The sequence below is a fragment of the Miniopterus schreibersii genome, assembly GCF_964146895.1.
Source record: "Miniopterus schreibersii genome assembly, chromosome: 10".
NCBI lineage: Eukaryota > Metazoa > Chordata > Mammalia > Chiroptera > Miniopteridae > Miniopterus > Miniopterus schreibersii.
The window spans coordinates 11,296,649-11,368,737 of NC_138110.1; the positions used below are offsets into that span (position 1 = coordinate 11,296,649).

Below are 72,089 nucleotides of genomic sequence, written 5' to 3' on the forward strand. Positions count from 1 at the left end.
CCCAGGTGGGGGTCCATAGTTTAAACGCTGGCCAGAAATGACAGGGAGATTTTCAAGGGGAAGCAGTTCTTATGAAATGTAATCCAGTTACCCAGGAAAGAATAAAGAACTGTGTGCCAAGTCGGGGGATTTTGCCTCATTTTATTTGTCTCAAGTGAACGTCCTTGTTTCAGATAGTGTGAGATCCACAAGCAACATCCCATACATCTAAAGGCTCATGATTGTGCAGTAAAACCCAGGAGCGGGAAACTATATGTATCAGCTCAGAATAAGAATTGTGCTCAAACATAAGGGAAGAGTCAGGATTTTTGCCGAAATTTTCCAATAGATTCCTTCACTGTGCAACGTCGACCCAGCCAGTAAAACATATTGAGTCTCAGTTTCTTCACCAAAACTTACTGAGCCTTCTGGTTTCTTCAAAACCAAACAGTAATTTTAAAAAAATGCACACAGTTATATGTCAACTTCAAATTTTGGCACCATGAAAATGAGAGAACTAACAGAACTTAGGATGGCAAAGAAGAGAACCGACAAGTCAGAGTTGGTGCAAAGGGATCAGAGAAGGCCATTGCCCACGATCTGATGCGAGCCTTGACCAACTGCCTTTCTGAAGCCAAGGTGCGCTCGTCCTCTGCTCAGCAAATCAAAAACCTGGTCACGATAAGAAATCAGATTGTTTTTTCTTTTTAAATATATTTTTATTGATTTCAGAGAGAGAAAGAGAGGGAGAGAGAGAGAGAAACATCAATGATGAGAGAGTCATTGATCAGCTGCCTCCTGCATGCCCCCGACTGGGGATCAAGCCCACAACCCGGGCATGTGCCCTGACCGAGAATCAAACCTCGATCTGCTGGATCCTGGGTCAATGCTCAACCGCTGAGCCACACCGGCCGGACGATTGTTTCTGAACTGCCTTGTTCTTTTTGTCATCGTTGTTCCTTATTTATCTATTTATTTCTTTTCTAACCACTTTATTGAGGGATGGTTTTGGGGGTTTTTTAGAGAAAGTTTATTTAGAAAGTCACAGAAGCAGTAGAAGTGAGCCGGCTGGGTCGCATCGGCTCAGGAAAGAAGCTAGAGGCAGCGGAGGGGCCCTTGGAGCTTAGGAGAGAGGAGGGTGAAAGCCACGCGCATGGAAGGGAATGACAGGCATGCCGAGGTATGGCTCACAAACAGCAAGCCATGCACGTTTATGTGAGTAACTTGAAATAAATCTCACGGAGAGAAGTGTACACCCATCAGCCCATTACCGCATCTATGCCACCAATATCTCTGTTGCCTCCAAGTTTCCTCACACCCTCTTTGTATATTAGGCCTGACTTGTTCTGGGAAAACTCTTGGTGACTCAATGACCCCCTGCTTTCTTTCCTAAAGGCCAGCAAAGTACCCTATAATTTCCTGTACTTTTTGTGGGAATGCACGTCGGCCTCATTCCCCTCTCATGTCTTCGAACTACTTCATTCTGATGTTACGCTCCTTGGAGGTTTTCTTGTGAGCGTGTAGAACATTCGCTTTTGGTTATTTGAGCAGCCGTTTGTCTGTTGCACATGGTGTTTTAAAATCTGAGCTGCTGAGCAGGCCCTTTTGCAGCTGTTCACGTTTCTTTCAATATTGTGTTCCTTCCCCTCTCATCTAGATCTGGTTATTACGGAGTCTGAATTTTATTTTTGGTCCTCTTGAACCATAATCCCTCTTACTGTCTCAGAGCAAAGGATAATACTATTTTATGTATGCACTTAGAAAGTGTAAGGAACAGACTTCAACAGTCCTTGCAGTCTTCACCTTTGAACTCCAACTTTTGTCCTCAAACTTCCATGGCTTCCATCGTCCCAATTAGATATTTTCTTCTTAGTTAAAATTAAACCCACAATATCGATTCTCATCTTTTACCCATTTATTACATTAACATTAACTCATTTCTATATCCCAGCAATGATAACAGTAAGATTTGTCCCTTAAAGAGTTTATCTACCTAAAATATTAATGTATCCCCAAAGGCAATAAAAAATACATCAGTTGTCCTGACACTATTTGTTGATAAACTATTCTTTTCCCATTGAATTGTCTTGACACTTGTCAGAAACCAATTGACCATAAATATGAGTTTAGTTTTGGAGTCTTAATTCTACTTCATTGATCTATAGGTCTCTGATGTCAGCACCTCACTGTCCTGATTACACAAACAGAAGAATAAAGCTCGACATGCCTGACTCCATATACAAAGATAAATTCAAAATTGATCAAAGATCTAAATGTAAGAGCTAAAACTAAAAAATTCTTGCCCGGCCGGGCTTACCTCAGCGGTTGAGCATCAACCTAGGATCCAGGCGATCCGAACGGGATTCGATTCCCGGTCAGGGCACATGCCCAGGTTTCGAGCTCGATCCCCAGTCGGGGGCGTGCAGGAGGCAGTCGATCAGGGACTCTCTCATCATTGATGTTTCTATCTCTCTCTCCCTCTCTTTTCCTCTCTGAAATCAAGTGTTGGAAAAACTGAACTGTCATCCATAGTGGGTGGAAATGTAAAATGATGCAGCGGCTTTGGAAACAGCAGGGCAGGTCCCCAAATGCTAAACAGAGAATTACCATATGGCCCGGCAATTCCACTCCTAGGAATATACTCAAGAAAAATGAAAACATGCCCACACAAAACCTTGTACAAGAATGTTTATAGCGGTATTGTTCATAATAGCCAAAAAGCGTAATCAATCCAGATTGTCAGCTGATAAACACATAAACTAAATGCGGTCTCTCCATACAGTGGAGTATTACTTGACCTTAAAAAAAAATGAAGCATCCATACGTATTACACATGTATGAACCTTGAAAACATGATGCTAAGTGAAAGAAGCAAGTCACAAAGGGCTACATATTTTATCAGTCCATTTACATGAAATTTCCAGAACAGGCAAACCCATAGGGACAGAAGGCAGATTAGTGGATGCCAGGATAAGGGGGCAGAGAGAATGGGGACTGACTGCTAATATGTACAGTTTCTTTTAAGGGTGGTAAAAATGTTCTAAAATTAATCATGATGATGGATGGTAGTTGTACAACTCTGTGACTAGACTAAAAACCACTGAATCATACACTTTAGAAGGGTGAATTTTATCTCAATAAAGCTTTTTATTTTTAAGCATTAGACACATTGCTTTCAAGTCAAACTCAAGTACTAAGGTTGCTGAATTGACGTCCAATCTAACTCATTGCTAACGTCTGGTGCCATTTTTCCACTGCTAACAGTTGGGTGGTGTTCTCTGGGTTCATCCATTATAAAGATATTTTGAGACTGTACATATTCTTGTCTTCACCAAACATTTTCAAATTTAGCACTCATTCGTGATTCTTGCTTGGATCAACTATTACAGTAACTGTTTCAAAACAATGATTTCCTAGTCAGTATCCTACCTATATTTATTAGTTGATATTCTAATAAATATAGGTAGGATACTGACTAGAAAGCCATTCTTGAATGGTAAACCATTAGGGAAAAACCCTGGTGGAGCATAACTTATCTATATTTTCCTTTCCACCTTTTATCTGAAGTTTTTTAGGAGAAAGATTGTCATTTTTTGAGACATTGGTTCTGTTCAAATCTAAGAGTGTCCACATACCAGAAACCACTAAGACAAAAGTGCTGTTGCAAAGTCTTCCCACCACTAGAAAAGCAACCCACAAGGCTGGTACTGATGACTAATGGACAGAGACATTATATTAGAATACAAATGAGTACAAATTACTGGGGATTTTTCTTGGCTGAGTTTCTTATAAACATCTACTTTTTTCCACTGAGAAGAAGAGACAGAAAGAAAAAAAACTTGTGTTAATTCCAGGGTTTTTCCATGATCCATTAGATTTAACCCTCAGCACACAAGTGTGCAATTAAAATCAGCCAACTCTAGCTTTTGCATACTAGCTAACAACATGCTTGCTCATGAAAGTTCACAGAACAAAAGAATTTTCTGAGAGATAAGTAATTTGGAAAATCTGGTCCTTTTGTGTAATTGATACTACCATGTGGCACGAAGGATATAGTATGAAAAATGCACAGCCCTTTCCCTTTGGTAAGTCCCTATAGGTGTCCACAGATAGTTTTGGGTTTTTAGTGAGTTGTCTTCTTCAAAGGTAGAGTGTCAATTTCTATCAATGTTAAGTTGCTTTTATTGACACCAAAAACCATAAGCTCCTACAAATCAGTTCATCTTCCTACCAAAACTATGCTCAATCAAATGGGTCTTCAGTTTAGTGTCTCTTCCTTCTACAGTGAGTTTCTCAGGTATATCAAAACATTTTTTAAACAATTTTTTAAAAAATACATCTTTACTGATTTCAGAGAGAGGAAAGAAGAGGGGGAGAGAGGGAGATAGAAACATGAATGATGAGAGTCATTGATCGGCTGCTTCCTGCAAGCCCCCGACTAAGGATCGAGCCCGCAATCCGGGCCTGTGCCCTCACCCGGAATCGAACCCCGATCGCCTGGATCCTAGGTCGACACTCAACCGCTGAGCCATGTCTGACTGGGCTCAAAACATTTTTTAAAAACATAGTTTTTGCTACTTCAGCATCATTTTTCAAATAGTTTTTGGAAACAAAATGTTTGGTATTTAAAATTTTGAATCAGAATTTAGAAAAATGGTTAAAATGGAAATTTAAAGCAAAAGCTTGACTTAAAACCTGAGCTTTGAATGAGTAAAAATGCAGTAACTCAAAGAATCTACAAATTATCAGAGGCTGTGGTTGGCATGTTGCGCTCCCTGCTTGACAAGCAGATGAGAGGCCAGCAGAGTGGTAAACCTGAAACTGTAATTAGACACTTATCTTCAAAATTAAGTTTTTGTTATATTAATGCAAATAATCCTGAAACTTGATGTTCCTTTTGTGGAGAAAAATGTGTGTCGGAAGATGCATAAATGTACCTTATGTGCTTCAAACCACCAGTCTTACAAGGACATTTAAAATTTAGTCATGACAGCCCTGCCGGGCGTGGCTCAGCGGTTGGGCGTTGACCCAGGATCTAGGCGATCGGGGTTCGATTCCCGGTCAGGGCACATGTGTGGGTTGCGGGCTCGATCCCCAGTCGAGGGCGTGCAGGAGGCAGTCGATCAATGACTCTTTCATCATTGATGTTTCTATCTCTCTCCCTCTCCTTTCCTCTCTCTGAAATCAATAAAGGTATATTTTTAAAAAAAATTTAGCCATCACATTTTGAAGGAAAATCTTTAGAATTTTTCTAATTAACCTGAGTCTTAACTTTAAAAAAAAAATTAATAAAAGTACTATCAAATAAACAGTAAAAGACTGCTTGGAGATTCCTTCAAAATCAACTGGTAAGAGAAACTCACGTAATAAAAAAAAACTGTGGTACACCCTGAGCTGCAGATTTGGCCAAATCCACTTGAGGATCAAAAAGGGACTGGAAAAGTGTTTCCACCAAAGAACACATTTTAGCGTGCTCAGGACTTAAAGGACTGATTTAGCGGCTAAGGTGGGCCTGATTTTTGAGCTAAAGGCGAGGGTAAAGTACAAGCGGGCCATTTTATTGGCAATGGTGCATCACTTAGATGCTGAGCATGTGGGTGAAGACAGATTAATCTGAAAACACTGGTGAGGAATTTTTCAGGAAGGCACGTGAGTTTAGGGGGCAAGAATCAACTTAAAATATGCAGTAGAGAGAAAATGGAATCCAGTCCATGACAAGCAAAACTAGAAGCCATAGGCCGTGTCAATGTGATTCCAGACTCGAACGCAACAGCGTCTTTGCGCATCGCGCCACCACCTCAGCCACAACTTTTTCCCCGGGGCTGATATCCAGGGGAGAGCCTGTCGAGGAATTCAATCCATTCTCACCCGGGCAGTATTCTGCTTATATAAGCCTAGTCCATAACCCCAACATTTCAAAAGGTCATAGAAGTTTAGACCTAGAAAGATATTAGGAAGACAAGAAACCCCTCTTCCAAATATGTGTATTTTCCCACAGACCTGTATAGATTTCTAGAATTCTACCCTTGTAGGTATATTTGTTGGGCCCTGGAAATTCAAAAGTTGGGAGGGTTCATCAAAAGGGGTGGTGGGAGGCTGCCAAAGTCATACATACACACCATTATAGAAGGAGTTGTGCAAAACTCATCCCTAAAACCCCAGCTGTGGGTCAGCCATGAAGATCAGCACCCATTCATTACAGACTCGAGGGAATCTGGATTAACACGTTTTCAAAAGGATTAAAACTATACCTCTGTTTCATTATCTGTGAAAATTAAGGGGTTGGACAAAAGGAGCTCTCAGCTCTGACATTCTGTAATGTCAGATTTGGTGTGAGGTATAATAGGCTGCCATATTTTGTTCAGATGATAATTGAATGGGAGGACAGTTGGGTTCCCCAGAAACTTAACCAAGATGCCAAGGTTGAAAGAGCTCATTAAATGCCATATTCATGATGCAGCCTTACTCACCCCCAACCACGAGGATTTAGATTTTAATTCATTCAGTTAGTAAGCATGTACTGAGCGCTTACCAAGGATTTATGTTATAAGGAGGTCCTATTACTCCCAAGGTCAGCTCCAGACGGCTTACGGAAACACTGCGAATATAACCTGGTCCCTGACAAGCAAGAACGGCGGCGGTGGGTTTGCTGTCCCTGCCACTGTTGTTACCACTGTTGTTTTCCCGATTTTTCAATCCTCATTTTTCAAACATCACCCAGAAGTCAGCATTTGTACCTTCTGCTTTGCAGACACACCCTTAGAGGTACAGAGTGTTGTTCATAATAGCAACACTTTAGCAAATTCTTTCATACTGTGCTTAAGATCATTTGCATTTATTGTGGAGACAATCTTTGTAATCTCAAACAACCCTAATCTTCAGGATGAGTACAGGGAGGGGTGAAAGACAAAACTGTGGAGTAGGCAAACTTCATCCAAGATTTCATTTCCACCTCCCAAATCCTCACTGCTCCCAGGGACACTCAGCCCAGGACTCCACCTCGTAAGACTCCTTTCCTTAATCAGCATTCTCGGGCTGTATCTCAAACGCCCAGCGTTTAGGCCCCGAGCAGAAATGAGCCTTCTCATCAGTCCCTTTGAAGTGAAGGATACATCCGCTGGCTGGTCTGATAAAGTTGTGCTAAGTGGAATCTTTCCTACGGTGCAGGTGGCTTTTTCTAGATATCCCCACCTCCCCTCCCCCAAACATTATCCCCACCCCCAACCTCACCTTGATGATGATGACATTAACATACCAACGGGAAGTATTTTCAAACGTGTACTAGAGGTTGTCAGGGCTTTGGCAAACTTGGAAGTAAAGGCTGGAGGGAGCAACCCCTAAGTCTCTAACTAAAAGGTCTGGTTGAGACCTGTATCTGGGTAGGACGCCTACCACCAAAGGGTGCCTCCTGTCTTGCGCAGCGAAGTATGAGAAATAAAAGGACAAAGGTGTGAGCTAGAATCCCGTTGGCCTTGAGAATTATATGGTGGATTTGTACTAATTACAATGATGCCATTCCCAAGATCTCAACAATAGCCTTTAAAACAATAGGAATGAAGTGATTACACGGCTATTGTGTCATCTGGGACAGCACCCGTCACCTGGAACAGGACCATGTCACCTGGATCAGCACCATGTCATCTGGAACAGCACCATTCCTAAGTCACACCAGCTGCAGGCTCTCAGTGTCCTGGGTTCCACAGTTTGTATCAAAATGTTTCTCAGCTATAAGTAAATAACATTTCTTCAGGTCACAGAAATCAAATATTCATAATGATTATTTCAACTTAAAGAATTTCTTAAACCTTTGATATTTGTTCCAAATTACTTATATTAGAAATAAGTCCAAGATGGTATTTCATTTAGGAGAATAAAGAAAGCAGAAGTAATAAATACATGTTGAATTAGGCATTAAACTAGGTATTTCATTAGTTTATCTCACTTGACCCTCAGTAGGCGATAGAGAATATTATATCTATGTTACAGGTTAGGAAATGGGAACTTGGAGGGGTTAAGTGACTGGCCCAAGGTTACTGAACTCTAAATAGTGTGATTCAAACCCACTTCTTTCTAACTCTGAAATCTGTACTGCCTCCAAAACTATATGCCTATGTTTTGTGTCCAAAAAAACCAAAAATATTTGAATTTCATAGTGAAAACTGTATGATGGTCCATCCCTGAACAAGTTTGAAAACCACAGACTTGGCTTATATCTCTGGCAGTTTTTCCTCCCTCTTTGTGAAGTTGGCCCAAATTATTAACCCATATGTTGACTAGAATTTAAGAAAGTCTTCCGGAATTGGAGCTTAAAGATCCCAGGATTCAGAAGGAAGCCAGGAGAAAATTAAAGGTCTCAAGGAAATAATCTCTTTGTGTGCATGGATTTATGGTCAACAATCGCTGATTGAACTCTCCCAAGAATTGAGGTTTGGCAAACCCCAGCTGGCACCCTGGCAGATCTCTGCACATGAGGGCAAGCGAGTATGCTCTTCAAGTTACAATTTTATAATGGAAGACTTAGGTTTATAGTGCCTTGGGGAACCCTATTGATTTTAAAGAATTATTATTTCTGCCTCCCATGCAGGGTATACCTAAGTATGAATTATATTTCTTACAATGAAAATAATGTGTAGGGGAGTGAGAGGCTCTTAGCAATAAATGTTTATTAAATATCATCTGAGTCTCTGAACTGTCCAGTATCTACCTTCTGCATAAGGCTTTCCTATCTCACTCATCCTCTCTCTAACCCTAACCCTCCCATTTAAAAATGTCCTTCTAATTATTGCCCTTCTGAGGGCATTCTTCACTTAATTACACACCTGCCACCTGTGAATCCTTGCGGGTGGGCCTGAGTCCATGAGCACCGTGAGTTACGTAACCTGCAGCCTGAGAAGTACTTGCTGACTGATTGTCAACTGATATAACATAACACCAAGCGCTGAGGGCCACTCTTTGAAGGTAAAGCAAATTTTGAGGGTGGCAGTGTGCCAACAATTTCTGATTTTCACCAACGTTGTTTTGATTGATGTCTGACAAGTTGAGCGGAGAAGTATCATTCATCCTGGGACAAGAGACAAAGCCAAGCCCTAAATCCAAGGGAAGGACAGTCATCCTCTGCTTTAAAGACTGACACATGGAAGTCTGGGGAAAAGGGCAGGTCCAGACCTGGCTATCCTGTGTCATTCTTAGAAAAATGTCTGTGAGTATATATAAATTAACAAACAAGCAACAACAGCCACCAAATGGCAGTGTAACTGGAGGGAGTCAAGACCTGTGGCGGTCTACACAACTGGGAAGAATCATGGGGCAAAGACACCTGCCACCCTATCCCCACAACACTATCTGATAGCTGCAGGCCTAGTTCACCAAAGAACTCAGCTTTAGTGGACAGGGACAACCTGTCCTGCAGGGTAGCCTGGCCTGCGCTCTGCATGCCCAGGTTACCTAGAGCATTAGGCATCCAGGGTGCCTGTATTTCCACAGGGCCACTGGCCATGGTGATAGAGTGGGGCTCCTCTGCAAACTTAGATGCCTTTTTCACTTTGTTTCCCCCAATACTGTAGTAATCAGCAATGATTGAAAATGTACTCATCTAAGAAGGAAGATATTCGTGTAATAAGTAAGATGACTAACAACAGTCATTTAACTAAAATAGAGAAAGAAAAAGGTATCCTAATTTTGTGCCCCAGATTGATGAACAAGACCCACGTTTCTGAATGATAAATTATTCTACATTTCAATCGCCCAATTGTGCTTTCACTGACTGAGCCTTCACCTCCCACCCCAAGCCCCGGACCCTGAAATGCATAGCACTTGCTTGTTTACATAGTCGTATTTACCAGTTGTATACTCTTATGAAAAAAAAATGTTCCAATATGGCCCGGCCGGGTGTGGCTCAGTGGTTGAGTGTCGACCTAGGATCAAGGCGATCTGGGTTCGATTCCCGGTCGGGGCATATGCCCCGGTTGTGGGCTCAATCAATGACTCTCCCATCATTGATGTTTCTATCTCGCCCTGGTTTGAGCCTGGTTAACCTTTCTTCTGTACCATTGCAACCACCTCCAGTCAGGGCTTTTATCCCTTACTGAGTCCCCCCATTTCAGTCTGTCTCCCCCTTTTCCTCAGCATGCTGATCTGCACATGCACCTCCCTCGCCAGGAGCGGCGGTCCAGGGCCTTCCCCTCCAGAACCACCCCTGGTCCGTGGCCTCCTTCCACACCCTTCCACACAAGTGCCTCTCTGTGTCCCAGACACACCTGGTCCTTTCACTGGTCTTGCTTTAAGAGCCAGAAATAACTTCCACCCCACCCTGATGCTGCCTGAGAAACCCTAGGCACCCTTCAGGGCTGGGAGGGAGCACACTCTGTCCCTATTGTCCCATGCTGGTGACTCCGGTGCTGTGATTGCTCCACAGTGAAGGCTTCTGCCATTCCTGAGCTTGCACTGAGGGTGAGCCGAGCCCTTCCCACGTCCCTGGGTGGGTCTCCGCTGAGAGATGAGGGTATTGTGGCCTTGCTCTCTGAGGAGGAGCTAGAGCCTGGAGCTTGAAAGCAGATAAAGTGGGAAGACATTGATCGGTATGTCAGAAGGTCCCCAGGGACTAAGAGACAGCCCTTGGTGGTGGGTGTGGTGCAGAGTGCCTCTCATGGAGACAGGCAGGGAGCGGGGAAGCTGGGTGTCTACACAAGGCCTCTGTGAGGCTGAACCACCCCATGGGCTAGCACGGCTTCTCAATGTGGGAGCCTCAAAAACTGCTCCGGAATCACCTGGGGTGCTTGTTTCAAGATGCTTCTTCTCGAGCCCCACCTTAGATAATAAATCGGAACCTAGAGAGACAGGCATCAGAATCTGATTTCAGCAAGAGATTCTCATGCACAAGAAGGCTTTCCGAATTCCTAGAATGAGCAATAAGGCAGCTTGTGACAGCAAATTAAGACAAGCCCACCAACACACAGGCTTTCACGGGATTGCACCCGGGAAACGCAGTTCGCCTACATAGAAGACTGATTTTCATCAGTGAATTGAGATGGTGCAGCAAATGGTGCTGGAATCTGGAGAACAAAGTTAGGAAGTCACTTGTTATGACAACCTGAAAGGGATGGCAGGGATGGGATTAAAGAGGAAGCAAAGAACAATTAGCAAAAGTCCAAGAAGCGAAGTGAGGTGCAAGGTACCAGTCCCCACCCAACAGGGCTTTTGTGCTGCAGATAAACACAGAAGGAAGCACCTGACACACGCCTGGCATGAAGCAGATTCTCAAAAGGCATCAGCTGTCTCAGGATTGTTCCCACTGAGTTTTCCTTTCCTGTGCATTTTGCTGACCTGGAGAAGGTTCTAAGGAAGCTCCACCAAGATGGGCACCATCCCAGCCCACCGTCTGGCGCTCGCAGAGCTATGTCCGGTAAGTGGGCTGAGTTCATTGGTCTCACCTGTAGATGATGCTCATGCAGAGGGGGGTGCTCTTGGGCAGAGCGTTGCTCCTACTCACTAAAGCCCAGTACCCTGGCCATTGCAAACCACTCTACCAAATATTCTGGTCTCCCCACCTTGAATTGTGGGGGTAAATCAGAGTAACACAGGATGCAACGTGAGGTCCAGAAAGACTGAAAAAGATGAACCTGTGAAATCCAAGGTGAATGTGCACAGAAGGCAAGAGATAATGGTGTTCATCACAGGGTGGGTCCTGGAGCTCTCTCCCAGCTTTCCATGGTGCCAAGGGGCTCAAATATCACGGGGAGGGGGGGGTTAGAGTAGGTGTTCACTCCCCTCCTCGTGTGTACTACTTGTTGGCTGGGGTTCCCATTGGCTCAGCACAGGGCGACCCATAGGGCTTTCTAGGTGGTCCAAGAGTGCCTCAGACACCACCAGGTGAGGCTCAGCATCTTGAACACAAAATGTCCCAAACTGAGCTCATCTCTCCTAAATTTTTTGCTTCTCTAGCAGCGCCTACTCCGATTAATGGCATCACCGTCCGGCTACTGACTCAATCAGAAACCCAGCTTATAGTCCACTCTCCTCTTCCCCTTCTGTTCCAAGCACTCTGTCAATGGGAACCCTCATTTCAATCTCATGTTTCTCTTCTGCTCCCCACCTCCGCTCCCACCGACTTAGTTCAAACCTTCAACGCTTCTCACCTGGGACACTGCAATACCCTCTTGGCTGTATCCCCTGCTTCTAACCTTCCTTCCCTCCGATAGCTTTGCCTTAGTAACTCTTAATAAGCAGGGTGATCGTGCCCTGTCTCCTATGAAAAATCTCTACTGTTTTCACCATTGTTTATAGCATTGGTGTCAGAGGAAGATGCGTGAGATCTTTGTCTGACACCCCTGGCAGGAAGGCCCCTCCATCTACAAAACAGCTCCTGTCTATGAAGCATACTTTTTAATGCATGGTTGGATCCTGTGACATAAAGGTGATGCTCAAGAACAGCAGGACCCAACAGAAATGCCTGCAGTGATGATGACACTCTATATCTCTGCAGCTTAATGCAGCTGCCACTAGCTACGTGTGGCTATTGATATCTAGAAATGCTTAATTTCACCAAGTATGTACAGCTAGTGGCTATCATATTGGACAGCACAATTTCAGAACCTGTTTTTTTAAAAATGACTTGTGAGCTGAAATCTGAGCTTTAAAGACTAATCAAACTCAAAAAATGGAAAATCTGATCCCTAGAGGCCCACATAAAGCTCTGGGCTCTGAAAGGATTATGGATCAATACAGATCAGTAGCACCCCTAGCTCTCAGCAAAGGAAAATACAAATCATCTGAGAAAAAATGCCTCCAGTATTCCCCCAGATTACTATCAACCAACTACAAAATATCACCAGAAGTACAAGAAAATGAGCCATCATGAACGAAAACAACAGATTTAGAACCCAAGATTTCCAGCTATTGGAATCATCATAAACAGGATATAAAATAACCATGTGTGAAATGTTACTTTAAAAAAATTTAAGAGCCTCAGATATGAACAAGTAGTAAGACCATCATATATGACCACACCTATCTGAAAAGGAACCAAGCAGAAATTTTAGAGATTAAATATATAAGCATTGAAATTAAAAACTGAATAGAGAGTTAAACAAATCAGACACAGCTGAAGAAAGAATTAGTGAGATAAAAGACAGATATGAAAAAGTAACTGAGAATGAGGTGTAAAGATATAAGGATGTGGAAAGTATAAACAGAAGACTAACAGATATGGAAAATAAATAAGAAGTTATATGTCTATTTTAAGTCTGAAAAGCAGAAAGTACAGAAAATGAATGAGATAAAAGACAGTGGCTGAGAAATTCCCAGAACGGATAAAATACATGAATCCACAGGTTCCTGAAGCACTAAGGAGCAGAACCAGACCCAAGAAAAATTACAAAATAGAAGGTTTTTTTCTTGTCCCTACCTGTTCTTGAAAATGACTTTCTCACTTTCAAGGATCCTGACAAACTTCCAAATGCCCAGCTTTCCCACACTCCCCTCAGTTTATTCAAGTTCATTATACACACACCCTCGTCCAAACGAGCATCTTCAAGACATCAGAGAATGATAGTGAAATGATCAGATAAACCAGCCGATGCTTATGTATCTTCTAGCTAATGGGTTGCCTCTCCCATTAGATAATGCTTTAAAACAACTTTATATTACAGAAGACCCGGGAGGAGTGGTACGATTATTAGAATGCAAGGCCCAGTGCCAGAAAAAGATTCGGAAGATTAAAAAGACTCTGAGTGGCCTCAATTCACCTTTCCTGAGACAGATGAATGCTTAACTCACCCACACATAACCCTAACCCAGAAAACAGACTTCATATTTGTTATCAAAGTGAGGAGGGTACAAAGGAATATTTGATGGTGTCTCCCAGAGCAACCCCCAGCTTTCTAAGTAGCATATACAACCAATATCTAGGATAACCAATAGACAGCATTCCTCTGACCACAATGATGAGTTCAGCAGTGAACTCATCCATTCCACAAACACTGAGCACTGTATGTCAGGCACAGTTGAGGGCACTGGAGATTCAGCAACGGAAGGGACAGGATCTCTGCCCTCATGGGCCTTACAATGGAGTGAGGAGCAGATAATATATAAATAAACAAGTATATATATTTATATAATTTCCTTACAAATATCTCTTCATTCAAGAATATTTATGCATACATATATGCACATTTGTACGCATGTCGTGTGCGTGTGTCAACCATGTGAGGAAAACACAGGAGGCCGTTTGGGAGTCTGCCTTTATTATCCAGAGAAGACCCATGGAGGTGGATCAGGAAAGTAGCAGCAGAGAGGTGGGAGACTTTGAGGGATATGAGGATGCTGTGTGGGGTGAAGGAGGGAAACGATTGTGGAAAATGATCCGAGTCCAGTTTGGGCCTCTGGGCGGATGGTGTGGCCATCTACAAAGAAAGGGTACGGGAAATAGAGCAGGAGAGTTCCGCTTGGGGTGTCTGTGTCACATGGAGGTGTCCACTGGGTGGTTGGATACGTGGCTGGAACGCAGAAGGGAGACGTGGGAGATAAAAATTTGAGAGCTGTCGACGTGCAGCTAGTAACTGAAGCCCGGGAACTCCATCAAGCACAAAAAGAGGGGCCCCGGAACAGAATGCTAATATCTACAGGGCAGGCACAGGGAGAGTTGCAGCGTTGTGTGTTGGCAGCAGGGGACGAAAGCACTTTAAGAACATCCCCAGAAAAGCATGATCAAGAAGAGGTCCAAGGCGCTGCTGAATTTTGTGTCTCAAAGTTGACAACTGGAGCCCACTGTTATAGAGCAACGAGCAGCGCCACCTAGTGCACCGTAGGATGAACAGGTAAAAGGACACGGATTTTTCTTAATTGTTGGTAACCACCTTGAGCTGGAGGGGCAGTGCACCGCAGCGATAATATTTTACAGGAGCACAGGACACTGGGACTAAGTGTGACTTCCCTGCAAGCCGTGCGAGTTCTCCAGTGAGGGAGCTGGACTAGCACCTGGCTAGTCAGCAACGAATCTTCATTATGCAGCAGGGCCGCCAAGGGCACTGAGGTCATAGAAAGCACTCGGACCCGCAGGAACTTAGGCCGAGGTGTCCCTGGCTCTCCCTGCCCCTTAGGACCTGCACAGGATTTGGATCAAATCCCTGTTCGCTGCCCTGCAGAGTGTCCAGTGCCTTCCAGTGGCCTCTGTGAATTCCCAGATACCTCTGGTTCCCGAATTTTCCTCCAGTGAATCTCCATCCCTACCTCTACTTTTTAATGCTGTTTCTTTATCTGAGCCTGAGCATCAGCCCAAACATGGAACAAACCCCCTCTGTGGTGCCAGGGCTGAGATCACCAACAACATCTCCTCTGAGGCCAACATGGAGATGAGGGAGAACTGGACACTACCAGGCCCTTTTCTTGACAGTGTTTTAACTATTCCACCCTGTCACGTGGGTTTCTCTTCTCTTTCCAGTCTTCTCTAACACTTTCAGGGAGAAAATCATTTTTTCACATTGTCTTTTACAAAGAATGTGACCATATCATTAATTTCCAAACCAGGACACTTTTGGAAGTGAAATAGGCACCAAAAGTAACCAAACATCCAGCTATACAAGATATAGATACAGAAATAGATGAAATAGGTAGGTATAGATACAGATATAGATATAGATACAGATATAGATACAGATATGGGTGACATAGGTATAGAAAATCTTTACTTGACTGATAAACTGGTTTTATTTTATTGGTAGACCGTTAAAATTTCTATACAAAAACTTTTTTCAAAAATAAAATTCTCTTTTAAAAACAGCATGTATCTGTGCACACTAAGCAAAATGTGAAAAAGGAAAAAAGACTTCCTTGAATTGATTAAGCATTAAAGATATACCAGACATGAGCAGAACAATAATAGTTGGATAATTTAAATGGCTTTAGAACTGGTCTCTAAATCTGTGTCCCCAGCATTTTTCTGAAGAATGTAGTTTTACAATATGATGTATTATTTTTAATCCTTTCATAAAGCTGCCAGAAATTGTCTTTATTTTTTTTAATTTATCTTTTTTGTTGAAAGTATTACAGATGTCCCCTTCCCCCCACCCCCCCACCACTGATCCCCTACACTCTGTATCCATCCCATCCCCAGACCTTCTCCACACTATTGTCTGTGTCCCTGGGTTATGCATTTATGAATATAAGTTCTTTGGTTAATCTCTCCCCATCCCCCCACTCCCGCTTCCCTCTGAGATCCCTCAGTCTGTTTCATGCTTCTGTGTCAATGGATCTATTTTGTTCATCAGTTTATTTTGTTCATTAGATTCCACATATGAGTGAGATCATGTGATACTTGTCTTTCTCTGACTGGCCATTTCACTTAACATAATACTCTGCAGTTCCATCCACGCTGCCCCAAATTAAATATGGAACTGCCATTTGACTCAGCTATCCCACTTCTAGGAATATATCCTGAGAAACCCAAAACACCAATCAGAAAGAATATATGCACCCCGTGTTCATAGCAGCGCAGTTTACAATAGCTAAGATCTGGAAACAGCCCAAGTGCCCATCAGTAGGTGGGCGGGTAAAAAAGTGTGATACATTTATACCATGGAATACTACACAGCTGCAGAAATTGTCTTTAAAGTTGCATTTTATATTTAATAAAGTTGAAAATATTAAGAAAATAGTCTCTCTAGAGGTGTTGAAGTACCTGGCTAAGCTCAGGGTAAATTCTGCTGCATGAGGGTTATTCTCTATTCGAAGTTTCTGTATTTTGTGTCAACAAGCCAACAAGCCACATCTTGTCAAATAAGTTCTCTCTATCCATGAGTCTTTTGAACATTTCACCACATTTAGATTATGCAAAAATGAGGGCCTCAGTTTTATTCTACTCTGGTAATAAATATAAATGCATCTAATTTAAAAAAAGTTCTATCAAAAAATTCTTCCCACAAGTTGAGACATTCTAAAGCACAATTACAGAATTTCAAGTTTAAATCTTGTGCATCTTTGAGCAAATCTTGTTCTTAAATTTGTTCAGTTTTCCCCTTTCTTTTTCAGTAATCAATTCAAAATGTCTTCCTGTCTCTGAGTTTTGTTTTCAATAGTTGCAAATAGCTAAAAGCACCAAAAGAGGTTTTGCAGTGCTATGTTCCTTAAATGCTTTGATTGGAGACTTTCAATGGACAGTGAACAAAATGCAACTAAACGGTAAAGGATTCATTTACCCAAAACAAGAGCAAAACCTTAAGATTACTGTAGGACACGAGTTGGTTTACAACATAGCTCTTCGAAGATTCAAGCATTTCTAAAATTCAACTGATGATGGCCTCAATAATATTCTGTGGTTACTCTGTTTGTACATTTAAAAATTTATATATTTTTACAACTGCAACTCTATTTTGGTAGAGTAACAGCATATTTGGACACAATTATGAGTTTTTGAACACCATAATCTCTTCTAAGTCTATTGCAATTTCATGAGGGTTTTAATTTAGCAAAGAAAATTATTTTCATTATAACATGGAAGCTGCCAAAGTTTCTTTTTATGTTATTGCTATAAAAATAATTTTATCTTCAATGTTGAACCTTTCAACTAAATTTGCTATTGAATTCATAATAATGTCAGATGGTTTTCATTTGATGGACGAAATTCCAAAGGCTTTAAGAACCGGACAAAAGAAAAAGGGAACCATTATTGAAATTAACATAAATGTCTTTTCATTTGAAATAGCTCATGACAATGATATAAAGCTGACATTTAACTGTTTGGGACATTCTTCTTCAAATGAAACAACACATCTATAGCTATTGCTTCGCTTGGCCTCTGTGCACAAAAAATTTGGAATTGAAAACGAGTTAATGAATTTAGAAAAACAATCACATAATATCTGAATGAAAAATGACACTTCCCAGAGTGCTGCATAAAAGCCCCTTCTCAATATGGTATGTACATCAGCTATGTATACAGTGGAATATTATTCAGCCATAAAAAGGAGGAAATCCTGCCTTTTGTGCCGTGGATGGACCTTACAGGCATTGCACTAAGTGAAATTAGCAGCTTCCATTCCCATGAATCCCTCATACACATTCCACCCAACCGCCAGGCCCGACCCTGAGTTTTTCTGCTGTGCTCCCCTGTTCCCTCACTAATGAACGCCTGCTCTCCTTTAAGATTCAGTCCAGATCCCGGAGAATCCCTCAGACTGAGCTAAGGACCCCCACTCTGTGTACTCTAATTACCTCCTCTTAGCTCATTTCTGCTCATTTGCTGCATGACCATGGCCTCTATGTCTAATTCATGTTTTTCATCCCCCACATTTTGGACAGTGTTCAACACAATGTTTATCCAATGAATTAATGAATAAATGAAAGATTAGGTTGATGAAAATTTTCTTGATAACTTTGTGGACAAGATGAAAATAGGAAATGATAGTCTAGTTAGGTCGTTTCATAGGTAGATAGGCAAAGCTTTGCCTATTGGGTGTCCTATGTAATTTTATTTAATGAAGAAAGAATTCATTGTGGAGCCTGATGTGCTTAAGATTATTGAAAACAGAAACGTCAAGTTCATTTGCTGTCTATTGTGACTCCATTATTGGTGCTTGTGATTCCACTTGGAGGAATGTTGTAGCAAAGTGAACAATGCTCAGGATGGGCTCACATTTGCCAGCTCAGAATGGATGACTCCAGCCAGCAGGTTGGCAGTGGTGCCTCCCCAAGGATGGGAAAACCTGTTCTCCACCTGGAAAGCCATTGACCTAATTACCCTGCCCATTTAGCTCCTGCTTTCCCCTAAGTCAGCAGAGAAGAAGAATTAAGGGCAGGGAAAACAGCTCATCCCAGCACCCCACAACCTGCCTTCAGTGTTTGATCAAATTTTGCAATCAACAGCAGCCTCTTGAAAAAGTAAACAAAGCCTGTTTATTCAGGCGCAGGGTGCAAAGTGCCCAGCTCCCACCATATCCAAGCTTTGGTCCTTAGGCATAAAACTCCCTTCATCTACGAGTCCCCCTTAAGAAGTGATGGAACTAGAGATAGTGTGGGAATGACCCCTTTTGGACTATGGGTTGACTGAGGAGGAGGCAAGGGTGAAAAGAAGGAATCAAGTTAGGCCTCAGCTCACCATCACAGCAAGCAGGATGCTCATTGCAACAGTCCCAGCTGCTGTAGGTGTTCCGCACACGTAGAGGTTTCCCTGTGCACTAGCCCCCTCCCTGGGTGGTTATGTCTTCATACGAGTGGCCTATTTCTCATCTGCTTCTTTGCTCCTAAATTCCATCTACTTCTTTTTTAATTGTGGTAAGAGATCTTAACATAAGATCTACCTGCTTAATAAATTTTTACAATACCTCATGTTAACTATAGTCACAATGTTGTACAGCAGATTTCTAGAACGAATTCATTTTGCATAACTGAAATTTTATATCCATTGAACAACAATCCTCCATTTCCCCTCCTCCCAGGCCCTGGCAACCACCACTCCACTCTCTGCTCTATGGGCTTATGGGACAGACAAGGAAGTCTCCTTGGGGAGGCTACAGGGGTCTGGCTAGTGTCCTCGAAGGCAGTGAGACATTCTAGGGACACCCTGCATCTATTGTTTCCAGTGGAGAGTGAGGCCATCTACTTCTTCTGTTCTAGGACTTGGATCAAGAACAGTCGTTTACTGTCAGTAGGACGCTTTGATCCCCTCACTTGAAAGCCCTCAATAGCCGAGGCAGCTGTTATTGTCCAGAGGACAGTGACAGGGAGGAAGCCATTGGACAGGGCAACGCCCATCTCCTAAATCTTTCCCATCAGTGGGGTGGAGTGGAGGGCAAGAATGTTGTTGAGGCGATTTCAGGTCAAAGACCTAACACTAAAAAAGGGAAGCCTTTCAGATCTGCTGAGAATAGCACTTGGCATACAGGTGACTAAATAGGACCCCTGAGGGAAAAGTTCAGAGTTGCAAAGAACATATTAGACTTAACCAGAAATGTTTGAAAAGTAAACCCTCCTCGAAAGTTCACTTATTCTATAAATATTTAGCTGAGGTTTATCTTTATCTACATTCATTGTCTTGTATTTAACATACTATTTCATTTTTAACATAAACAGAAGGAAATTTGCCCTTGTAGGTAAATGGTTTAATTCACCAAGTAAAAAAATGCAATGTAATCAAATACATAGAGATTAAAAGTGTGAGTTCTGGAGTCAGAGTTGAGCTTAAATCCTAACTACACAACTCAGCCGTGTGTGCTTAGCAGGTTTCTTTATGTCTCTCGACTCAGTTCCCTTCACCACAAACAATCCTCGTAGGACTGCTGTGGAAGCTGAATTTATAATGTCTTATGCTGCCAGGGGCGTCAATAAGACTCAGAGTTGGAAAAATTCATTAATAATAATTGTTTTAAGATATATTAATTGTAAAATTAATAATTATTTAATAATAAGAGATAAAGTAGTAACCAACAATGAAAAATACAAGTAATAGTAATTATTAATAATAATAATTAAGGAAAACCACTTTGGAAAACTCTTTGGCAGTATTTACCAAAGCTGAGTATTTGCATCATGTGTGACTCAGTAATCCCATTCTGAAGTAGGCGTGTGTGTGCATGTGTATGTGTGTGTGTGCATAGATAGATGATGATAGATAGATAGATAGATAGATGATAGAGAGAGAGAGAGAGAGAGAGAGAGAGAGAGAGAGAGAGAGAGAGATAGATAGATGATAGATAGATGATAGATAGATAGATGATAGATAGATAGATGATAGATAGATAGATAGATAGATGATAGATAGATAGATAGATAGATGATAGATGATAGATAGATAGATAGATAGATAGATAGATAGATAGATAGATAGATAGATAATAGATTGATGTAATATTTTTATAGCTCCATTTTTGATAGACCATTGCAAGGCAGCTCTGACATTAACAGCACAGCTTTGCACACTGTCGTCATTAGGTCACCTGGACACCCAGTGCCCATCACGCAGCCACAGTTTCAGTCTGAGCTCCTGCTTTTCCTTCAGGCCCCAAACCACTCTGAGCCGTGTGTGCATCACCTTGTTTTCCTTCCATAACCAACAAGCACATGCCTCTGCCTTGTGGGCTCCCGGCCCCTCTCTGCCCATCCACATCGGACTGAGGCTGAGGCCCTTCTAAAATCCCGCTTCCTCCTCAGTGCTTTCTGGGCCCGGCCACCTGAGGCAGAAATTTGATATCTGCCAGTGACCACCAGGTATCCTGGGCACTCTGTCTGGGCAGGAAAGAGAACCTGCTGCTCCTGGTGTCCTGCTGGGGACGAGCCCAGGGCCAAGGCTTTTGTCTTCTGTTTTTTCCTGAAGGACAGGGACAGACTGATTGCTTTGGCAACATTGAGTGGCCAAGGGGGCATGTGATACAAGAGTTTAAGCAAAACCATCCAGAGGAGCCTGCCCCAGTGCGTGGTCCAAAGGCCATAAGTCAGAGTACAAGGAGCGTGGGCTTTGGGGTCAGAGAGAGCTGCAGCCAATTCCTGCTCTTTACCAATTTATATCCTTCATCAACTCCTTTGAGCCCACATTTCCTCCTGAAATAGATGAGTAGATGAAACAGCCTCTAACTCTAGGGCTATTGTGAGAATGAGGAAAGGGAGTAATATCCATAAAGCACCTTCACACACAACACCTGGCCCATAAAAGATGCTTATAAATGGACCTAATCGGGCCAGTTACAGCTAGGGATGTTTTGGCTGACAAAAAAGGACTGCCGGAATGAGGCAGATCTTTGGGAATCCTAAAATGGAGACGGCATGGAGGAGAGAGGGATTCTTCCAGGTGCATTCAGCAGCAGCCTGTCGAGGGTCAGTGCCAGTTGGAAGAGGGTGGCATCGAGTACAGAGGTCAGAGCTCTAGCTCTGGGCTCAGTCGGCCTGAGGTCAAACCCAGCCATCAGCTTCCGTTAGCTCTGTGACCTTGAGTGGACTCTATCACTGTCCTTTGTTTCAGAATCCTTGTTTATAAGACGAGGTCACCGTTTCTTCCTCATATATTTGATGTGATGAGATGATGAACTTGTAACCAGTTCGTTGGTGAACTGGACTGGCAGGGTACTGGGAAAAGGCAGCTGAATCTTTGTTTCCAGTGCCCCCCCCTCCCCTGAACCAAATCCCCTAACTAATACCCTCTAGGTACTTTCATGTTTAAACAAAGACATTTTCAGAAATGAAAAAGCCCAGAATTCTCTTAACCCAGAACATCATTCCTTTGACTGGGACACTGCATCCACCACAGTTGGGGTCTGATTCAGACTCGCTACCCAACAGGGGGACAGAGGCGGAGGTGGCTCCCCACCATTTACCCCCTTGCCCTTCCTCTCCTCCCACAGCACCCGACTTGTGGGGCCAGGGAAGGAAGGAGAGGTGAGCCCTAAGAACCTTACTTGACTGGTGCAGTTGGAATCCAGTATCCCGTGGGAGAGGTGCCAAACATCCTCTTCTTCCTGGGGTGCTCTTGTGGGACCCTTGGAGACCCCACCCCCTCACCAGGCAGACCTTTGGAGCAGAGTCCCAGAATCACCAAGCCTGGCTGCCTGCACACCTCACTGCCGTGAAAGCAAGCAGGGACCCTCCGCTCCCTCTCGAGGCTGTTCTCCGTGTTGAAAACCCCTGGGTTAGGCTATCCTAGGCAAGAGCTAATATAAAATCTCAGTGCTTTCTAAACGCCAGGAGAGAGGCTGTAGGCTCCATGAACACTTGGCTTGAAGAGGCACTAATCTCCCCTCCCCTAAAGACTCACGGAGCTTTTTCGGTCCTTCCTACTTCCTATTTCACAGCCTAGAGAAGGGCGGTAAGGAGCCAAGAGTGGGAAATCCTGGTTTGGGCCACTCCCAGCCATTGCTCACAAATGGTCTTTTCTTCCTCGAATGTGGGGCTCTTGTCACTTTGGGTCCTCAACATTTATTGCAAGGGGGGATGCATTCTATTTAGGCTCACTGTGGGGACAGGGAAAGGGCTATGTGCAATATTCAGTTCAGAGACACCATAAGTAATTTAAAACAAATGCACATGACATTGAGGAAAATGTACTTAACAAGAAAACATTTCAAGCATATACAGCTTACCTGATGAAATTACATTTTGAGGCTGGGCCCAAAGGCCTCCACTCCATGATACACTTGCATGTAGCTGAAAGTCCTTCTGGGCTCCCCTGCACCCCCCTCTTCCCCCCCCCCCCCCAGGAGGAGAGGGGATAGAGGAGGAAGCAAGAGCTGGGGGTGGGGAGAGAGGAAGACAAGGGGGCGGGGCAGTAATTATTCTCATTCCTTCTCATTCCACATCAACCCCCCGCCCCCCCCAAAAAAAGCATTTATGTACAGGAGTGCCTTTATAAATAAATGGCTTGGTTCTATTTCAAAATAGTAAATCTAACTTTATGGGGAAAAACACAAGACACGGAGTTTAATAATATTTTATTGTCGAGAGCATAAAAGAAATTTTATATTGATCTCTTGGAGCAAGAAGAAAGTGGAACCTATTTACAAAGAAGAAATGAAGATGGATTGTCACAAAATCTTCAGTTAACATGCTCTTTTGATAGTGAATTAACATGTGAACTTATAGGTAACTTATCAGATCAACTTTAAAAATTACTGTTAATTCAAGTGACTGACTAGCTATCTATAGTAACCAAACCCGCAGACTTGGGAGAAATATGTGTCAAAGCAGCATGAGCACTTCAATAGTTTGAGTTATATTTTCTAAAGGTGTAGAAATCACATTAGAAAGAGACAAGTTCCCTCAACACTCATAAAACTCTCTTACTGGCTACCATGAAGGTTTCTGTGTTTTTTAAGACCCTGGTTGCCAAACATCCAAAACCTTGTTGAGTCACTTACAAGCCCCAGCCAGTGGTCTGTCCCCAACCCAATGACCAGGTGGTCATCCTATCAAAGGTGAACATGAATTGTTCATGAGATCTGAGCTTCCCCTTGACGGGCTGCAAGTCAGCTACCGTAGGCCTGCAATTTCTTAGTCAACATTCCAAAAATCTCAAAAAGTTCTGAAAACGAGGCTTGTTCACGAGGTGGTGGCATATGCCACTTGTCAGCAAAGCCTGTCACTGACGGGCCGCGTAGAGTCTTTATCCACTTTGTGTCAATATTCTACATTTTTATGGCAGAAATATCAAGGTATCGATTTATATAGAGGGTGCTGTTTCAGACTCTTTCAACGGACTTCCATAACATACAGTTTGTGCAACATATTATCTTCCTAAAAGCCCAAAAAAATCAGAGTTTGAAGAAAACATTTGTCCCGTGGGGTTTAGCATAAGGAGCTGTGGATCTACAGTAACCTGAACATGTGCTCAAGTTCCCTGGAGCCAGGAAAGTTTGGCATATCCCATGAACCACAGTTCCTTTAGTCTTTCGGGGATGTGAGAAAGCCTGGAACATTCTGTATCCCAATGAAGAAAGGCAAAGCTCCAGGAATAAAATCCTACAGATCCTCCTCATAAGAATTTTCTTTGTGAAAAATTGCATTTCTGCCCATAACCCTACATAATATGACAAATAATGAATATATATTTCCTTTTCATTCAGAGCATTGTCTCTGATGGGTGGGAAGGGGGCATAAAAGAAAAGACTGGGAGAAAGGGTCTATTAGTGTGAGGGCTACATATGGCCAGCACCAGGGCATTCCTCATCCAGCAGCATTAATGCATCGTATTTAGAAAGGGACTCTCTGGATGCAGTGTACAGAAAAGTCAGGTGGGACTTAACCTGGGCTCTGCCACTTAAGGAGAACAGAACTTGCCAAAGAAAATGATGTTTCGAGTTTTGTTGTGCCTGACGATGTAAATAAACGGGTGGTCGGCCCTGAATTCATCTTTGTGTTGCAGGATTCGCGAGCCCGGCACCTCTATGGAATCCCCACCGTCTTCGCTGATTTCTAAGCACACTTTGTGAATGACGTTTGAGAGCGCCACTCCCTTGGCCTCTGACATTCCAGAGAAATCAGATGTATTCTCGTCAAAGGTACTTTTCAGCCCTAGGTTTTCCAGACTAGGCTTGGGATCAATCGTATTTTCCACCTTAAATTTTGGAATGGAGAGTTTGACTTTGGCATTGGCCATGGTGCTGGGATTGGTCCACTGCAGCAGCGTCTCTGAGCTGAGCTGTTTTTCAACCTGAAGGAACAAAAAGGAGAGGAAATGATATATATATATTTTTAATTTCTGATGGCAAAACGCCCTGCTGATGAGAAACACGTGTCACATGAGCCCAGTGTCGAAGCAGTACCCAAGGACCATCAAAAATAAAATCAGCCCTGCAGCTTTGGTATGTGACCAGTTTCTCTTTCAAAAGACCCCCCGCCTAGCATTGGTCTCCACCCTCCGCTACATCTGCGGCCCCTTCGCACTGAAATTTATGGGGGCAGCTCTTTTAAGCTTCAGAGGAGCTTTATAGAAACAAATGCGTGGATTATGGCGTTGCATAAATAATAGTGAAATAAATACAAAATTAGAAGGGTTTTCATACATAATATTTCTCCAATGCTTATTTTGATTTCTCTACTAGGAAATCCAGAATTTCCATGTACTGGGCATGACATCAGACTTAATAACTCAGCTCGGCCGGGCGTGGCTCAGCGGTTGAGCATCGACCTAGGATCCAGGCGATCGGGGTTCAATTCCCGGTCAGGGCACTTGCCCGGGTTGCGGGCTAGGCAGCCAATCAATGACTCTCTCATCATTGATGTTTCTATCTCTCTCTCTCCCCCTCCTTTCCTCTCTCTGAAATCAATAAAGATATATTAAAAAAAAATTGAATAACTCAAATTGAAGCTAAAGTGAGCTCTTTTAAGAATGAGGATCTGAACTGTCTGTGGTCATTCTTTACGGGTATAGGCAATGAATGCATCCATTTCAGTTGGTTGGTTTTTTTTTAAAAAAAAAAAGAGAGATAAAAAGATAAGTATATGAGGTGATAGGTGTGTTAATAAACTGGATGGGAGGAACCCTTTTATAATTTATACATTTATCAAATTATCCTATTGTACACTTTAAGTATCTTACAATTTTATTTAATTATACTTCAATAAATCTGGAAAAAATAGCAGGTTATATTCTTAAACCTGCATAGAACCTAAACACTCATCCATCCCAACAGGAAACCTCTATGCCTGTACCGTCCAATACAATGTCCACTACATGGCTATGGACACCTGAAACGTGAACGTGAGGACTGAGAAATGCTCTGCCTGTGAAATACACAGCAGATTCCCAGGACTTACTACAGACAAAGGATGTAAAATATCTCGTTTATAATTTTTACATCGATTGCATGTTGAAATGATAGTGTTTTGGAAATATTGGGTTCAACAACATATTTTGTTAGAACATTTTTAATGAGAGATATGAAATAAAGCATAAAATGGTTTCATCATAAAATTCTTCACAGAGCAAATCTTAACTTGCTCCTTTCGTTCTGTACTTTAATATGGAAAAAAAAAAAAATTAAGATGTTTTAAGTAAGTAAAGTGCTAAATAATCGCCAATGGAGAAAATGAGATGAAGGCATGAAGTAGGGTGAAAAAGAAAGACAGTGAGTGAAAGAGTGGAGGCGGACTGAGAATTCAGTGGACAAATGGCAGAGCAGGCACAGTGAGAGCCGAAGGAGCAGGTGAGCTGTGGCCAAGTTGCCTCAACCCTAGAGAGTGAGGAGTCACTGAGCGGTGACTGGCAATGCAGCGGGTGACCCCTGGGTTCCTCAAGGACGCCCTCCTTCTCCCTGGCCAGGCCGAGGCCCGGGGGAGGGAAGCAGGGAGGCTGGAGGGTGAGGGAGGGCAGTGGCCGCAGGACCAGGCTGGCCAGCGGAGAGGAAGCTATGTCCTTCACAAGTAAATAAAACCTCTGCCGTGTTTCAGTCTTGCGCCTCTGATAACCTGTATGAACTACAAAGCATAGTAAAATTCATCTATATGTGTGTGCATGGAAAGAACTTTTCAAAACTCGTAGAATTCACGACACAGAGTGAACCGCAGTGTAAACTGTGGACTTGAGTGATCATCGTGTATCAGTACTGGCTCAACAGTTGTTTAACCAATGCTCTGAGTTGATGCAAGATGCTAATGATAAGAAACTCTAGTCTAGAGTTAAGAACACGGATTCCAACTTCCCTGGCTCAAATTCAATTCTACAAACCACCGATGAGTTATGTGACCCTGGAGCAGTTACCTACCCCCCTTCTGTGCCTCAGTTCCCTGGCGGTGAACGACTGTGGTGATCATTTCTAACTCCTAGGCCTGTTGTGAGAGTTAATGAGATGGTGCACGTAGAGAATTTATAGTTCTGGGCACACTGTAAGTGCCAAGTAAATGTTGGCTGTTTTGAACATTAAGGAGGAACAAACCCTTGGAGGTGACAGAGCAAGTGAGGCGTGAGGCAGGGCTGCGGCCCCTTCCCCGGCCCGCCCAGGGCAGTCCATGCCACCGTAGGGGGCTCGTTGGTGCCGCCCACACTCCCCCCTCACCTTCTCCAGGCCCGTGGACTCATCCTCCACGTCCTTGGGCAGCAGGATGAGCATGCTGAGGTGCTTGTTTTGAAAGGGGAGCTCTATGACCTTGCAGTTCACACTGTCGATGTTGCCCATGCAGAACGTGGCCTCCAGATTCATCATCTGCACTGGCTTGGTGTCTGTCTGGAACAGGAAAACAACTCTGGCTGCTTGCTTTGCAATTCAAGCAAGTGCATATATACATATACATTTTCTTTTCCCCCATAAAACACGATGGCTTATACTTTTATATGTACACATACATATACACACATGCACACACACATATACACACATGCACACACACGTATACACACACGCACACACATATGCACACACATATGCACACACACATATATACGTTAACTGTTCTTGTTATAATTACATGAAACACCTCAAATATTTGTTTTCTTTCTTTGTAAGAAGGGGAAATTAAAAGTAGGCCTTTTTATTAGGTTAGAAATGCATAAATTTGTGTGTGTGTGTGTGTATCCACCTTTGTCAGAATAGGCACTATACTAAACTTTTAATAATATAACTTCATCAATTTAGTCTAGCCCTTAAAGGAGACACCACTGAACATGAGTGAAATCACTCAAAAAATTCAGGGGCTGACAAAAGCCAGTCAAGGGAAACAGAGGAAAAGTAATGACCCTGCATTATAGAGGAAGTGGAGGAAGGGCTGGGCTCCCCCCCTTGGGCGCTCGGATATTTTGAAGAGGTAAGCAGCCCTCTCTGCCATGATTGTCCTCTCCCAGTGAAAATGCCCAATGGATCTTGTATAAAGACCCGTGGTGGTCCCAAAGGCCAGTCAGGCTTGCTCTGCCTTTGGCTGTTTATTGAAACTGACCCTTAGGAATGAGTCATTCATTCAACAAACATTTGCTGAGCACCTGCTAATGTACCAGGGGCTGGGCCAGGAGTTATAGAAACCAAGATGAATCAGGCATTATTCCTGCCTTTACAAAACCCATGCACTCAGGACGGATCTAGCTAAGTATAAATAATTAGATTTCACTATGAAAAGTGCACTTGTTGGTAATGAGAACAAAATTCTGTGGGTACAAAGAAAAAGTACCAAACGCCAGTCCAGCTAACCCAGGTATAAATCGTTATCTGGAAGGCCTTCTCTTCCTGGGTGGTAGCGTTAAGAAGGTGCCATTATAATATTTGGCAAAAACAAAAGTGATGAATGCTAGGTACCCACAGTGCTGGGAGAAACTTGAAAGCTAGAACGAAGTCACGGGAGCTACCGGGTAAATGCGCTCCCTTCGGGGATTGTGCTACCTGGGGCATGGGACTCGGTCTGTGTCCTGAGCGCAAGTCAGATCCCGTCCAATGAGACAAATCGCATCATCGTCACAGACTAATGACATGGGCCGATTTTCCAGTCTCGGCTCTCTGGATTCCTTTTTAGAAGAGGCTCTTCACCTATCCATGAGAATTTTTTTCACATGCATACGGCCCCGGTAGTGACTCAGGGGCATTAAGGAGGCTTCCCTGCAAACAGGTTTCTCTTTCACCCGTGTGACGCTTCCCTGCAAACAGGTTTCTCTTTCATCTGTGTGACGCTTCCCTGCAAACAGGTCTCTCTTTCATCCGTGTGGCGATGCCCAGAGCGGCAGGGAGTAAGCGGGACTTTTCCTTCACAGCCAACATGGGCCCCAACTCACCCTACACGCTTACATATCCGAACCATTTACTTCACTATGAACAGATGGGGACCAGACCAGAGGAGGGTATTAACTTGGACCAAGACTCTCAAAGGGCCCAGGTTTCAGGATGATTCAAAGGCCTCTGAGGTTAGGATTTGGTTTGTTTCTTTGTCTTTCTTGCTAACGGTCCTGAAGATTTGTTGCCGTTTTCCAGTTTTACCCACTGGGCTGCAAGCTCTACGAGCCCTCGCTCAGCTCAGGCCCTGAGAACCTTCTGGGAAGAGTGAGAGGCTCTGGGTCGTGGTTCTTCCCTCCCAGGGAAGGCGCACCGCCCCAGCCTTCATTCCCCTCACTGGGTGAACTCCCACGCGCCCGTCTGTTGCTATAATTTTCAGATCTATAGCTGGGACCCTCCGACGCGCTGCCCCACATACCTTGTTGACCCGGAAAGGGCATTCTTTGGTTTCTGACTCAGGAAATTTCTTCATCCACTTTCCAATGAAGTAGGCAGCATTAACCACAAGGATTTTGGTCTGGTCATTTACATGGTTGTTGGATAAAATGTCCTCAAAGTGGCCTGCAAACGATTTTAAGAAAGCACAGATCACACGGGGTTATTCTCAACCACACCTGCCACGCACAGGATGGTCCACTCACTGCGGGTGTGACACTTGCTAGAGCCATGCCCTGCACCAGGGAGGGTCTGAGCGCCAGACCCCCTCATTTCAGCAGGCCTTCTTTCCGCCTTACATCTTGCCACAGCTGGACTTAAAAGACACCCAGGGAGAAGGAGGAGGGGGGACGGAGGGGAAGGAAAGGAGAGGAAAAGACACAAGCTACCAGAGGCTCACCCTGAGCCAGCCACCTGCCCAGGCATTAATGCACACGCATCGTGCATCTCTCCCCTTTTACAGATGAGGCCGAGGCAGGGTGTAATGCACGCACCCAAGATGACACTCGAGCAAAGGTGGGATCAGGACCCAAGGCCTGTGCTCGGGAGTGAAAATGCATGAACATGCTTGGCATTTTCACTTGGATCAGCTCGCGTCTCTCACTGTGATCCCATAAGGCAAAGATCCTTGTCCCCATTTTATAGTGGAGGAGACTGAGGCTCCCAGAGGCCGGGCAGCTTTCCAGTTCACTCAGTTGGAAAGCAGGTGTGACCGAGGACAGCGCTCTCCTCCTCACCTTTGGCTCTCCGCCCCCTCCCCAAGTGGCAGCTGGTTCGCACCAAGGTCAGCTGGTTCCATCACAATTGTACTTATCACAGAGCTTAAACCCCCAACAGCGCAACAGTTCAGCCATGATAGCCCCCTAATGAAATCAAGTCCTCGTATTTGAATAGTACTAATGTTTTTTGCAAAGGATTTTCATTTACCTAATCTCAGGGCCCACTTCAGGGGCCTGTGACCTATGTGTGAAGGACCCTTCACAGGTTTAATGCTCAGCTGTCACCATCTTAAAATTAATACACATTTAAATAAAGGGCCCTACAGTTGCATTTTGCTCTGGGACCTGCTAATCGTGTCACTGTGCTGCCAGTGCTGAGACATGTTGGACACGTGAACATGTAACAGTGTCAGTGAGGAAACCCGAAGGCAGAGAAGAGGGGAGCGGGGGAGTGGCAGTGTTTCAGCTGAAACCTCGAGCTCCTGATTCCAAACTCAGAGGTCTTTTCACTGAACTAGATCCCTCAGGAAAAACCTTAAATTCATGAAGATTTTAAAACAAAGGCCCCTAAAGGGAAAATACTATTATTTAAAAATTCTAAAAGCAAAACTGTTACACAGCAATTTAAACAGGAGCTGCATATTGCTGATAACTGTGTTTAACCTGATGTTATACCAGTTTTTTCTCTACATATGAAGGCACAGGGACTTCACTCCAATAACAAATATATTATGTGTGCATACATTTGCGTGTGAGCACGCATGTCTCTGGTTACCATCTTTATCTTGGCTATTACACATTATCAGTTAGCACACATTATTCAAGTTCATCCTCACAACAACATGTTAAGATTAGATTAGATAACATATTTCCCATTTTACAGTTCAGTAAACTGAGGTTCTATATCCAAACACTTCAGTTTATAGGTGGCAGTCTGGATTTGAATCTAAGGTCTTGAAGACTCCAAGGCATGTTTTTACCATGTTCTCACTCTGCAGCTATGGTGTGGACTCTATCATTCCTGAATCCTCCTAGTGCCAGGGCAGCTCTGGCCATTCATACAAGAAGTGTGTGTCCCTGCCGCAGAAGCGTGTCCCTCACCAGACTACACTGGTGCCTGAAAAATCTATCACTACCATTCATGCCTTCACAGTGAGGCGCTGTGTCTCAATAGGTTCCTCCCTATGTAAATATAAATATGTTCCTGGGAACGGAGACATGTACCCTGATCTGCACTCAAAAATCATCTTACTTCCAATTCTTTTCTACCAAGGAAGACTCACAGAATTTTAATGGAGGGAAGATTCAGGGAAAGGAGAGGCCTGAGGGAAGCACTGAGCCTGGAGCAGGACCAGGTAGATGCTGGAGAGGAGACCCGGGGACTATTAGAGGACTGATTGGTTCTAGGAGTTGTGAGACTGAGGACACGTTTCCATCCACTATGATTTGTTTTGTTTTATTTTTTTTCTATACAAATATTTGATTACCTAAGACTATCCCTTTCTCCTTAATAAACTTGTAGATGTTTGAGCTAAAAGTGTCCTCAGGAATCATCAAGTTACAATCCAAGCCCTTCGTGTCCAGATTGGAAAAACCGGACTCAGGACTTGCCCAAAGCGAGACTTGTTAGAGGCAGGGCTGAGGTTCCCGGAGGATGCGGGACAGCTAGGTGGAGAGCAAGGCAAGTAGACTAAGTAAAACTGGAACACCGGGAATTTCTGTCAAACGATATGATGGTGGAAAGGCCCAGAAATCTAAGTTGTTGAAATGGCTCGATGGGCAAGAATTTAGTTTCTGTACTGAAAACATCTCAGGACTCCTCCAGGTGTTCAATTTTTGGCTTGGCAGAAAGATTCATGAGAAGAAGGAAGGGCGCAGGATAGGGAGATATACTTGCCGTCTGTGAGATCCTTAATTGAGTTGTTGATCTGACCTTTCGTTTCTTCCAATTTATCTTTGAAGTCAACAGTTTCCATCTCCTTTGCATAGGGTCTCTTCGTAGAGCCGATGAACTCCTGAAAAGGAGCCCACTCATGAAATCACAAAGTACACCCAGTCTGTAGTCAAAATACCACGTTGCCACACAGTGCTAACAAAAGGACTTCTAAGTGTCTATTGCTATGTACACACTTTCAAAATCAGAACTATTCAGTGAACCTCATGGAGAAATTGAAACTTCATGGAGAAATCAATGAATTATCTTTGTACTGAATGTTTCATTCCTTTAATTCTAAAACAATATCAATTATTAAATGCATTCATCAAATGTGATTTCAGAAACATTAAAATGTATATACATATATGTGTCTTAGAATAGAAGAAATGTACAGAAAAGAGAACTTTATGAGCAGAAAACTCTTATTCTCACTGAAATAAATATTCTGTAGACTCTCGCTACTCAAAGTGTGGTCCAAGGACCAAAAGCCTCATCATCTGGAATCTTGTTGGCAGTGCAGAATCTCAGAGCCGCCACACCTACCGAACCAGAACATGCATCTTATCAAGATGCACATTAAGTCTGAAGCAGTGCTATAGAGAACATAGCAGTGATCCTAATACTTGTTGAAATGCAAAACCCTAAATCTCATCCTTATCGATTTTGGTTCAAGTGATCTGAAGCCAGGAACTTGCACTTTTAACACTCAGGTAGTTCTGCTCAGGCGGCCCTCCTCATACCACACCTGTCTGTATTAAGCCCAGTACATTTGCAGGTGCCATACAACCAACAGGAGCATGGAAAACAGTCTTAAAATAAAATTCCTTGCAATTCCTAGTTTGGTTGAAATAATTTCAAATGTTGAATAGAAGTTCAACCAAATTAAACATAGCTGATTAAATGTCCTAACACAGGGCTCCTTCAGCTTCTTCAGAGCAGCTATGGCCGTAGCCAATTTGATTCTGTTCATTGTAACCCAACTTTGGAACTAAGTGTCACCCTTGACTGAGAGAGCGGGGACCACCTAAGAACATTGGAGCCTCAGCAAGACTAATGGCCTCCACCATCTTCACTGCCAGCAACAAAATGGATTAAGCATCTCCTTAAGGACCACCTGAGGAGCTTTTAAATTTTTTCTCTACTTAGGTCACAACTCAATATTTTATTTCACTTCCTTGAGTGATTGTTGGAAGAAAAATGGCTGTGTATATGCGTCTTCAAACAACAAGAATAAACTCACAGCAATGTGAGTGACCAATGTTCTCAAGAAATCTCAACCAGAAAAACAAACAGCTACTGCAGCAAGTAATAAAGCTGGGGTAAAATATTTAATCGGTAGTCTACCTTTTAGATTTGGAAAGCTTAAAATTCTGACCATCCAAGCAAAAATTGAATCAACTCTGTATTACTAACATAGAGAACGAACTTCTTTGTAGTCTAGGATATTGGTTATGTGTTTCAAATACAGATTTTTAAAATATTATGTTAACCCAGTCAGTGTGGCTCAGTTGGTTGGAAATTTTCCCCAGAGGTCGTAGGTCCCATTCCTGCTCAGGGTACACGCCCGGGGCTGTTGGCTCGATCCCCAGTAGGGGGCGTGCAGGAGGCAGCCGACCAATGTTTCTCATCGATGTTTCTATCTCTCTCTCCCTCTTCCTTCCTCTCTTTCTAAAGTCAATAAAAAACATATTTTTAAAAAATATTATGTTATTCTAGGATCAAAGTTAAGGGTTCCATCGTGTTCTTTATGATTCCATCAAGAAATGGCTGAAATTAAACACCCAGAACTACCAGTTTAGGCACCCTCATGATCAGCCAGCCTAGTAAAACAAAAACAATTTGTGACTGATGAAAACTATTGATTCATACGGTTACTATTATTTTTTGTATTGCTTTTGAGAAAACCAGGAAAATGTATTCACAAACAATGAGGTGGAGAACCCAAAAAGTTGGCCCAGGTAGGGTGCCCTGCTGTTTAAGGAGAAAGGTGGGAATCCCAGGCAGCCTTGCATCTGTGGAGGTGCATTTCTGACGGCCCCTTTCTCCGTCTCTCTGAGAAAGGAAGCTAAGGGGGAGGCCCGCGAGCTGCTCCATATGTGAAGCCAGAAGATGTGACTGCAACTGAATCCTGCTACATTCACCCTTCCGCTAGGACTGATTTATCTGTAATTAGCCTCAAATCATAAATGAGCATCCTAGAGGTGAGTTTTACCAGGAAAAGAAAAAACAAGACAAAACTATGAGCCTGACCACGCGACGGTGCCGACCTGGGGGAAAGCTAAATCTTGCTAAGGGCACTGGCCCACTTACTGTAGATGGATTCAAAGATTTGTCCACATAGAGCCGTTTGATTAGTTTCAGCGAGTAGAAGGAGCTAAGTTTGTTTACGTCCGACGTCACTGTTTGAAACCCAAAGGGCACATCTTTGACATTTTCAAAATGAAGGACCTGTGAAGAGAGAAAGAAGTCGTGACCCATGAAGCATTGTGCCCTCCCGCTGCAGTGGGCACGGGAACTGCCCCCTCCGGGAGGATGCTGTAGCTCCCTGCTCCACCGGCCCGGGAAGCAAGGCTTCTCAGCCTCAGCGCTGCAGGCGCTGCGGGCAGATAGTCCCTGTTGCTGGGGGAGGGTGGGGGGTGGAGGCAGTGTCCTGGGTACTGTAGGATGCTTAGCAGCGTCTCTGACTTACTAGGTACCATTTGTGACAACCAAAAATGTCTCTGGACACTGCCAAATGTCCCCGGGGAGTGGCGAGTGGGTAAAATTGTCCCCATTGAGAAACGCTGCCATAAAGATACTCTTCTCTGGATTTAACTATAGGGACATTCTGCCCTTTCTTCAACAGGATGCCCCCAATGCTCACACAGAGGCTTTCCTAACTTGGAAAGGAGTGAAGCTGGGTTAGAGGCTCCATCCCATTCAGACATAAGAAGAGAGAGGTTAGTAGCAAAAGAGAGTCAGCAGGCACGTATCAGATTCCAGGGTAGAGGCGTCTCTAGCCAAGGTCCAGCTGGTCCCTTTAGTTCCTCTGACAAGTGCTAAATGGGCTGGTGTGTCATCTATGGTGAGCCGCTACCATCAATGGTCGGCTGCCCTGGGTGCGCGAGAATCAGACGGCCTGGCCTTTGCCCGTCTGTATCTAGTAAAATAGAATCTAGCCCAACTCTGCAGAGCTTCACTCTTCCTTCTGTAAACTGCACTGGATACCCACTGTTCTGAGTTGTTATGAGGATTACAGATTTTATTTGTAAAACACCTAAAATATCATATGGATTCAAAAATGCTAATAATTATTCTTGTAGTACCATTCTAAGCCATTTAAAGCTAGGATGTCGCTTCTGGAGGGCTTAATCCTTTGAGTTTGTTCCTAACTTTTCTTTTGTTCCCATCAATAGCCTAGCACCTCCCGTGCCTCATGGTGCCTCAAAACCTGGTGGCAGCCTAAGGTGATTCCCTCCTCACTCCTAACTCCTGATAACTGTGCCTGGAGGCCACACCTCAGGTAACATCACTAAATGGGCACGCGGCGCCAATGAGTCACAGAGCCTCAGTATTGCAGGGTCACACTGGCTAGTCCAAGGCCGTGCATAACTCTCATGCCTGGTGACAGGTAAGAAGACCAGAGATTTAAAAACTAGGTAACTACTGCTGGGGAAACAACTGCCTGTACATGACTATTATTATTATTATTATTATTATTATGGAACAAACCCTCTCCCAGGAAGTCATCTCTTCTGTCCCTCCTCTAGTGGGAGATGAGAAATGAGGAATCGGAGATGAGGTAGGGATTAAGGGGGCAGTTGAGTGAGCAAGGCAGGCGAGAAGATTCAGCTCCTCTTCCCACAACTAAAGGCTCTTTTTCAAGTGCACTCAATTTCAAGTGTAAATTCTTCACTTATCACGACCCAAAGAACACTTCCTGGGTCATACTACCTGGGGAGTTATAGATTCAAGATGTTCCCCTTTTAAATGCTATGAGCTCATGGAAAGAAGGATTCTGTTGAACCTAGGAAGATCAACATAAGAATAATGATGGATTGGAGTTTACATACTATCTAAAATAAATGGGGGGCAGAGGTGGGAGAAACGGGGTAAAGGGGGTAAAAGGTACAAACTCCCAGTTATAAAATAAGGCATGGGGATGTAATGTGTAAAATAAGGCATGGTGACTATAGTTGATACTGCACTGCATATTTGAAAGTTAAGAGAGTAGATCTTAAAATTTCTCATCACAAGAAAAAAACACCTATATAACTATGTATGATAGTGGATGTTAACTAGACTTATTGTGGTGGTCACTTTGCAATATATACAAACATCAAATCATAACGTGCATACCTGAAACTAATATACTGTTGAATATCCATTATACCTCAATAAAAATTAATAAAGCTGCCTGGCTGGGTGTGGCTCAGCAGTTGAGCATCGACCTAGGATCCAAGAGATCTCGGTTCGATTCCCAGTCAGGGCACATGCCTGGGTTGCGGGCTCGATCCCCAGTGGCGGGGGGGGGGGGGGGTGTGTGCAGGAGGCAGTCGATCAATGACGACTCTCACATCATTGATGTTTCTATCTTTCTCTCCCTCTCTCTTCCTCTCTCTGAAATCAATAAAGATATATTTTTTAAAAAAAATTAATAAAGCTGATGCTATAATAAATTCTGTGCATAAGACAGGAATATAGATTTATATTCTTTCTGGTCAGGGTATTTGCAGTGGAACATTTCATAGATACCACCTTGATTGATTCTTACAGTATAACACATAGAAAGATGTCAGGTGACTTGCCAAAGGTTATTCATTAGTGGTAAACCTGTGATCAATAGCAGATCCCCAGATTCTCCATCACACATGGTGTCTGGGTTGCAGGACAGGTAAATGACCTTTCTTTCATTTAAAAATAGATTGAGAAAGTGTTAGAAGTGTCACAACTCTCAATCCTGAGCAGCTCTGACCACAGAGCCCCATTCTTTCTTCTGTAGGCACTGCCCACGGGTTCCAATAACTCTATTGCAGCTCAAAGCAGAAACAAGGTGTAGGGCTTACCTGTCCAATTTCATTGGCTGTGTCACCTTTGGCTCCTACTTGAACAAGTGACAAGGAGGTGGAGAGACAGATTGGAGAGAAGAGCACATTGCCGGCAGGCTCCTTCTCACACAGTTTTTTGAACAGGTCAACTGCAAAAGCTGAGTTTGCCAGTTGCAGGGCGTCCATTGTGGGCCTAGAACAAAGAATAAGGGTCTTTAAAGTCTTCTTACCTGCATTCTGCCGACCCAGCAATAATTCCACCTAAACAAAATAATGGTCTTGGGTAGAAGAGAGGAAGGGACTTTGCACTAAATGAGATTTAAAAAGCCAGTGGGGAAGAAATTTCCAGGCAAATGCCCTAAGGTCTGAATGGTCCAGCATGGGAGGTCCTCTGTGCGAGCAACTCTGCCCAGAATCTTCAGATTCAGGCCTACTCGGCCACAGTGGCCATTGTCAGGAGCCTGGTGATCACACCTCTTCCTCAGCAAGTGGTCAGAACAGTTGACAATACTGATCAGAATCAGTTGGCTTCATTTATCCACACTCTTTCCATTAGGATTTAGGTTAAAGCATATAAAATTGAAGTTTTTGTGCATCAAAAAATAGTCAAATCACAGCAATCTTACGTGCTTCAGTTTAATAATTAGTAGTGTTATGGGTTGAACTTGTGTCCCCTAAAAAGATATATTGAAGTCCCACCCCTGGCTACTAGTGAATGTGCCCTTATTTGAAAATAGAGTCTTTGTAGATTTAATCAAGTTGAGGTCAGCAGGGTGGCCCTAACCCAATATGTCTGGTGTCCTCATCAGAAAGAACAGGAGGACAGACAGAGACAGACATGACCAGAGGGAAGATGACAGGAAGACACACAGCGAGAGGCCATGTGGCGACAGGCAGAGATTGGAGTGATGCTTCTACAAGCCAAGGAACACCAAGGATCACTGGTGATGTTGGAGCTAAGAGAGAAGCAAGGAACCAAGTCTCCTCTGGGGCTTGCAGGGGGAGCATGGCCCTGCGGGACCTCGATTTCAGACTTCTGGCCTCCAGGGCTGTGGGAGAGCCCATTTCTATTGCTTAAGTGGCCTGGTTTGTGTTACTTTGTTAGGGCAGCCCCAGGAGGCCAGGACAGTCAGTAATGCCTTCGTAAGGCACCCAGCACATAGCAATACTTAATACACAGAAGCTGTTATTGTTTTTTGATGTTAATGCACTTGGGAAGACCCTGTACATAGTATTATAAGAATGCACCGAGTCCCTACTTCTCCGAGTTTGCAATATCTTGGGCAGATACGTAGAATATTAGTAAAATGCACAGCTGTCCAATGCCATATGCTCAGTGTAACAAGTCTGTGGAGTTAAAAGAAAGAGAGAGTAGCTTCAGGTAAAAAGGAACCCGGTTAAGTGGAAAGAGCGGTGAGTGGCTTTGGTCTTGTCTGAACTCTCTTATTATAAGTCTGAGGGCCTCTAAATGGTGGCCCTTGACCCCCTTGCAACACTTTCAGTGGATCCATGAGGCCAAAACTATTTTCATAATAATACTTACACACTATTTGCCTTTTCACTCTCAATCTCTCACAGATATACCGAGGAGTTTCCCAGAGGCCATACAACGTGTCTTCTATTAAGCCAAACGTTAAAGAGATGTGCAGAAATGAAAAAGTGCTACTCTTGTCTCTACACCTTTTTACTTTAGAAAACAGTTATTTTTTCATAAAAATGTTATCGGTATTTATATGTAACGATGACATTATTATTGTAATGAACAAGTAAATAAATATTTACTAATATGTAATGGTAACATTATCATTTTAACAAATTAGTAAATAAATATTTCACATTTTTTTCCAGTTTTAATTTCTAATTTGGTAAATACTGATAGATATTACTGACATTTAAAAAAAAAAAAGAAAGAAAGAAAAAATAGATCCTCCATAATTTGAAGAGTGTAAAAGGGTCCTGAGGTTTACAAGTTTGAGAACTGCTTTTCTAGTGGAAGTTCTACTTATCTAGTGCTGTAGGTACTGATCAAGTCTGAAGGTGCTGGGATAAACCGAGCAGTCAGGGCACAGCTCTTTCTAGAAGCAGAGCTGAGCTACACGGACTCACCAGGCTCTGCCTGACCCCAAGACAGCACGTTTCTGAGGAACATAGATTGACATTAGCACCCCTGAGTGACTAGTGCATAGATGAAGGCTTGCGGCTTTCCCCCAAAGCAGCCAGACACTGCGCAGTCATGTGCACAGGCCAGAGAGTGAACATGACATTGGAGAGGGAGCATGACACTGAAGGTCGTCAGGTGGAACATGCTCCCTGGCATCAGACAAAGCCACACCACTCAGGACAGAGGGCTTCCTTCAGTAGGACCCAAGGATGCAATAGAATCGAATGCATGGATAGGATCTCAATTTTGCACCTTACACGTGAACAGAAATTCAAGATGTAAAGACATGAGATTAAGATCAAGGAATGGGCCCCTCATCTTCAAATATTTCTTCAGAATTCTTTCTCTTAAGGGACATATGACTTGTGTGTAGGATGGACTCATAAGATTATATCCTAGAGTCTGAAAAAGCAAGTTTATTAACAAAAATGTTTTCTCGACCTGTTCATGCTCACTGGTCACCTCCAATGACTTCTTCCTTCTTCACTTTATGTCCCTGACAAACTCAGCTCAGTGAACTCAGGTCAGTCTTCTCATCACAAACCTATTCCAAGGTAATCTGAAAGCAGGGAGGGCATCTCACACTCTTTTAAGGCCACAAGCTTATTCTCTCTTCTGGGGAGGGGTCAGGGGCCAAGGGATGACTGCACACCCCCAGTTGCAGGGACCAACACTAGGTGAGACCAAAATGGGAGCATGCAGAGTGTTTGGACCAGTGTGTCCACCACAAGGAAATAAAAAGAAAGTTCACAAAAGATTTGGGGAGCCCTTTCTCCAACAGCAGATTTAACACTGATAATGCTGAGTCTGTCTACAACAAAAATTCAATTTCTCCACCAAGTTGAGAAGCCTGAATGAGCTGTTTTTTCACCAAATAGAGAAGTCTCAGCCTAGATCCCTGCAAACTTCTCAAAGCTTCAAGAACTTGAGGCCTAATCACATTAATAATAATATGAAAACATGCCAACTGTGCTTGAACAAACACAAGGAGTTCTTCCCAGAATGCATTTACTACCCCCCAAGAAGGGCAATTCGAATAATTTTGCATAATCCATAAATCCATAACTTTACTTGTAAAGTTTGCCTTCCTTTGTGTAGAAAACCTGTGCTTAAGACCTCAGAGTAATCTGCTGAGGGACTTTGACAGCAAACCCCTCAAAGTGTGTCAAAGGTAAGGAAATGTTCCTGTTAGCATTTTTTTCCACCGAAGCATTATCCTATCATTCATTATAACATTCGGAGATACTCTGAGTCTAAGTAGCTCTGAGTACAAGCTCCTGGTGGCTTTTAGTACAGTTAATTACACAACATAGTTAACACTGTGTTGCAGTTCAAGGCTTAGACCAGGCCCCTGTTGGAGAATGCCAATCGGCACACACCTGATATCTGGGGCTTTCCCATGGGTGCAGACCCTCCTTCCAGAGCCCCTTCCTTTGCATAAGAGTCCTCAGTGCATAAGTCCAACGGGCCTGCCTCCCATCCATATACTGACTATCTCCTTTCTCAGAAAATTCTCCTTCAGATTGAGGAAGGTCATGCAGCTCTTAATAGCTGAGATCCCAGCAACAACTGCATAGTTTGATGCTTGGCAAAGGTATCAGAAAGGGTCTGGATGTGGAAATTGCTGTAGGAGCAAACAATCTCCAGCTAAGTCATCAATCAGATATTGCCTGATAAATCTGATCAGTTGTCCAGTCATTGGTCCCAAGTGACCCCAAAACATTGCAGAGCTGATCTAGGCTAGGGTAGGTAGTTAAAGGGATGACTTGGGCCACAGTCAGTGGCCACCTCCCTATGCTGTAAGGTAGTCAAAGCTTTTAAACAGATCTTAGCAATGTGAGCAACACATACAGGAAAAAACATCAGGTTTCTACATGGACCATTTCAGTAACAAATGCCATAAAAATTATGGGTACAGGGGTAGAGATGAGCAAAACCCGCAGAGTAAGTTTACATGTCTAATGACTTCTGTTCAGAGTGCTAAAACCACCATAGATTCTCTTCATTTCATCAGCACTTTGTTACAAAGATAGCTTCTTTGATCTTCATGAAAACCTTCAAACGATGATAACAAATAAAGAGAATTTTGTTTACAGCTCCAATGTAGACAACACTGCATGTTTCTGTCACTTAGAAGTTTAAAAGGCACTTTTTTTAACCAGCGAAGAGTGAGATGGGAATTTAAGTAGTAATACAGATGCAACAAATGAACAACGAAGAGCTGTAAGAATTTATCACGAAGTTGCCTGTTTTTTTGCAATATGTCCTAAAATCATAAACCTTTCAAGTGGGCCAAGATCTTGGCGTGGATACAGTCTGGCTCCATGTCTTCATTTTTACAGAGGAGGAAAGTGAAGCAGACAGAGATGGCGTCATTCTCTGGGCCACCCACGCCGGGAGCCAGCTGTAAAACCGGCCCCGGCTTCACCTGTCCCGGCGCCCAGCCTGCGGTGTCCAACCACACCTCACCCCCGTCCTCGGCAACTGTGTCTTTGCTGACATTTTTTCTCTGTCAAGTCTTTAGAGTCCCCAAACTCCTACATGTCCTGAATATACCTCTCTAGAGATATCAAGATACTTTGCATGTTTTTTTAATCGACACAAACTTTTTTCTAATTTTCCCCCTTGAAGAACCTCTTCTCTTTCTGCCGTTTAGATTGCCAATTATTAAAGCTATATTGCTTGCATTTCAGAAGCAGAAACTGAGTACCGAATGCGTGTCAGGCACTGAGCTAAGTGTCAAGGAATCAAAGGTGAACCCAGCATGAGCCCCGCCTCCAAGGAGCTGCCGGCCTAGGGGCACAATGAGGGTAATGGGCCGTGGGCATTTTCACGGGGGGGCACAAGTTGCCATGAGAACCCTTTGGAGAGAGAGGTCACTTATAGTAGAAATCTCAGCGAGGTCTCCTCAGAGACAGTGACATCTAGGTAAGTCCCACTAAAGGTGAGTCCTAAAGACAAGTAGGAGTTAGCTATGCAAACAACGTGGACCAAAAAGACCTGGCGTGCCTCAGAGGCTGCGAGCAGGCCCAAATGAATGGCGGGGCGTGAGCAGCACCATGTGCTCGCTTCTCTGGACTTACAGCTGCCCCTGGCCACCGGTCCCTGTGTAAAGCTTTCCAAAGTCTTCAATGCATCTAAGCCAACGGCCCTGAAGTGTGTTGTCTGTAGACCATTTGGGTGAGATAACACCCTAGGGACAGGTTGACCACGTGTCCCGCTTTGCCTGGGACAGTCCTGGTGGGTGTTTGCTGTCCTGACATGCCCCTTTCATTCTCAGTCATGTTGTGTTTTGAACAATATCTGTTCGGCCGACCTCCAGGCCATCCACCACGCTCTCCCATACACGGGTCCATGCACGCACACGCAGGGCCAGGTGCAGTTTTCTCATTCCTTAAAATCCTGTTCAGAGTCAGGATTGTGGTTATCATTCATCCTAACTTGCCTCCTACGACAGATGAAGAAAACTGGGAGAAAAAATCTTGAGTATTTGGTGTAGTCAGTCCTTAGGCAATGGCCTTGCGAAGCCTCACTTAATAGAATAATTAACAGAACGCTTGAAAATACAGCCTCTGCTGTCCATCGTCTAACTTCAAGAGGGGAACAAACAGACACATTAGGAAAATAAGAAAGCTGGCGGCTTGTACAGTGTGAAAGAATGTCAGGATTAAATGAAGAGACGAAAGGAGTAAACATACACGAGGAGACGTCTGTTAGCAGCAAAGGACAACGCTGCTATCAGTAATAAGGCCAGTGCCTAATTTTCGATGGCACGAGAGCCTCTGTTTGCTCCAATATCCTGAGACATCCTACCTGCTCCTGTTTGTTCAGAGCCTGATCTTGACCCCTGAGCCATCCCACTGCTGCCCAACAGCAAGCTAGAGCCAGAATGGGCACGCCAGTGTGACCAAAATCGCTGAGGTTGCAACCCTCAAAGTCAACCGACAACTCCGAGGGATTGAAGTGGCAGAATTCAAAGCGTTGGGAAGCAGCGATGATGACCTGCTGAGTCATTTTCTGCGGAGAATCCTTTCTTCAGGCGGGCGTCCCTCTCTCCACCCATCAAGCAGCCCAGCCAATCCTTGCACCTACTGGTGGGGACTGAGGCTTGAGGCCCACCTAATTCTATTCAAAACCTTTTGAGTGATGTAGGGGGTGACAAGGCTGTTAAGGCTGTAGGGGGTCACCCAGGGGGTGACCCATGGTGTCACGGAAACGTCCACAAGCTGTGAGCTGGAAGGTGCAAATTCTACTGATCTTGCCACTTAGAAGCTGTGGCACTTAGAACACCACTTCGGCACCCCTGTGAGCCACTGCTCTTCATCTACAGAATGAGGGCTGAGATGAAATACATCTAACACGCCTCAGCTCTGAATCTAGTCTACAGAACAGCCTGGCATGTTAAGCAGATCTTCAGTACGATACACTTAAATGAAACCATAAAAACAGTAGCAACTATAAAAAAGAAACCATGAGCCAATCTGTTTGAAAAGTTGCCCAAGAACACCTATTTGAAACCTGTAACCTGTTTTAAGTATCCTGGAACCCAGAAAGAGGGAGAGGGAATACTTTCTGCCTAGAAGAATGCAGTTTCAAGTAAATCAACACTGACTAGCTGCTTAAAAATGCCAAAAAGAAGAGCAGTTTTGAAGTCTGAATCTCAACCACACAAAGCCAGCCAAGAAGGTGACCCAGACACTCAAATGCATTTCCACTTTCTCCAGGTCTTGAGTACCAGGCCCTTTCTGAAATAAGCATTGCTAAGTGCATTCTTAATTCCAAGACTGGGCTAAAAGTGTGCTCAGAAATCCTTTCTCCTCCGTCAATCACTGCTGTGCCCCCCCCCACCACCACCACCACCACAGCCTCCCAGGCGTGTTATTTCTTCATAGTCTTACCTTGTGTGGCTGTGATTTCTCTCCCTACATGGCCTCCTGGTTCCCAAAGGACCGAGAGCCAGAAATGCTGCCCATGTGGGAGGTGATGGGCAACCGTCCCGAAGCCCACAGCCTATCCTTGAAAATAATCCATTATATCAACTTTGTTCACCATCTCGAATCAGCTCAGGCACCTCTTTTGTTTTAAGAATTGCCCTGAAAATGGAGCTCCCCAGCCCTGCCCCCCCCCCCTTTGCTTACCTGGAGGTACAGTTAGCCTGGGGAACGCTCGGCAAGGGGAAAGGAAAGCGAGGCTCAGAAGACCTCGCTGTAGAAGTAACTCCGGCCAGCGGGCCGCCCTGCTCACCTGGCCCGGCCCTGCCCGGCCCCTCCCGCCGCCTCGCCCAGCCGCACTCAGCCCGCCCACTCTGCACGCTCAGCTCTTACTCATGTCTCCTGGCAGCTTCTCCACGATTGAAGGAATGATTCGGGCTGGAGCTGCGGCTGCCCGCAAGCTTCCAGAGGCCTCGGACAGGCTCGGGCAGGAAGCGGCTGCAATCAGCCTGCCTTGAGCTTAATACACACACGCATAAGGGCAACCCGAGCAACCCACGTGGGCCCAGAAGGCGATAGTCTATGAAACCGAAGGCGTATGTGATGGCCACAAATAATTCATACGCCCCAAATATGGTCATGCCACAAAGAGCACCCCGCCCTCCGCCCTCCCCACGTGAACTTCGGTGGCTCGTTCTGTTAGCTCCCTATTAAACAAAAAAGGGGTCGCAAAAGAAAGAGAACATGTCAGTTAACGGAATCATACGTAGCAAAATATGTAATATCAAAATGATAAGAGAAATTGGTTGATGGGGTTACCAATAAAATATGGTGATTTGGTTTACACAGCTCTGCCCTGAAACCTCCCTGGGGAGCCGGCTCTTTGCTCAGATGCCAGTTGTCCTGACTTCCTGAAGCTCCATGGCTCAGTGGCACCTCCTTCTTCAATCCTACCCAGTTTGCTCAGGAAAGGACCTCAAACCGGGCCAGTTCCCTCTCTGCCGTGCTCACCTAATATTGTTCATTTACGACATTGTTTCATGACAATCTACTTATTGTACAATCTCCTCTATCCAACTACAAGAATCTTAAAGGCAGAGGCCAAGCCTCACTCGTTTTTGAAACACCAGCACTTGGTATGGGCTTGATAGTGTGCAGTCAATAAATGCTTGTCGACTAAAGGAATGACGACAACTCATTTTGCTAAACTAAGACTGACTAGCAGCTTTCCCCTCCCCTTCCCCATCCAGGCCCTGAGTATTTTATTATCAACCAGGACCAAAGTCATAAACTAAATGAGTTAAACTCCAAAAGTAGAATTTCAGGCATCAGTGGAGCAAGTGGAAGCAAGAAGGTCATAAGAGAGTGATGTGGGCAGGATTCCTCTCAAAAACTGCACCATCCAGCTATAGTGGGGAACATGGGTTTAGGGGACAAATCACAGACCTGGAAACCGACTCTACCACTCATCGCTTGATAATCCTTAGACGAAGTGTTTATCCCTTCAAGCCTCAGTTTGCTCGTGTGTAAAATGAAACACACATATGCATGAAGAGACAGTCCATGTAAGTGCCCGACATGTAGCCTCTGTTCCCTGATAATGGGGTGATTACTGCCATGCTGACTATGCCTCGGATAGGCACAGCCTCAGGAAATGTCAAAACAGCCAAAAGGCCGGTGCAGGATATTCACATCTAAGTCACTAAATCACTTATTGAACACCTGCTGCCTGCTTGCTATTGTGAGCCAAAGATTTTAAGAGAATTGCACTTATTTCAGAGAGCTTTGTCCATTTTCCCCTTTGATGGCTGAGTTCCCTCTGTCACACTCCTGTCCAGTGCTTGTCTCACCCAGACAGAAACACCTCCAGCAACAGGAAGTCAGCAATGCCCAAGGAAGCCCAAACATAACTCTGACTGTTGGAAATAAATTTCTTTAAAAATATTTAGTAGGGAATGATATATATCTGTTGGTAGGAAGAAGCATTTGCTCTCCAACTCCAAAAGTAATCCGTAATTTTCTTCTTTTTTATTTGCCACAAAACCCATGTTACTAAATGTATATTAAAAAGAGCAGATGATTTTTTTTGAAGGGAAGACATATAGCTTAAAGAATGAATTAGCCATTCATTCGTCATACAAATTTATCAAACAATAATTTCCTCTAGTTCAACAAAAGTAATCATCTACCTAAATATTTAATAACCTAGGAGACTGCTCTATTGGGGCTTTTTCTTACCCATAGGTTGAAACGTTGCAAACATTGTGACTTAATTATTCAGCATTGGGGTGAGGAATGGCTTGACACACCCAGCCCCTCCCAGGCACGACTCAGAGGAGCTTTTGTCACAGCACGCTCAGAATCGTCCAGATCCTCTCTCACCCTCTCGCTCTCTTTCTCCAAGAAGATAAATTTCAGCCCCCAATTCTTGAGCACCCTCCCCAGGTACCTACAAATAACCCAGTGTTTTCTCTGACTGATAAGTGTGAGCACCTCCCCACACAGCCACGCATAACAAGACCCTTGCACATGTCCAGCAATTCACAGAAATCATACAATAGAGGCTCCCATCTGGTCGCTGAGAGCTAGTATCGCCTTCTCACAGGTGGAGAAACTGAGTCAGGAAAGATAAGGCCACTTTCCCTTAGCTTCAATGTTTTCAAAACCTCAGATTTATAACCCTTCACCCTAACTACATCCATTTCAAGAATCCAGCGGCCTAACATGCCATCATGCTCCTGGTCTCACCAACTTCTAGTGTTTACGAAGCCCAACATTCTGTCTAGAAGAAATTTTACAGTAAATGATAACCTGTTATGGAAAATAACTTACATGTAATTTTCTACTAATAAACAAACTTAAGGGGAGAATAAAAAACAAGACAACTAAACAAACAATAAGGAAAGAGCAATGCTCACAAGATTAGTTGTGTCCCAGCAGGTTAAGAAATGTATAAATGTATATATATATATTTGGAGACTTCTGTTTCTTGCTGTACTGCACATAAGGGTTTCTTGATTTTGCATTAAAAAATTGCATGTGTGTTTGTATACTTAGAAGACTTAAGGAAAACGCATACAATAATTTTAACAATGGTTACTTCTGGCTGGTGAAATTAAAAATGATTTTATTTTATTTTCTGTAGTGCCTTGTGTACTTCAAATTTTCTACAGTCACCATATATTATTTCTTATGATTAGAAAGTTCTGTTTCTTGACAAATTACTTTCAAAACGCCATCTGCTACAATTGAGCCTTTGCATAAAAAATCTCCAGTTGCAGTCAATTACTACCTGTGGTGTTCAGCAGATACCTGCTATTTTAGTAGCTAATAAAGGGCTATTAAATTACTTCTAAGAAAAAAGTTATGTCTCTTTAGAAGTAGAAATTCCAGAGTGTCCTTCCATGAGGTCTAGGAGCTCAAAGTAGCCCAGCAAAAGCTGGGGTCACACCAGAGACAGCAACCAGCCCCAACCCCTCCCCAAACGAGCCGAGGAGAACAGGAGCTGGAGGCGGTGCTGGCTGGTGGACTGGAGCCCTTCCAGGAGGATCCCCGCCCCAGGAGGGAGGTACAGGCGGGAACAGGCCTGACCCTTTCTCCCTCCTCCCCGCCTCCTCACCACCCGCCCACATGCTGACTCAGCGGAGGCCTTGATCTCTGCCTGGCTACCTGATGCAACCACAGCGGGTCAAGGAGGAGCCCACGCTCAGCACTAAAGGAAACCTGGCCATCACCAAGTCCAAACCCCTTGTTTCCAAACAGTGGAAGTGGAGCCTCCAACGCCTTGTGTGCACATTTTTAAAAGTGATGTAAGACCTTTTACTACCTGATTTGCAATAACCATTTTACATACATTCTATTTGTATTCCATTTTATACATGAAAAGGAAATAACCACAGAGGCACAGGGCTAGTGGGTAACTTCTCCCAGGTCGATAATGGGGAAAGCAGGTTCCATGTCTAAATCCAGGCAGTGCTCATAACAAGTACCCTATGCTCCGTATTAAAGGCCGTGCTGTTGTGTTTAATCTGAGAGTAAACGTACCCATGTAACACGGATGGTGGAATTACCAGGTGGAATATCAGAAGGACTCCTTCCTCTAATAAGCAGCAGTTCTACCTGTTGACAGGACCTATGAGAGAGACAGTAAGAATGTACAGATCTCAGATGCATGAAGTCAACTGGCTTCACTTGGGAGGGGAGGAAATTTTCAAAAGCTCCCAAGGTATTTGGGAGGAGAGGCAGCAATGCCTGGACCAAGCTGTACTATGATGTGAGGCACCATGCCAGGCTCTCCAGGAGAGAGTTCTGGATTCTGGCCTCTACCTCCTGGGATGGGATCTAAAGGGTGCTTTCTACCCAGAGTCTTCATTTTCCCCGGACATGGAGCACTTTGGGGTTTGCTCATTGTAGCTCTAAGTCCTCCCCAAGTAGAAACGTGAGACCGATATTTCCTCACTGAGCCCCATCTGCACTTGCTCCCATCATCACACCCACTGCCATGTCCGTCTGCGCCTGGTCCCTCCTAGGCCCTAAGCCACAGGGAGAGCAGGGACCTCGTTTTATTATCTGTGCATCCCCACCCTCCTCGTGGAGCTCACACAGTGCTTTGCACACTAGACATTAAATAAACATGTCTGAAGTTTGTAAGAGGACACATGAACAGGTAAGGTACCCAGTGGCAGAAGCAGGATCTGTAGCCACGGCAGGTGCAAGCAATGATTGTTATGAAAGCAGCTGGTGTCCACTTCTAAGAAAGAAAGATGCTATTTGAATGTTTTGAAATATAAAGAATTAAAAGTTACAGTAGGCCATAAGAAAAGATGAAATACTGCCGTTTGTGGCAGCAGGGATGGCTCTTGAGAATATCATGTTAAGCAAAAGAAGTCAGACAGAAAAAGTTAAGAACCATATATTTTACTCATATGTAAGATTTAAAACTGAAAGCAACAAATGAACAAACAGACACACAAAAACTCATAGACACAGACAGCAATACGGTGGTTCCCCGAGGGAAAGGGGGGGGGTAGGGAAGGGTAAAGGGGGTCAAATACATGGTTACAGAAGGAAAGTTGACTGTGGGTGGTGGGCACACAATGCGATATACAGATGATGTATCGTAGAATTGTACACTTGAAACCTATATAATTTTATTAACCGATGTCACCCCAATAATTTTAATTTAAAAATTATAGTAGGTTAATCAAACTTTTCTTTTTTACCCCATTATATCAAAATACTCATGCTGCTGGTTCCTCAATACAATTGTGCACCAGCATATTAGGGGAGAGATTGGAAGGGGAAGGGGGTACAATCGAACGCCCATTCCTAGGCCCAAACCCCCAGAGATATGATTCCATATGTCTAGGCCCCAGAATCTGATTCCTTCAGTTGTTCAGAACTGGTCATTCGCAGGCCACAGGTTCCACACGGACGCAGGCTGTCCAGTGGTTCGTACTGATTCTGGCACCAGGCTGGCTGGTTCCCAGCTCTGCCATCTACTGACTCCACAGCCTTGAACAAATTACCAAATCTCACTTTGCCTCAGTCTCCTCACCTGTAAAATGGGGTGACATTAGCAACTCTTCATAGAGTTAGAAAGATGACTAAATGAGAAAACACATGTCAAGTACTTAGAACAGCTCCTTCCACCAATAAATGTCCAAAAATGTTAGCTATCGTGATTTTTACTCTCTAAGAACTGTAGTGAGGTTACAAACCTCAGAGAGATTAATTTTATCTCTAGAGCAGATATGGAGGGAGGAAAAGGGTAGATTAATTTTCGAGTTGGAGAAAAATCTGATAGCTTTTAAAGCTTGGAAGGAATTAAGAATGCTTGGCTGTGTCTCCTGGGTACACATGCACGCACACCCGCACAAGTTCTGGGCAGTTTTCACTTTCTACATTTAGGTCCGGGTGTCTTAGAAACCGCAAAGAGCCTCAGCAAAAGAATAAATTTATAAACAAGACTAAAAGTAGAATTTACAAGTAGTAAAAGAGGGGATGAAGACTGTGAAGAGAGGAGTGTATATTTAATATTTCATACTAAATTTCTTATTAAATAATGGACATATAAGTACTATCACTAAGACAACTTATATTGCAACTTATAAGCTTTTATTGCATACCCAGCCTTTTCCCCAAAGCAATTTTATGTATCTTATCTCTTTCGAGTCGGCTTTGTGTTGGGATTCTAATTTCACAAATGAGCAATTAGAAATGTAAGGAATTTCTAGGAAGAGTTGGAGTCAAGCTCACACCCAGAACTCAGACTCCAAACCCTGAGCCTGTACAAACAGCACCCCACTTCTCACGGCTCACGAGTAAATTAAAGTACATATTTTTAAGTGAACAGATAAGCATGGAGTCCTAAATATAGCTCAAGAATGGAAAGAAACAAATGAATCAAGCACAATTCCCTCAACATTAATTATCAGTGTTCTGTTCAAAGGAGATTTCGAGGGCAAAGCCCCAAGGCCGCCCACGAAGCCGAACCACTATTCTACCCTGACTCACTTGGTTGGAGCCAAGCTCCACCCTGCCCCCTGTGCTGAGCGCCCTTCCCCGGCTGCCCCCCGAGACAGGGTCTCCCACGGGGCCCTCTGCCGTGGAGCCAGAATTCCTGCACACACCCACACCAAATTATATTGTCAGCGCCAGCACTTGCTAGTCCTACAGAGATGATGTAATCATTCTTCTTGTGCAAAATCAGGCCTCTATGATACTAGCCTTCAGCCTCCTTTTTCCTAGGTCTTTGTGTTCCAGGGTTTGATAAGCAAGCTAGTGATTACCTGCTCATTCAGGTCATGGCTTCGCTGGAAGGTATCATTAGCCAGAGGAGGAGCCCGAGGAAAGTGGAGCGAGCCTTTGGGGGGCTCTGGAGCAGGAGGCGGTTGAGTGAGAAGGGCCACACCCCTCCTCCCTCCTCTGCCCCGGCCAGGAGATGACAGGCTGCGCTTAGATGGCAGGCACCCAGGAGGGCAGAGCTGCCTCCAAGCCCGGGGAACGCTCGAGAGGCCTGCGGCTCCTTGCAGGGGAAGAAAGCAACACATAGGCTCATGGACACATGGATCGAGGGTCAAATAGAAAGAAACACGCCGGATAAATTAAACAATTTCTCTCCCCCAAAAATAAAACATGCAGCATTTAACTCGGAATGAATAGTCTCTCCAGCACCTGAAAGGTGTCAGCCTTTCTTTCCAAGGAGGAGCTAGATTGCCAAGTGATCATGCATGATGCCCACAGGCGGGTTTTAGGTTAGGGGTGGTCTTATTGGATAAGACAAATCTAACATCAGGGGCCAAAAAGGCTTCTGGGTTTCCCGCTCTTGAAAATCACCTGTGTTAACCTCCCCCGGATGCACCGACCACGGCGCTTGAGCTGACCAGATGAGCTCCGCCAACGTCTAAGCAGTTAGAGGCTGTTGGGGCAATGAGTCTGGGTGGACACGAGTGTCATATGCTCCGGCTCCCAAGTGTTGGGATTCTTTTAACTTCAACACCTGTCCAAGGAAAAATCCGAGTGCCGGCCCCCTGTTGAGAAGACTGAGTCCCAAGAATTATATTGTCTCCTGTTTGAGCCAGACTCACAATGGCATGTGGTTTGTCCGCATGAACTAAACATGTTCAAACTCGAATACAAATACTATCTCCTCTTTACAGGAAGTAATCTGCACACACTACAGAGGCCTAACTCAGAGCAGAAATGACTGTTACCTCCCAGCTGTCTGGTGCTCAGTTATTGAAGAGTCTGAATCTAGTGCAAAGTTCTCTGTCCTTGTCCCACTATAGGGATATCTGGAGTAGCAAACTGTGGCACAGTGTTTGTTTTTAGTCAACTGACAAGCATGTGCTCACACCTATCGAGTGTCAGGCATGACAATATCGAATACTTCATCGATAATCCCCAGTGGCACAGGGTGGCCCCTAGTTTCGGCACACTACACAGCTCATAGTGTCAGAGCTGAGTCAGTGGGCTCGAACCCTCTTTTTCTCTGGCCTTCCCTGCGTCTCTCTTCCTCAGCATGAAATTTAAAATTGAGCCATACATAAATTAGAGTCTCCTCTTTCATGGTGACACTCTCTTAGCTTGGGGCAAGTGGCTCTCCTAGCTTCCTCCAGTCTCCATTTTCTTATCTTTGAAATGAGGTTAATAACACCTACTTGTTATTCCTACTTGTTATCAGGGGAGATGGGAGAAGTAATTAGCCCCGAAATGCTTTGAAGATGAGAATGCGCCCTTACTCTGTATGCTCTATTGTCTGGCAAAAGATGCCAAATTTCCCATTTGCTTTGGCATGTACTTCAGGAAAACCAACGAGGAGACTATACTAAGAGAGTCTGTATGGTTAATTCTTGGCAAATGAGGCCACATAGTCTATAGCTGCAGTCTTTCCCCCTCAACAACTTACTGTTTTGAAAACAAATGTGAAAAAGCCCAACATTAATTTTTTCTTTCCTATGAAAATCTCAGGTAGCCTAATAGTTCATAACAATGTTCCTTGTATAGATGTGTTCCAGCTGATAAGCAAAGAAAAAATGATAGGATTACAACACCATTTTATAACCCTAATAAGTGAACTCATCTGGGCTATGATCGGCGAAAGCTGACACATCACAAAAAGAGGCACAATCGGACACTGTGTGTTTCTTGATGGACGTTTACAGCATCACCTTTCAAGTAGTCTAACCAAAAAAGAAAAAAAAATCAGACCTGAATATAATAAAGCTTCCAGATTTAACTACAAATTTCAGGAAGTATAAGGAGTAGAGAACTTTATACCGTAGAGATTTGGTGAGCAAAATCCAGAATACAGGAAACTCTACAAGCATATGACCTATTTTCGTCAGCAACTGAACTGCAGAAACCAAAAGAGCTCCAGGGGGAACATATAAATTCAATGAGATTTATGAGATAGCAAATAATCAGTTATTTGGGTCATGCATCACACACATTGTAAATAAAAATAATGATGACAAAACCAAGGAGATTTGAACACTAACTGAATTTTGATGATATTAAGAAACTGATGTAGTTTTTTTCAGTTGATTCTGATATCAGGGTTATAATTTTTTAAAAAATCCTCCTCAATTAGAGATATCTACTAATATTTTTACAGGTAAAATGAGGGTTTATTATAATATTTCCTCTACTTCTGAGTATATTTGAAATATCCCATAATGAAAGTTTAAAAAGAGGGAGAGAATTTAAAAATTAAAAAGAGAAAGAGGTATACAGCCTCTCGATACAAGAAGCTGGGAAACCTGCTAGACATAATGAATTAATTTTGAAGACAGACCATTTTACCAGTTTAGGAAAATTTCAAGGGCAAGTGGCATCAGAGCAATCAGAACCCGGCAGAGGGGGAGAGAAGACAACCAGATGCATTAGAAGAGAGGTGCATTAGAAGCAGTTAATAAAGAGCGCCAGGCTCCAAGCAGACACCACCCATCAATAAAGAACCGTACGCCAGTTAGGAGCCAGGCCCTCGACTCAGGTTTATTTTTTTATAATTTTATTACGTTTACTGGAGTGACATTGGCCAATAAAATTATATAGGTTTCAAGTGCACAATTCTATAACACATCATCTGTATATTGCATTGTGTGCTCAGCACCCCAAATCAAGTCTCCTTCCATCACCATACACTGTATTTGACCCCCTTTATTCTTTCCTACCTCCCCCAACCCCCCCTACCCTCTGGTAACTACCATACCGTCCAACTTGGGTTTAAAAACTGGCTTCAGCCCGGCCGGGCGTGGCTCAGCGGTTGAGCGTCGACCTAGGATCCAGGCGATCGGGTTCGATTCCCGGTCAGGGCACAGGCCCGGGTTGTGGGCTCGATCAAGGACTCTCTCTCATCATTGATGTTTCTATCTCTCTCTCTCCCTCTCCTTTCCTCTCTCTGAAATCAATAAAGATATGTTTTAAAAAAAAAACACAAAAAACTGGCTTCACACTTAGATATGTGAGCTTGGGCCAATGGCTTAGCCTCTCTGTGCCTCGGTTTCCTCATCGGTAAGACAGAAATGATAGTAGTATCCATCTCAGGGTTGTTGTGAGAATGAAATGAATTAATTAAAGTGCTTAACTAATTAAGCACTTTAGTAATTAATTAGCAAGTATAGTGCTTAAGCATAGCTTAGCATATTGTATGTGCATGATAAAAGTTATTATTTACAGGTTCTAAAAGCAAATCAGCTGATGTTCAACACCACTGATTATCAGAGAAATATAAATGGAATCCACAATGAGATACCACTGTACATCTATAGGACTGCTAAGCTTAAAACGACTGGGCGCATCAGTGTCGGCAAGAATGTGACGGAAACGACCTCTCGGACATTGCTCGTGGGAAGTAAAATGGAATAGTTATTTTGGAAAGCAGCTTAACCATTTCTTAAGAAGAAAAATATACACTCAGCATGTGATCCAGAAATTGCACCCAAGAGAAATGGAAACATATATCCGCACAAAGATGTGTACAATGACATTCATAACAGCTTTATTTGTAATAGCAAAAAACAAAACAACCCCCATGTCCATCAGTAGATGAGTAAACAAATTTCAGAATACCCATGCCAAGGAATGCCATCAAGCGATTTCTTTAAATGAACAATGAAATGTGCAGCATCCTGGATGAAACTCAAAACTTGGTGAGCCGGACACAAAATGGGTACATACCATAAGGTTTCATTGGCACCGAACTATAGAAAAGATAGATCTAATCTATAATGACAGAGATCAGGGCCTGCCTGGAACCAGGAGTGGGGGCTTGACTGGGGAGAAGCAAAGAGAGTCTTTTGGGTGATGGAAACATTCCATAGCTTTACCATGCTGGCGAATACATGAGGCGTGCATTTGTCGAAACGCAGACACTTAAAACTAAACACTTAGAGTGGGTAAATTTTAGCATCTGTACTTTATACCTCAATGAAGTGGATTTGTAAAAATGAATGTGTTATTCTGTACTGGATCCTGAACCAGAAAAAAAGAAAGGAGGGAGGGAGGGAGGGAGGGAGGGAGGGAGGGAGGGAGGGAGGGAGGGAGGGAGGGAGGAATATTTTCTTCTTTAGCTCTGTCAGACATTATTAAGACATTGGGGCAACTGGAAAAATTTGAAAAGAGGTCTGTGGATTTGATAACAGTATTATATCAGTGGTAATTCTCTGATTTTGATCATTGAACTGTGAACATATAGGAAAATGTCCTTGTTTTGAGGAAATGCACATTGAAATATTCAGAGATAATGGGGCAATGTGTCTATAATTATTCTGAAATGATAGGAAGAGGAAGAGAAAGAGAGAACAATCAGGTCAAACAGTGACATTTGGAGAATTTGGGTGAAGAACACAATGGAATACCATGGAATTATTTGTCTTATCATTGCAATCTTTTCTGAAAGTTTGAAAAGTTAAAAACAATCAATTTGAGCAACTTTAGAGTAGGTGGAATTTTAGAACTTTAGTTGTGGCCAGTAATGCAGTTGAACTGGGAATGTCAAACCAAATATTTTAAACCTGAGAATATAAAATTTGAATATAGAATATTCAAATAGCAGAACCCCAGAACGGGCCTACAAAGACGTAAGGGGTCCCGCCTAGGCAAGAAGAAACCAGGAAGGTCTAGTGATCAGGGTCTGAAGGACTCCAATGAACAGACGTGGTGTGTGGCAAACTCAGAGGCTGGTTGTTTCCATCCAAAGCTGAAGGAATCCAGCTTCTTTCTCCGACCTCCCATCCCTGCTCTCCTTACCCCACAGAAGGGTTGAAGGGAAGATCTGGAACCTGGCTGTGATTATACAGATGACAGTAACCAAAGCCATGTACTTTTATGAAGGTAAAGAGCATCCACTCTTTATAGAATATTTCTGTTTTCTCTTCATTTTCTTATATTTCCAAATGTACTTCAATTAACATATACTTTTGCAATTTTTCAAGACCCCATAGCACAAGAAACAAGAAGAGAAACCAATACTTTTGCCTTTCCAGAGATATTCTAGATACAAACTTCTGTATTATAATTACTAGTTATGATTTTGATCAACGTAATACCTAAATGTATCATAAAAATTTAAAAATCATGTAAAGCTAGAACACAAGCCTACAATAAGTAATCCTTTATGCAGATGAAAATAAGTTTTTTCAGGATTCTCTGTGACGAATACCAATGATTCTATGTTGAATCGCACACATACACGAGATAAAATCTAGGTGTCATCTTTTCCAGTGCTATGGTTAGAATGTCAGAGTTGCGCAAGAGTGATGTCATAAATCAACTGTAAGCGCGAGTAAGAGAGAAGTAGGCAGCTTGGTGATTACTCCAAGATTCTCAGTGTATCTCCCGATCTAGAACGTGTTCGGCAACACCCAAAATCCCCTTTGTGTAAGCTGTGATTCTCATCTGAGGGGTGTGGTGTCTTTCGATAATCTTATAGTAATGTAAGCAATGTATAGTAATTCCTCACACTAGAAAAAATTCAGGTGTGAAGGAAAATCCTAGAATGATGAAGAAAAACATTATATGTATCAGAATCGTCTGTCACACACAGAAGCCCTTGAGTTAACCAGTTGCCATGGGCTGAATATAAATGCCCTCCCCCCCCATCCAATGCCCAATGGGATGGTATTAGGAAGTGCTTAGGCCACGAGTGCAGAGCCCTCATGAATGGAATGAGTGCTTTATGAAACAGATCCCACAGAGCCCCCCACCATATGAGGACAGCCGTCTATGAACCAGAAAGCAGGCCCTCTCCAGACACTGAACCTGCAGGTAGCTTGATCTTGAACTTCCAGACTCCAGAACGGTGAAAAGTAACTTTTTGTTATCTATAAGCCTTAAAATCTGATGCAATTCACCTTACTAGGCTTTGAGCTTGCTAGGAACTCAACACCATTTCTTCTTTCCTATTTCTTCCTCTTGGAATGAGATGTCTATCATATGTCTGTCTATTATATTTCAAAAGCACAGGACTCATCTTGTTTCACAGATTCACAGCTGGAGAGAAATTTTGCCTCAGGATGGATCATACCTCAAGTCTCACCATATTTGTTTTAGATGATATTTAAATGAAACTCTGGACTTTAGAGTTGAGGCTGGAACAAGTTAAGATTTTTGGAGTTACGGGGATGGAATATAATTTGCATGTATGAAGAACATGAATTTTGAGGGGCCAGGGGAAGAATGTTATGGACTGAATGTTTGCTATTCCCCCAATTCATATGTAAATCGTAAATCTCTCTCTCTCTCTCTCTCTCTCTCTCTCTCTCACTCTCTCCCTTCCAGACACAGAAGGAAAAAAGCATCTGTCTAAAAGCCAGGGAGAGAGTTTTTGCCAGGAACCAAATTGATCAGCACCTTATCTTGGACTTCCCAGCCTCCAGAACTGTAAAATACACATTTCTGTTGTTCAAATCACCTAGTCTATGGTATTTATTATGGCAGCCAAAGTTGACTAATACAGATACTAAGACAATTCAATGGAAGAAAAAAATAATCTTTTTAACAAATGGGGCTGGGAGAGCTGAATATCCACATGCAAAAGGATAAACTTGGACCCTTACCTCACACCATATACAAAAATTAACTCAAGATGACTCATTGACCTAAATATTAGAGCAAATGCTATAAAACTCTTAGAATAAAACATAGGAGTAAGTCTTTGTGATCTTGGATTAAATAATGGTTTCTTAGAAATTACGTCAAAGCACAAGCAATGACAGCAACAACAAATAGATAAACTAGACTTCATCACAATTAAAACTTTTGTGATGCAAAAGACAAGAAAGCGAAAAGACAAATATCTGTGGATCACACACACACACATATTGCAAATCAGAAAAGGTCTTGGATCCAGAATATATAAAGAATTCTTGTCTCTCAGCAATAAAAAGACAAATGACCCCATTTTTAAAACTGGGTTAAGGATTTAAGTAGATGTCTTCCCAAGGAAGCTATATGCGTAGTCAGTAAACATATGGAAAAATGACTGACATTATTAGTGATTAGGGAAATGCAGATAAAAACCACGAGATCCTACTTCACTCCACTAAGATAGAAGTAATAATAAAATTTTAAAAAGACATAAAATAGCAAGCGTTGAAGATGTAGAGAATCGGAGCCCTTGTGCAGCTCTGGTTGACTGTAAAATGCTACAGCTGCTTTGGAAAACGGTCTGGCAGTTCTTCAAAATGCTCAGCACAGGACCCAGGAATTTCACCGCTCAGTGTAAGCCCCCCCAAAATGAAAACATATTTATACATGAACGTCCATGGCAATGTTATTCATAACTGCAAAAAATGAAAACAAACCAAACGTCCATTAGCTGATGAACAGTTGAGTAAAATGTGGGATAGTCAGACAGTGGATATCACCGAGCCATAAAAAGAAATAAAGTCGGATCCACGCCACGACATGGATGAACCTGGAAAACATTATGCTCAGTGACAGAAACCAGACACACAGGACCACATATTGTATGACGATTCATGTGAAATGCCCAGCGAAAGCAAATCTGTAGGAGCAACACACAGATTAGTGGCTTCCTGGGACCAGCAGAGGGGACTTTATGGGCAGTGGTGGCTCATGGGTACAGGGTTTATTTTAGGGGTAATGAAAGTGTCTAAAATTAGGTAGAAGTGAAGGTAGAACAACTCTGTGAATATACTAAAAAAACTGTGTCCTTTAAAAAAGTGGATTTTATGGCATGTGAGCTATACCTCAATGAAGCTGTTATGTAAGTCAGAGTGACCCGTAACTGCTAGTAGCCAGCCGCCTGCGTGTTAGGAGAAAATCATGCTTTTCTGAACACTTGTTGCTGGAATGGGGGCTGTTCTAGAGGCTCTGGGGAAAAGACTGGAGGTGACATGGGGGCTGCCGGAGACCGTCGCTGGGAGGCGGGTGGGTGCAGTGACTGAGCCGCGGGTGCAGCCATTCAGCCCGCAGGCTGTGTTACCTGAGTACCAAAGGGGACCTATGCAGATACCCTGGGGGGTGGCTTGTTTTACAATTACACGTTATACAAAAGTAAGGCTTCTCAGTAGCATCCTAGTTACCATTCCTGAGTACTCCTAAAAAAAAAAAATCTAAAACCTAGAATATTAGTCCCTCTTTTAAACTCAAGGTCTACCTTCCAAATCAAAGTTTTTGTGTTGAGAAAAATGCACCTATGGATGCAGAAAAATTTGTGAAATTCCTATATTTAATTGAAAGGAGCACTATACAGAGAGCCCTTCCCTTAATATGTGAGTTAATGAAGCAATGGGTGGGGCAGCTAATGGCAGTGTCCAAATCGCCCCAGGCCACTGGGAGCTCTCTCCGTGAGTAGGCAAGAATCTGCTGAAGTCAAGACCAAGCCCATTAGTGGGGCAGCCAGTGACTTCACGAGTGAGGCAGAGGGAGAGAGGACAGGTCACTGCAGTGGTCACACCCCTCCATCCAGGCTGTGTCAGATCAGAAGTGAAACGCTGAAGATGAGGGGATAAGAGATTAAGTAGTCTCTTTCCATTTTTATATGTGAATTAATGTTCCACTCAGATTCAAAACAACTATTGAACTGAGAGAAACAAGAGGCAGTGCCTGTTTGGGAGGAACTAACCAGCTTCGTGGAAGGGGTCTGCGCCACAGTGAGTGGAATCGCTGGTCTATATGGGGAAAAAGAGATCTCACTTTTTCTCATGACCAAGATTCCTGTAAGTCAGAAACTGACGAGGTTGTGTCCAATTGGTTAATCATTCATCACATTACATGCATGTGACCTACGGAAGCTTATAAAATATTATATAATATCTTATATAAAAGCATTCTAATTATCAGTTCATTTGCATTCCAAAATTGAATCCAATTTGTTTTTGTTTTTCCATAGCATTTCTCTGAGGAAGGAGACAGCAAGATATATTGGGTCTCTGGCCCCAGAATCCAATGCTGGTTTCCACATTTATAAAATATATGTCCTCAGGTCTGTGGGCAAAAAGAGGCCACATGCTAACCTAACTATCGCAGGGAAGGCCTGTGTGGCGTCCTTGCAAACTCAGAGATCTGAAGTAACCACAAAGGCTGGTCTGAAATGAAAACTTTTGAACTAAAAGCAGTTTATGGTGGGTAGTCAAGTCCTAAGCTAGACTCTTCCCTGACAAAGGTCAATCTTTACCTTAACTAAGCCTGTCTATTGTCTTTTGCATCTATGATAACATTCGTTTGGAATGTCAGGATAACTTCCCTTTTTCCCAGACCCTTCAGGGCACAACCAGTGCACTGAGAGGGAAACCATAAATCATCTCATTGTTTTATCATGTTGATTGTTGATTGTTAACTATCCTGGGCCCACCTATGTAACAGAAGTATGTGTCTATCATATTACTTTTTATCCAATCCCAGAGGTTTTCCTGCTCTGCTTTCTCCCACTTCCCTAACTTATCACCAGTGGATTTCATGTAACCCACTTACAGCTCCTCCTTTGATTGTAATGTATAAAACAAGGTGCACAAATACTATTCTCTGGGGCATTATCTCAGTCCTTTGAGATTCTGTTTCCCAGCATTTGTCAACAGTTTGGCTCAAATAAACTCACAAAAATTCTTCACGGGTTTGAATGTTTCTTACATTAACAGATTAATTGTACAGCTTTTCCTAGCCTCAGTGTTATCATCTGTAAAATGGGGATAATTATACCAAACTCATAGAATTGGTGTGAGTCTTAAGTGAATACTTTAAATTGTAAGTAAACCCATTGCCCGTGTGTGCAATCGAATGCCAACTTTGCCCTACAGCTGTCTAGCTAGAATTCTCCTTGCTCAAGCTACATGTCAGAGCTGCCTGGGAGCAGTTAATATGGACAGTTCCCAAGCTCTACCCCCAGAATTCTAGGGTAATGGATCTGGGGTGAGGCCCAGGCATCAGTATTTTAAAAATGTACCCTAGAAATTCTAAATAGCAACCAGGGTTGAAAATCACTGGGTAGGTGTATTCTCCAATTGTGATCTAGGAATCAGTTTCAACAGAATCACCACCAAGGTTGGTTGTAAAATGAGAATTCTAGGGCAGGGCCCCACCCGATGCCTATTGGGTCAGAATTTCTGGGAGGAGCCCCAAAATCTCCATTTTTAACAACTTTCCAAGATAATTTGTATGTGTACTAAAATTCAAGTCCAGGAGAGGGGGTGTAACGAATGCTTCTTGAACCTGGTTGGAAAGACAGTTCTCTGAGCCCCACCCCCAGAGAAGATGATCTTCTTTCATATCTCGTCAAGTGTCTGAAGCTTGGAGCTCACTCATCTAGGCTTCCCCCACATCTATCATTCAGATGTAAAGGACAAACTGTCTGATCCAAAATCTGTATTCAAGATGAGGACACTCCTAGACCAATTTAACTATCACATTTCAACATGAAAGATTATGTAGGAGACACAGATGCCTATTCAATTAGGAAGGAACGCGACTTAGTAACACGTTGGGATTCCCCACCTTCCCTCACCTTTTTTGAACTTCTTGCAATCTCCAGCTCAAGGAGAGAAAAGAAATAAAAATAACATATTTATTCAAGAAGAATATATTCATGAAGATAGCCACTAAAATTACATATACAGCCCACTGGGGTGGCTCAGTGGTTGAGCATCAAGGTATGAACCAGGAGATCATGGTTCGATTCCCGGTCAGGGCACATGCCTGGGTTGTGGGCTCAATGCCCAGTAGGAGGCGTGCAGGAGGCAGCCGATCAGTGAGTCTCTTTCATCACTGATGTTTCTATCTCTCTCCCTCTCCTTTCCTCTCTCTAAAATCAATTTAAAAATTACATATACATGTATATATACATATATACACATAATTTCATGCACATATACACTCATATACAGACACATATATATGTATACACACACATATTCATTGGATTTATTTAAGAATATGTTTTCAGTGAACTGATCCTGCAGTATATTGGCTTTTGGGAAGTTGACTAGAGCGCCGATTCTGATCAAAGGGAATGTCCTGTTCCCTGAATAAACCATTTATTTTTTTGCCGGTGCACCTGGAATATTTCATTTCCCCTCCCTCTGCCAGTGAACTAATGCTAATTAGTATTATTAGATTAGGGAAAGTTCTTTTGGTTGCAAGAACTTTCCTGATCTAACAATACTAATTAGCATCAGTTCACAAACAAACTTACCTGAAAACTAAATTAAAAAGGGAACGGGGTAGGCCCATTTAACCAAGTGGTGGGGAGGGCAGGAGTGGACCAGGAGTCAATTCCTTCAGAACTTTTCCTCATGCAGCTCATTTCTACTTCTCGCTGCCTGTTGGCCTTACCTCGGGCTGCAGATGGGCTTCCCCCAGGCGGAGGGGACATGGGCCCCAGCCACTTCAGCCACACATAGTAATACGTCATCACCAGAGAGCACAGGCTCTTTCCTGCCAACTCCACTCAGAAAACCCTCAAGGAAATGTCCTACTTGTCCTGACTCTGGGCACAAGTCCATCTCCAGATCAGTGACTGTTGTCTCAGCCTGATATCAACGGAATATATATCCTTACAGATCTTCGAATCCAAGTTGTTCATTGCAAAGGGGAACACCCTTCAAATGACCTTTCAGAGACCTTAGAGCAGTTCTCATGTTAATGATTAAGCAATAATTACTTTAATATTCATAATAAGTCAAACATCTCCAATAATTTTGACTTCATTAATTTGAAATGTATTCTCAAATGTGATTCTTAAATCACAGCATACATGATACTGTGATTTGTACTTGCTTAAAAGTTCAAAATAACTTAGCTTTTATATATATGTTAATACACAATATAAGACTAAGCACCCCCCTCTACTGCTCCCATAAAATGTCTAGCAGAACTCACTTGTTTCCTCAGAAGACGAGATATGTGGCTTTAGGATGAGAATCTGATCGGGTAGGTTCTCTGCCCAAGGTCTGGGCACAGTTCCAATGGGATTTGTTCCAATCGGAACACCCCGAACAGGCCCCTACAAGACAATCGCCAGATTCCAGTTTCTAGAAATGAATGTATTTCTCTTACACATCCGAAAAGAACGTTTCTGCAGGGCCTGGGCAAGCCCCGTCTGTCTTCTATGGATCTTGGCTCAACACAGTGAACTCACTTTGAGAAAGGCCTGGGAAGGAATTTGGGGAACAGTTTAAACAAAAATCCCATTTCAGGCCCTCAGTCACCCCAGGAATGGACTCCTGGACTGAAACTTTGAGGAGGGAACGCTGAGTACACCAACCAGTCACCTTCCCTGTGCCTTAGGGGTGAAGGTTTATGTGGTGAGAGGAAATCACACATATATGTATGCTTTGCAGAGACACATTTACATCTGAAGGAGCTGGAAGCAGAGCAAACTGCTTCCCTGGGGACCCTTTTCTCTGACTTCCTGTCAGTCCCCTTGTCACTGCCGAGGAGTGACATCATCGCTGCCTCACTCGGGCAGCACATTTTGAAGACTCAACCTGACCGGCTCAGGCATGCTGGGTGTGTTTGCGGGGGAGGGGAGTAATTTTCCTATAAGCTACCACATGCTTTTAATTTATAGCATTTTCAAACATCTAGGTATTTACTCAAGGTCAAAAAAATAAGTTTTAATGCCCAAGAAATAAAATAAGCAATATTGTTTCCTCCAATCACAACACATAAAATAAAAAAAAGTAATACAAGTTGTTTAGAGGCATGGTGGAATGGCTCCCAGAACACAGGTTAAGCTCTGCCTCCTCTGAATTCCTTCACCTCTGCTACCAGGACACCCCCCGACTCAATTCCCCTCAATCCCAACGCCTACCGTCCCTCGTTCCTGATGCAGACCCGTGATCCTATTTCTCCCCAGGCTCGCTCCTCTGTCCTGATTAGGTCTCGCCCTCCCGAGACCCACAGCACCCACACGGGACCACTTTCGAGCCCTGTTCTCTTGGGAAGGCAGAGGGCCCTTGTGGGATGTCACTGCAGGTAGCTCCCCCTCCGTATGCATCCCTCGCTGACACTCTCGGGCCCTGCCGCCCGCCCCAGGAGGGACAGGATTAGTGAGCAAAGAAGCTGAAAGGCGGAAAGCAGAAAGGGCGAGAAAGGGGGAGTGTTTGGGCAGATGGGGCTCCCCGAGGCCCCACTCCCACTCCAGGGAAACAGAAGACCCTGTCCTTTCGGATGGAGGGGGAAGGTTGGGAAAGGAAGCGGGAAGGTAACGCTCCTTGTGGGAGCCTCACCATCTGCCTGGGGGGGAGTGAAATGAGAAGTAAGGGCACAAGATCAAGTCCCCTCGTAAGTTTCCAAATTCAAGAACAGCCAGGGCCTGAGCCTCAAGCCCTGGAGGAGGCCCAGGGAGAAAGCACACCCCACGGACAGGTTCTCCCTGGAGTACAGACTGTGGCAACCCTGCAGGGGAAAGGCAGTCAGAGAAGGCGTAGGCATTGGGGGGCCTCACCATGCCTCCGCCACCCCCTTCCAGGGGCCTCACGCAGCAGGGATGCAAAACCATCCCCTCCTAGCATCTCTCTTAGGAAAGGAAGTGTGCCCAGAATGACAACCCTGAATGTGACGGAGTTTGTTCTGAGTGTGACCGAGTCTAAACAAGGAACGTCCTCTCCAGATTACTGAAGGTAGCTGGACCGACAGACTGTTTTCTTTCTCAACATTAAAACTAAATTCAGTTATCAAGAGACGCATGTTTAATGTCTAGGTTTTGAAAGTTCGTCACACCGCATGCTTAATTGGCCCTATATCGTCCAATGTTTCCTCGCATGCCTGTTTCATCTCCATACATTTAATTCCTTGGGATTTGACTTTTTCCCCCCAGGACATCTCCCATCTTCCAATCTTTTCTAGTGGAAAGTGGCTTTAGTCAGGTCTCCCTCGTGGACGCCTTCGATGACCGCCCTGCCTCCTATTTCAAATATTCCCACGGCATGTTCTCATCAGAGGGTTTATTGTACTTATAATTATGTGTGATTATCTATTTCATTATTTATTTGCTATTATTATTTATTATTGCGATTATCTTGCCAACTGGACTGTACGATCCATCTCCTTCTGACGGCACCCATCCCCAGGGTCCAGCCTGGCGGCCGCCCTATAACAGGCATTCAGTAGAATCTGGTAGACACTCTACACACAAACCTGCACCTCACGAAACCTCACAGATATATCTATACAAACTCTTTTGGAAGGCAAGACGACACCATATGTAATCGCCAACAATATTATGGCCTAATCCACCGCAAATACAGTTAATTTACAGCTAAAGTAAAAGGCTGGCCCATTCCACCCGTTTCAAAGGGCCGCTTCTAAGGACGTGCTCCTGCCAAGAAGACTGGTCCCCATCTGTTGGCATCTTACCTGACCTTCCAAGTCCAATTTACAACTTTAAAAATTCTATATCTTACTCCTAAGGGCACTCAGTTCCACTTGGGCTAGTTCAATAAGGATCCTCATTTCAAATGACCTTGACTTTTAGCTTTCCCAATTCTAAGCAGGCTCGGAGACAAAGTTGGCCAATATGGGGAGGGAGAAAGAAGAGTTACGTCAACATAGAAGGAAAGTCTTGGGAGGGTATGTGGGATGCTGGTTCAGGCCTGGTCACAGGCATGGAGAAATGGAAGTCCCTTGCCTAATGAATTCCTTGCGGGGTGGCTTTAATTCCCCGATATCCCATACCCTTCTTAAAGCAGCAGCCCACGGACTGCCACCCGGTCAGTTTAATTATGTATTTCTCAGACATTGTCTGGAAGGTACCATACACCCAGGACGCAGAGTAGAAAGGCATAGACCATGTCCTCGAAGATTCCCGGCCAGGTAATGGAACAAATAAGTGAATGGTTATCATTCAATGGGGGACAGTGACAGACGGGGCAGCCCACGGGGTAAACTGAGAGCAACGACCTGAGGAGCCCGGGACACTCTTGGAGAAGAGGAAGGGTTAGGGGAGGGGAGGGGAGGGGAGGGGAGGGGAGGGGAGGGGAGGGGAGGGGAGGGGAGGGGAGGGGAGGGGAGGGGAGGGGAGGGGAGGGAAGGGGAGGGAAGGGAAGGGAAGGGAAGGGAAGGGAAGGGAAGGGAAGGGAAGGGAAGGGAAGGGAAGGGAAGGGAAGGGAAGGGAAGGGAAGGGAAGGGAAGGGAAGGGAAGGGAAGGGAAGGGAAGGGTGAGCGTTCGTGGTGGCTGAGAGAGGAGAGAGCGAAGTCCTCGCCTTTCCGAGCGAAAAGCCCATAGGGAAGGACTGAAGCTGGGAAATCCAGAAGCAGAAATGCACCCGTGCCCTTTGCAGAACTGGAAGTCGATTCTAAAATGACCAGTTCAAAAGAGGTGCGAGAGGGGGCCTCTGGGGAGAGGAAACATGAAAGGAAAGGGGGGATGCTTCCCATAACAAACCACGTAAAACCCATGCGTGTCCCTGACAGAGCCAAGAACCAACAATAAAAAGGGGAAACATTCACTGAAGCCTCACTGTGAAAGCTGCCTGATATCCACGTGTGGAGATGCCATGTCCTTCAGCAATCTCCGTTGTTGGCCATTTAAGTTGTTTTCCCCCCTAATAAAGCATGGCCAGGCTGAGCAGCGCCATCCACGGAGCTGGGTCTGCATCTCTCTCTGCCTCCCCGGGGCCGGCTCCCATCCTGGGCCGAGGCCAGTGGACGCGGTTAGAAGGGCCGTGCCCTTCCGTCAGAGCCCATGATGCCTTCTGATTAGACCCCCAAAAAACCCCCTTGAGGACAGAGACCTTCAGAATCAATAATATACTTAATCCGTTTAATTATATACTTATTTTAGTTAAATTACACATACTCATTCATTTGTTTAATTTTATGTACAATCTTACGTTTAACTAGCCACCCGCAACCTCAGACCCCAGGAGGAGGGGAAGGGAAGCCAGCCAGTGTGCCACCGCCAGAGTCGCGGTGTGTCGGCTATTCCTGGGCCCGGGACACAGCAGCCGCCCGCCCGTCACCTCTGGCCAGGCCGGCGGGCCCTGGGTTCAGCTCTACAGCCAGGGGCTGCACCACCCTGGGAGCCGGCAGAGACTTGCCCGGATCGGGTGAGGGGCGAAGAGCCATCGCCCACTGTCCAGCAGGAGTCCGGCACCCAAAGCCAGCCTCGTGCTGATTCCCCGCCGCCCTTCTCGTAAGCGTAACTCTGCTGGAGAAGGTCCGAGCGTCCCAAAGCTCCGAGCACCGGACACCAGACCCCTTTCCAAGGCCTTGTACAAAGTGACGCTCAACCAACAGCGAGTCAAAAACACATGAACCTCCAGGCCCCTGCAAACCAATTTATTCGCGTTTAATGATCCTTTACTAAAAGGGTTTTATATCATTGTGAGACGGTGCGAATTGTAACTTACGACACAGCTAATGGCATGTCCCTTAGGTCCCTGTGCTTGCTGTTGGAGTCGCCCTGGTCCCGTGCTGTTTAACACCCACTGGCCCCGAGAGGCCACTGAGCACCGGAAATGCGACTAGTCCGAATTGGGAGGCACTACAGGTGGAAAGTACACCCCAGGTTTCAAAGGCTTAGTGCAAGAAAAGAATGTAAAATAACTCACTAACTTGTTTTTATTTTGATTCCGTGCTGAAGCGATACTATGTTGGATATATTGGGTTAAACAAAGATACATGCTTAAAATCAACTTTGCTTGTTTTGTTTTCATGTGGCCACTGGGGAATCTAAAATTACATTTATGGCTCACGCTTGTGCCCTGCATTATTATTTTTATTATTACTTTTAGAGAGCAAGGAAGGGAGGGAGAGAGAGAAAGAGAGAGAGAGGCATAGGCATGAGAGGGAAACATCAATCAGTTGCCTCCCATATATCCGGGAATCAAACCCACAACCTTTCAGTGCAAGGGGCCGACGCTCCAACCCACTGGGCCACCCAGCCAGGGCGCATTATTTCATTTTTATTGAACAGCATTATTCTGCAGAGAAGCACTTCCCTATGAAGAACTCTATTCTAGAGACCTGTAGGCCAATACTTACTTCTCAGCAGGTTTCCTAACCTGTGTCTCTTCTTGTTCCTGCCCTGAGGCTGCTACCACCTCCGACAGTTTTCCAGGAGGTAGGGAGGGGGTACACAAAACTAACTTTTTGAATCCCTGCGGGCAGCTGGGGTGGTGAAGACCTGTAGTTTTTCAGAAGAGCCAGGAGAGGGAGCCCTTACCACACTTAGGACTGAAAAGCAGTTCTTGTGGAATATAAATTCTTTGTAACATTGTTCATTGGTTAACAGATAGGTGGATTGAACTAAGAAAATTAACTCATTCTTATTGAGTGGAAGAATTTCCTTAAAATTAGCAGATGGACCTGATATTTGGGAACTGCTTAACTATCAAAAAAACTATTTAAAAGGAGCCCAGCCGGCATGGCCCTGTGGTCGAGCATCTACCTACGACGCGGGAGATTGAAGTTGGATTCCTGGTCCAGGGCCCAGGCCCGGGCTGCAGGCTCGATCCCCAAGGGGGGCGTGCAGGAGGCAGCTGATCAATGACTCTCTCATCATTGATGTTTCTCTCTCTCCCTCTCCCTTCCTCTCTCTGAAATCAATAAAAAAATATATTTTTTTAAAAAACTGTTTAAAAGGAGAAATAATATTTGAACTCCTATTTTAATTTTTTTCTAAAACTGTTTTTTAAATTTTTATTTTTATTTTTTTAATCCTCACCAGAGGATATTTTTTCCATTGCTTTTCAGAGTGGAAGGGAGAGAGAGAAAGATAGAGAGAGAGAAACGTTAAAATGAGAGAGATGCAGATTGGTTGCCTCCCACTCATGCGCTGACCGGGGCCAGGGATTGAGCCTGCAACCGAGGTAGTGCCCTTGGCCGGAATCGCTCTAACCACGGAGCCACATTGGCTAGGGCCTAAAACTCTTTTAATTAAAAATTTTAAAATAATTTTGAATTCCTGCCAGCTGGTGTGGCTCAATGGTTGAGCATCGACCATGAACCAGGAGGTCACAGTTCGATTCCCGGTCAGGGCACCTGCCTGGGCTGCAGGCTTGACCCCAGCAGGGGGCGTGCAGGAGGCAGCCGATCAATGACTCTCACCGTTGCCGTTTCTCTCTCCCTCTCCCTTCCTCTTTCTGAAATCAATAAAAACATATTTTAAAATAATAATAATAATTTGACTTCCCCTTTTGGGACTTTAGATACTAAAGAGTAAAATTCCAAAATTTCCTGATGTAGCCAACTCTTTTCTTGATAAAGGAGCCTTATCTTTGTCATTTGTATAAAATATTTACTACCAAAGGGTGCCATGGTAGCCAGTATTCAATGCCCTGTCATAATTAATGTTCTTAATGGCAGTTACTCCTCTTAAACTAATTATCCCCAGGCTCTGCTCCTCTTTGGAAATTTCTGGCAGTATTTGTATAACAAATTAGTTTAATTTGATATTGCCATTACTCAGAGTTTTTGCTTGCAAACAAGAAAAACTGACTTGGTCTATTTTAAACAAAGGAGGGAGAATTTGTTGAACAGACATTAGGACAGCGATAGACTTGAAGGGAAGGCCGGAGAATGAAGTTCAGGAATCAAGCAGGAGCCAGAGGAGGGCAGAAGTGTCCCCACTCAGCCACCCACTTGTCACGGCCACACCCAGGGCCAGGTTCTGGGGTCCAGCCGCGCTTCCCCTTACACTTTGGGCGCTTGCTCAGGAGTCGAGAGCTCAGACAAGCTGACATCATGGGTTCGTGCTCTGCGCCCCGGAGGCCGGCCGGCCCGCCCCAGCCTCCACACTGAGGCCCTGCCTCCCTCCTGCCCTGGGGCAGCCCGGGTGCTCTGGCTGAACTGTGTTCTCCAAGAAGAGGCACGTTCGCGTCCTAACCGCCGGTACCCATGAATGGGAATATCTGGAAATAGGGCCTTTGCGAATGTAACTGAATCAAGATGAGGTATACAAGAAAAACATTGTAACTGTGCGTGGTGATGGATGCTAAGGATACTTACTGTGGTATGTTGCACACCTGAAACTAATATGATGTTATGTGTCAATTATATCTCGATGGAAATAAAACTAAGATGAGATCATACTGGATTTGGGTGGGCCCTACGGCTGAGAGGGCCGGTGTTCTTATAAGAACAGGGAAATTTGTTTACAAAGGCTCAGACGTGAGGAGAACACGATGTGACCACGGAGGTGGACACGGGGGTCATCGATTTACAGGCCGAGGAACGCCAACGATGACAGGCAACTGCCAGGAGCTGGGAGAGGCGAGCAAGGACCCCCCAGGGCCTGCAGAGGGAGCTCGGCCCTGCCAACACTGCACGGGGACTTCCAACCCCCAGGACGGTCTGCGGGTCCTCTCTGCTCCCCTCTCCATTCGGGGATGGATCCTCTGCTCTCTGGGATCAGGGGCGGTCCCTGCTACAGGCAGCCACCAGCCAAACCGGCAAAGCAGTTTTTGGCTTAAAAGCAGCAAGAGATTTCAGAGATGACCTAGCTCATCCCCTCCCCAGACAAGCAAACTAAAGGTAAGAGCAGCTTAATGACCTCCCTAGAGTCAAAAAGCAGTTCACCGGGGTCTTCTGACTAAATCACACAGCGTTTTACCCGAGCCCCCCCCTTGACTGTCTGAGAAAGGCCACGAAGCTGGACACACGACAGGTCGGCACCAGCGACAAGCCCCGGGCCCAAGACCAGGGAATGGGGTAAAGGAATGAATCTGAGGCTGACGCTGGGAGCAAGCATCGCAGTGTGCAACTGAAAGTGCTTCTAACTTGGCGCTTGACGGTGGCCGCCGTGGGTGCAAACGGTGAAGGGAAGGAAGTGGCCGAGGCCGGCAGAAACCTGCATGTGTGTCTGCGCCGGCCTGAGAGAAAGCGGAAGCGCCCACCAGTGTCCAGATGCGGCAAAAATGCAGAAGCGTGGGGCGGCGGGCACGTAGCAGCCAGGGGTGGCGGGGAAAAGGGGGAGCCTGAAGGGAATGGTTGAGGACAGTGCCAGGCCGAGAAGCGGCTTCACCCAGGCACACCGGTGCCCCCCCTCGGCGCCCGCAGCGGGCGAGGGGGCCGCCCTGACCACCTGTGCAAACCGTGGGCATCGAGCGGCAGGGCTAACTGTAAGATCGGAGTACAAGGCATCACCCAATACCTTCGTAGCTAAGGGGCTCCCGCTGGAGCTCCTTAGCAAGTTCTCCTGAACTATCAGACCGATCGCCATCTCCATTACAGACGGAGGCATTGCGCTGTGTCTGCCGGAGAGGCCTTAGAAACCGCGGACTGTTACGAAGCCTCTTTTATTTTCCCAGAGGGTTAACGCTACGCCTTGGCGTCGAGTCGTTCCTAGAGGTAAAAATCAAAACCACCGCCGCGTATTGAACGTCCACTACGGGCCAGACATCGTGGTTCACCATCTCTCGTCTTTGCGGTAACCTTGTAAAGCAGGGATCATGAGTCCCGTTTGAAAGCTAAAACCGTTTCAGAGCAGCGAAGTGCCTGTCCTCGGGTCGCGTTTCAACATCTTGAATACTTTCTGCTGTAGGGTGGCACCTCGGCAATCGGGCACAAAAAGAGAACTGCAACTTAAGCATCCACGGTAAATTCAAGTGATGGAGTTAAGCTTTCCGGCAAGGCGTTGGTTTACAGCGGCCAGAGCTTGCAGAGGTGGCCTCGCCCACCCCCTTCCCAGGCAGGCAAACGATAGCAGAGAGTCTCTAAGGACCTTTCTAAGCTCAAAACGCAAGGCAGCCTCATAGCCTGAGTATAGAACTGGGGTCTTCTGATCGAATCGCACAGCGTTTTACCCAAACTCCTCTCTTAACCCTCTAAG

General features: G+C 44.2%; 1 protein-coding gene across 2 annotated transcripts; it reads right to left on the reverse strand.

Moving 5' to 3' along the window:
- Positions 1–23,369: 23,369 nt before the first annotated feature.
- SERPINB5 (serpin family B member 5) lies at positions 23,370–44,823 on the reverse strand. 2 transcript variants are annotated; one of them, XM_081148688.1, is made up of 7 exons: positions 44,744–44,823; positions 37,277–37,451; positions 34,542–34,679; positions 32,193–32,310; positions 29,560–29,702; positions 27,447–27,614; positions 23,370–25,102 (listed from the first exon to the last, which is right to left on the reverse strand). In XM_081148688.1, the coding sequence occupies exons 2-7, from the start codon at positions 37,442–37,444 to the stop codon at positions 24,710–24,712; spliced, it is 1,128 nt and encodes a 375-aa protein (XP_081004814.1). In that variant the 5' UTR covers positions 37,445–37,451; positions 44,744–44,823; the 3' UTR covers positions 23,370–24,709. The 2 variants fall into 2 exon arrangements, with proteins under 2 accessions (XP_081004814.1, XP_081004813.1); XM_081148687.1 differs by lacking the exon at positions 44,744–44,823 and adding an exon at positions 44,558–44,659.
- Between the last annotated feature and the right edge of the window lie 27,266 nt (positions 44,824–72,089).

Excerpts from the sequence above, each read along its gene's own strand:
- SERPINB5 (XM_081148688.1), bottom strand. The coding sequence starts at position 37,444 with ATGGACGCCCTGCAACTGGCAAACTCAGCTTTTGCAGTTGACCTGTTC. Across the intron at positions 29,703-32,192 it reads AATTAAGGATCTCACAGACG|GCCACTTTGAGGACATTTTA; the intron begins GCAAGTATATCT and ends AATCGTTTGCAG. Across the intron at positions 25,103-27,446 it reads AGTCCACGGGCCTGGAGAAG|GTTGAAAAACAGCTCAGCTC; the intron begins GTGAGGGGGGAG and ends TTGTTCCTTCAG.